Raw genomic sequence first — 70,753 nt, 5'->3', positions numbered from 1 at the left:
GCCAGGATGGGCAGGGGTGGTGTCCCTAGCTTCTCTTTGCCAGAAGCTGGGAATGGGCGACAGGGGATGGATCACTTGATGATTCCCTGTTCTGTTCATTCCCTCTGGGGCACCTGGCATTGGCCTCTGTTGGAAGACAGGATTCTGGGCTAGTTGGACCTTTGGTCTGACCCAGTATGGCTGTTCTTATCTTCTTATGTCCTTACTCACTCCTGAACCACAGCTCAATGCTATCCCAGTGCTAAGATCCCCCCACTCCCCACAGCTCTATTAATGCTGTTTTATCCCTATCGACAGCCCACTGCTTTCCCTGCCCTGGGCTCCCCACACAACTCTTCTGGTGCCCCATAATGTTGACCAACAGAAGCCTGCTAGAGCAGTCCTGGGATCCCCCCAACACATCTCCAAGTCCCATCCATCCCAATCCTTCCCTATCCCAGCCATGGGAGGTGCCCCGGCTCTGACAGTGCCTCTCAATCCCAACACGCTGCGCCCTGCTAACCCATCTCTGGGCTCCCTCCACAGCTCTGACGGTTTCCCTCAGTCCCACCCAGCAGAAATTCCCCTCCCCTGTTGCTACCCCCAGATATCTGTGTAAATTTCTTGCAGTGATATTAGCCTTGGAAGGATTAAAATACATCAGTGATTGTCGCTAAACACCGATTTCACCGCACACGCAGAGCCTGACAAAAATATTTCCATCCATAATAATTGAAATTTACAGATGGGCAAAGTACGCAAAACATTATCTTTTTCAGTCTAAACTGTCCTTAAATAATTGTCTGACCCTGCCCCCACAATTTCCTGAAAGTTGAAATTAATAAAAATTGGAAAAAGGCTTCAAACTAAACATCGATATTACCCTGTAGTGAGACGGTCTGTCTCCCCCTGCCCCGGAGGGGGACGAGCCTCTCTGGTCACCAAAGTGGGCACAGCCAGCAAACCCTGCGCCCACCCCTCAGAGGTCAGGGCGCAGGACAGGAAGTATAAAAGCCAGACCCCAGAGCTCACTTGAAACTCAGCCACCAGAGAGACCAGACGCCTGTGGCGTAGCTCCCAGTGGGGAGACCACGGTAATCGGCGGCCGACCTAAGGACTGGCCAGACCAGCCAACGCCTGATGCTAGCCCGAGCCCAGAGACGCTGCCAAGCCTACCGCTCGCCCATTACCCTGAGGAACTGCCAGGCCTGCCGTTTGCAAGTTACCCCGAGGAGCTGCCAAACCAACCGCTCGCCAGCTACCCCGAGGAGCCCATGGTGTGTGATCCCGTGGAGGACACCGTCTGGATCCAGGTACCTCTAGAGGGGGAGGTAGGAAGTAGCCCGGGGGCAGCCGACCCTTGTGTGGCTGCAGCACTGCCAGAGCCAATGTCCGTGTGTTGCGGCCAGGATCCCCACTGACACAGCAGCGGGTCTTCTGCTGCTGCTAGGGCCCGTGGCTGGGATGCAGTGGAGTGGGTGGACCTGCGTCCCCCCTGCCACCCACCTCGCGGTTGGCCGTCTCCCCCTCTCCTCGGCTGCTCAGAGCCAGGAGCCTGCGGTTTGCTGTTCAACCGTTTGCTCAGCTCCTGCCTGAGGGCCTGAGCTACTGACTGTTTGTTGACCTGCCCTGACCCAGGGCCTGGGCCTGCTAATACTGAACCTGTTTGCTCAGCCCACACCAGAGTGCTGGAGCTGCTGACTGTTTGCCGCACAGCCAAGCTAGTTCCCCGACACACCTGACCAAAGTAGTATAACCCTTCTGCCCATCTGAGTTGGCAGCAACAAGGGCCGGGTTCAGTATCTAGGGGTTCCATTTCAATAACACAAGGCAAAACCGGATCCGCTCGAGCCCCCACCCAGTGACCTGAGACAATTATATACCACCCCCCGGGTGCCTCTAAGAGTCAATACTTTCCCCTCTCGCAAGCACGGAGTCGGAGTGTAGCAAAATCCTTTTAATAAAGGAGGGAAACAATGCGGCATTATGTCGGAAACACCAGATACAGGATTCCTAACAAAAACCATGAGCAAAAGACCCACCACCAAGTAGTTTGGCAGTGTCCTTTTCCCCTCAGGGTCTTAAGTCCAGCAACCCAAAAATCACCCAAAAGTCCAACAACCCAAAAGTCTCTGTCCCTGGTCAGTGCAGCCCCAGAGTTCAAAAGTTTATCTGCAGAGTTTTACCTCACAGCCAGGGAGGGGGGGGCCACAGCGGTGTTAAGGGGCACCTTACGTGGTCCGAGGCCAACTGCCCCATCTCTCCATGGGGTTCTGCTGCAGCCTTCACCACAAGCCACTCCATCAGCCGCTCCAGCCATTCCACAACATGAATTCAGCTCAGCAGCCTGTAACTAGACTCCTAGTGGCAGTCCACAGTAGAGAGAGGAGAAGGTGCACTTGGTATTTTGGGCCCTCAAAAGGGGGCCCATACCATCACATACAAATACCTGTCCCCAGACTCTCTCAATTCACTAGGTTTTGGAACCCATGTCCCTTGTCTAGCGAGTGCTACTTAGTTGATGGCGAGTCCCTCTGTCATAAAACAGTTTCATTGTCCTTGATTCACATAATCAGGGTAACAACACTTTATTTTTCCTGCCCCAATAACAGAGAAACTGGGGATCCCACAGCAGCCAAAGTGACCATTTGGGCTGCTGTGGGTTCATGCTAGGCGGGGTGGGTGTGCCCATGCAAACAAGATCAGCCCTGAAGTTCTTTTCCACAACTCGCCACAATTCACCACCAGATGTCAGGGTAGAGCTCATCCTGACTCTGCTTATAGTAGCGAGGTGGTCTGGCTCCCCACCGCCCCGGAGGGGGACGAGCCCTGGCCGAACCTCCCTACACGTGGTGGAGAATGTGGGCAGCAATCCCCCAATTCTTGTGAGAAGGGATCTGTGGTGGAACGTGTCTGAGCAACCATGGATATGGACAAGCTTATTAAGATCTTAGCCGAAAGCCAACAACAGCAGCAGGCCGCCCAGCTCCAGCAGCAGCAGCAGCTGGTCCAGCAGCTCAGGACCCAACAGCAACAGCTGATTTTGGAGCAATGCCTGCAGCAGTTGGTGACCTTGCTACCCCGTTCTGTGGAGCCCCAGCCTGTGGGTGGCACTGGACCCCCCAGCCTGGCCCCTCCCATCCGGTTTTTCATAGATTCATAGATTCTAGGACTGGAAGGGACCTCGAGAGGTCGTTGAGTCCAGTCCCCTGCCCTCATGGCAGGAGCCAATACTGTCTAGACCATCCCTGATAGACATTTATCTAACCTACTCTTAAATATCTCCAGAGATGGAGATTCCACAACCTCCCTAGGCAATTTATTCCAGTGTTTAACCACCCTGACAGTTAGGAACATTTTCCTAATGTCCAACCTAAACCTCCCTGTCAAGGCTGTATCCCTACTTTGAACTTTAGGGTACAAATGTAGGGGCCTGCATGAAGACTTCTAAGCTTAACTACCAGCTTAGTTCTGGTCCGCTGCCACCATCCCAAAGCTAATTCCCTTTCCTGGGTAGCCTTGAGAGACCTTCACCAATTCCCTGGTGAATACAGATCCAAACTCCTTGGATCTTAAATAAGGAGAAATTGACCCTTCCCCCCTCCTTCCTTTCACCAACTCCTGGTGAATACAGATCCAAACCCCTTTTGGATCTTAAAACAAGGAGAGATCAATCAGGTTCTTAAAAAGAAGGCTTTTAATTAAAGAAAAAGGTAAAAATCATCTTTGTAAAATCAGTATGGAAAATAACTTTACAGGGTAATCAAACTTAAAGAGCTTAGAGGACTCCCCTCTGTCTTAGGTTCAGAGTGTAGCAAACAAAGATAAGCACTCTAGTAAAAGGTACATTTACAAGTTGAGAAAACAAAGTAAATCTAAGACGCCTTGCCTGGCTTTTACTTACAATTTTGAAATAAGAGAGACTTGTTTAGAAAGATGGGGAGAACCTGGATTGATGTCTGGTCCCTCTCAGTCCCAAGAGCGAACAACCCCTTAAACAAAGGACACACACAAAAACCTTTCCCCCCCCAAGATTTGAAAGTATCTTGTCCCCTTATTGGTCCTTGGGGTCAGGTGTCAGCCAGGTTACCCGAGCTTCTTAACCCTTTACAGGTAAAAGGATTTGGAGTCTCTGGCTAGGAGGGATTCCATAGCACTGTACACAGGAGAGCTGTCACCCTTCCCTTTATAGTTATGACAGGTTATCTGCTGCTTCCGCCAGTTTAGGCTCGCTGGTGCCCTCTGGCATTGGAGTTGTAGACGGGGTTGCCAGCGCTGGACTCAGTGCTGGCAATGGTTCTGGTGCTGGTTGCGTTGCCAGTTCCGGTTCTGGGACTGGCTTTGGCTGGGTCTCTGGGATTGGATCCACTACGGCTGTTGCAGTCGTTGGCAGGGGATCCGGTTCCACCACCTGTGTTTGGGTCTCCGGTAACACAGACGGGGCCCTGGTGGACGGCTCAGGAACAGGGATGGGGGTGAAAGCTTGCTTAGCCTGGCTGCGGGTGACTATTCCCACCCTCTTGGCTAGCTTCACATGGTTGGCCAAGTCTTCCCCCAGCAGCATGGGAATGGGATAATTGTCATAGACTGCAAAAGTCCACATTCCTGACCAGCCCTTGTACTGGACATGCAACTGGGCTGTAGGCAAGGTTACAGACTGTGACACGAAGGGTTGAATTGTCACTGTAGCCTCAGGGTTGATGAGTTTGGGGTCCACTAGGGATTGGTGGATAGTTGACACTTGTGCCCCAGTGTCCCTCCAAGCGATAACCTTCTTTCCGCCCACTCTCAAGGTTTCCCTTCGCTCCGAGGGTATGAGAGAGGCATCTGGGTCTGGGGTTCTTTGGTGTGATTGGGGTGTAATGAACTGTAATCGGTTGGGGTTCTTGGGGCAGTGAGCCTTTATATGCCCCAGTTCATTACATTTAAAACATCGCCCTGCTAAGGTATCACCGGGGCGATGTTGGTTGATGGAGACTGGTGTGGTGGGGTGAGAAGGCGTCTGGGGTTTCCCTTGGGATGTGGGTGGGGCCTTGGGTTGTCCCCGGTGATAAGGTTTTGTTTCGGCTTGCCCCTTCTGATATTCGCTCCAACTGCTACTAGCTTTTTTCTTTTCTGTCACCTCCACCCATTTGGCTCCAATCTCCCCCGCCTCGGTTACAGTTTTGGGCTTCCCATCTAGGATGTACCTTTCTATTTCCTCAGGAACACCCTCTAAAAACGGCTCCATTTTTACTAGGGAAAGCAGATCTTCCAGAGATTTAACATTTGCTCCTGATACCCAGGCATCACAATTTTTGTCAATGTGGTAGGCATGCCGGGTAAATGACACATCTGGTTTCCACCTTAGGGCTCTGAACCGCCGACGGGCATGCTCGGGTGTTAGCCCCATTCTGAGTCTGGCCTTGTTTTTAAAAAGTTCATAACTGTTCATGTGTTCCTTAGGCATTTCAGCCGCCACTTCTGCTAAGGGTCCACTGAGCTGCGGCCTCAGCTCTACCATGTACTGGGTTGGAGGGATGTCGTATCCAAGGCAGGCCCTTTCAAAATTTTCTAAGAAGGCCTCAGTATCATCGCCTGCCTTGTAGGTGGGGAATTTCCTGGGATGGGAAGTGGTACCTGGAGAGGAGTTGTTGGGATGGTCTGATGCACCCTGCCTAGTCCTTGCTGCTTCCAGTTCCATCTCTTTTTCTTTCAGCTCCATCTCTCTTTTATGGGCCTCCTGTTTGGCTTTTTCTTCTCTTTCATGGGCCTCCTGTTTGGCTTTTTCTTCTCTTTCATGGGCCTCCTGTTTGGCTTTCTCTTCTCTTTCATGGGCCTCCTCTTCAAGTTTTTTAATTTGAAGCAGTCTTTGATGTTTTCTTTCATTTTCTTCTGCTTCTAGTTTGGCCAGTTCTATTTTGTTAGCTGCTTCTTTGGTAGTCATTTTCCTGTTTTCTTGTGCTGGGTCACACCCTCTGCAGTTGACTGAAACTGGGATGTATTTAGCTCAGGCTCCTGCTGAGTGCTGCTGAGTTAACAGAGACTTTCTAACTAGCTACTTCCGAGGATGTAAAAAGAAAAAAAAACAATTCAGATTGTAAATTACCTTTACCAGATCAAAGTTTGCTCACTTATTGAACCGTTCTCTTAACAAAGGACCTTGTTAAAAAAACTTAACACCTCTGCCTTCAGGCAAGGAGAGATAAGATATGCATCTACCTTCAGCTCTGCTCTCCAAGCAGCTAGAAGGGAAAAAAAATCTCTTACTGGCTTTTGGGTTTAAAACGATCCCACCGCTGTGCCACCATGTCAAGGCTGTATCCCTACTTTGAACTTTAGGGTACAAATGTAGGGGCCTGCATGAAGACTTCTAAGCTTAACTACCAGCTTAGTTCTGGTCCGCTGCCACCATCCCAAAGCTAATTCCCTTTCCTGGGTAGCCTTGAGAGACCTTCACCAATTCCCTGGTGAATACAGATCCAAACTCCTTGGATCTTAAATAAGGAGAAATTGACCCTTCCCCCCTCCTTCCTTTCACCAACTCCTGGTGAATACAGATCCAAACCCCTTTTGGATCTTAAAACAAGGAGAAATCAATCAGGTTCTTAAAAAGAAGGCTTTTAATTAAAGAAAAAGGTAAAAATCATCTTTGTAAAATCAGTATGGAAAATAACTTTACAGGGTAATCAAACTTAAAGAGCTTAGAGGACTCCCCTCTGTCTTAGGTTCAGAGTGTAGCAAACAAAGATAAGCACTCTAGTAAAAGGTACATTTACAAGTTGAGAAAAAAAAGTAAATCTAAGACGCCTTGCCTGGCTTTTACTTACAATTTTGAAATAAGAGAGACTTGTTTAGAAAGATGGGGAGAACCTGGATTGATGTCTGGTCCCTCTCAGTCCCAAGAGCGAACAACCCCTTAAACAAAGGACACACACAAAAACCTTTCCCCCCCCCAAGATTTGAAAGTATCTTGTCCCCTTATTGGTCCTTGGGGTCAGGTGTCAGCCAGGTTACCCGAGCTTCTTAACCCTTTACAGGTAAAAGGATTTGGAGTCTCTGGCTAGTAGGGATTCCATAGCACTGTACACAGGAGAGCTGTCACCCTTCCCTTTATAGTTATGACATAACCCTACCCAAGAGGCTCAGCCAGAGCCTGAAATACCACATAGTGCACCAGCGGACAGCGGTTCACAGTCAATGGAAAAAGCCCCAGCACCTGCATCGCTTCCAGAGGGACCAAGCCCCAGTCCACAGTCCAAGGAGGAACTGATGTCTCCAGCATCAAGGAAACAGTTCCAGGCCGAGCAGGAAGCAGATGACAGCCTTCAAAAAGCTTGGGCGGCGGCACGGAGCACCCCACCGCCTCTCAGCTCTTCTAACCGATCCCGGTTTGTTGTAGAAAAAGGACTTTTATACAAGGAGACTCTTTCTGGTGGGCACCAGGAAGACTGGCATCCTCAAAGACAGCTGGTAGTCCCCACTAAGTATCGGGTAAAACTCTTGAGCTTAGCCCATGATCATCCCAGTGGCCATTCTGGGGTGAACAGAACCAAAGACTGGTTGGGGAAGTCCTTTCACTGGGAGGGAATGGGCAAGGACGTTGCTAATTATGTCCGGTCTTGTGAGGTGTGCCAACGAGTGGGAAAGCCCCAAGACCAGGTTAAAGCCCCTCTCCAGCCACTACCCATAATTGAGGTCCCATTTCAGCGAGTAGCTGTGGATATTCTGGGTCCTTTCCCAAAGAAGACACCCAGAGGAAAGCAGTACGTACTGACTTTCATGGATTTTGCTACCCGATGGCCGGAAGCTGTACCCTTAAGCAACACCAAGGCTAAAAGTGTGTGCCAGGCATTAGCAGACATTTTTGCCAGGGTAGGTTGGCCCTCCGACATCCTTACAGATTCGGGAACTAATTTCCTGGCAGGGAACATGAAAAACCTGTGGGAAGCTCATGGGGTGAATCACTTGGTTGCCACCCCTCATCACCATCAAACCAATGGTCTGGTGGAGAGGTTTAATGGAACTTTGGGGGCCATAATACGTAAATTCGTAAATGAACACTCCAATGATTGGGACCTAGTGTTGCAGCAGTTGCTTTTTGCCTACAGGGCTGTACCACATCCCAGTTTAGGGTTTTCACCATTTGAACTTGTGTATGGCCGCGAGGTTAAGGGGCCATTACAGTTGGTGAAGCAGCAATGGGAGGGGTTTACGCCTTCTCCAGGAACTAACATTCTAGACTTTGTAAGCAACCTACAAAACACCCTCCGACACTCTTTAGCCCTTGCTAAAGAAAACCTAAAGAATGCTCAGAAAGAGCAAAAGGCCTGGTATGATAAACATTCCAGAAAACGGTCCTTCAAAGTAGGAGACCAAGTCATGGTCTTAAAGGCGCTCCAGGCCCATAAAATGGAAGCGTCGTGGGAAGGACCATTCACGGTCCAGGAGCGCTTAGGAGCTGTTAACTATCTCATAGCCTCCCCCACCTCCAACATAAAGCCTAAGGTATACCATGTTAATTCTCTTAAACCCTTTTATTCTAGAGAATTAAACGTTTGCCAGTTTACAGCCCAGGAAACTGATGACGCGGAGTGGCCTGCAGGTGTCTACTATGAAGGAAAAAGGAATGGTGGCGTGGAAGAGGTGAACCTCTCCACGACCCTGGGACGTCTGCAGCGACAGCAGATAAAGGAGCTGTGCACAAGCTTTGCACCAATTTTCTCAGCCACTCCAGGACGGACCGAACGGGCATACCACTCCATTAACACAGGTAATGCTCACCCAATTAGAACCCCACCCTACCGGGAGTCACCTCATGCCCAAGCGGCTATACAAAGGGAGATCCAGGACATGCTACAGATGGGTATAATCCGCCCCTCTACCAGTGCATGGGCATCTCCAATGGTTCTAGTTCCCAAACCAGATGGGGAAATACGCTTTTGCGTGGACTACCGTAAGCTAAATGCTGTAACTCGTCCTGACAACTATCCAATGCCACGCACAGATGAGCTATTGGAAAAATTGGGACATGCCCAATTCATCTCTACTTTAAACTTAACCAAAGGGTACTGGCAAGTACCACTAGATGAACCCGCTAAGGAAAGGTCAGCCTTCGTCACCCAGGCAGGGGTGTATGAATTCAGTGTACTCCCTTTCGGGTTGCGAAATGCACCCGCCACCTTCCAAAGACTTGTAGATGGTCTCTTGGCGGGATTGGGAGAATCTGCCGTTGCCTATCTCAATGATGTGGCCATTTTTTCTGATTCATGGACAAAACACCTGGAGCACCTAAAAAAAGTCTTCGAGCGCATCCGGCAGGCAGGACTAACTGTTAAGGCTAAAAAGTGTCAAATAGGCCAAAACAGAGTGACATACCTGGGGCACCAGGTGGGTCAAGGAACTATAAATCCCCTACAGGCCAAAGTGGATGCTATCCAAAAGTGGCCGGTTCCAAAGTCAAAGAAACAGGTCCAATCCTTCTTAGGCTTGGCCGGATATTATAGGCGATTTGTACCACACTACAGCCAAATCGCCGCCCCGCTGACAGACCTAACCAGAAAGAAACAGCCAAATGCAGTTCAGTGGACTAATAAGTGTCAAAAGGCCTTTAACCAGCTTAAGGCAACACTCATGTCTGACCCTGTGCTAAGGGCCCCAGACTTTGACAAACCGTTCCTAGTAACCACAGATGCTTCCGAGCGAGGCGTGGAAGCAGTTTTAATGCAGGAAGGACCGGATCAAGAATTCCATCCTGTCGTGTTTCTCAGCAAGAAACTGTCTGAGAGGGAAAGCCACTGGTCAATCAGCGAAAAGGAATGCTACGCCATTGTGTACGCGCTGGAAAAGCTACGCCCATATGTTTGGGGACGGCGCTTCCAACTACAAACAGACCATGCTGCGCTACAGTGGCTTCATACCGCCAAGGGAAATAACAAAAAACTTCTTCGGTGGAGTTTAGCTCTCCAAGATTTTGATTTTGAAATACAACACATTTCGGGAGCTTCTAACAAAGTGGCTGATGCACTCTCCCGGGAAAGTTTCCCAGAGTTAACTGGTTAACAATTGTTCTTAAAATAAAACATATTGTTAGTTTTTATATAATCAGTAGTATGTCTAAAGGTACATGTGTTTTATTAACTCTGTTTTCTCCTAGAGCTCCAGGAAGAAATCACAGCCAGTGTGGAACCGGACGTCCAACACTATCTGTGATTTGGGGGGCGTGTCATAACTATAAAGGGAAGGGTGACAGCTCTCCTGTGTACAGTGCTATGGAATCCCTCCTAGCCAGAGACTCCAAATCCTTTTACCTGTAAAGGGTTAAGAAGCTCGGGTAACCTGGCTGACACCTGACCCCAAGGACCAATAAGGGGACAAGATACTTTCAAATCTTGGGGGGGGAAAGGTTTTTGTGTGTGTCCTTTGTTTAAGGGGTTGTTCGCTCTTGGGACTGAGAGGGACCAGACATCAATCCAGGTTCTCCCCATCTTTCTAAACAAGTCTCTCTTATTTCAAAATTGTAAGTAAAAGCCAGGCAAGGCGTCTTAGATTTACTTTGTTTTCTCAACTTGTAAATGTACCTTTTACTAGAGTGCTTATCTTTGTTTGCTACACTCTGAACCTAAGACAGAGGGGAGTCCTCTAAGCTCTTTAAGTTTGATTACCCTGTAAAGTTATTTTCCATACTGATTTTACAAAGATGATTTTTACCTTTTTCTTTAATTAAAAGCCTTCTTTTTAAGAACCTGATTGATCTCTCCTTGTTTTAAGATCCAAAAGGGGTTTGGATCTGTATTCACCAGGAGTTGGTGAAAGGAAGGAGGGGGGAAGGGTCAATTTCTCCTTATTTAAGATCCAAGGAGTTTGGATCTGTATTCACCAGGGAATTGGTGAAGGTCTCTCAAGGCTACCCAGGAAAGGGAATTAGCTTTGGGATGGTGGCAGCGGACCAGAACTAAGCTGGTAGTTAAGCTTAGAAGTCTTCATGCAGGCCCCTACATTTGTACCCTAAAGTTCAAAGTAGGGATACAGCCTTGACACTCCCTTGCTGCAGTTTAAGCCCATTACTTCTTGTTCTATCCTTAGAGGCTAAGGTGAACAAGTTTTCTCCCTCCTCCTTATCACACCCTTTTAGATACCTGAAAACTGCTATCATGTCCCCTCTCAGTCTTCTCTTTTCCAAACTAAACAAACCCAATTCTTTCAGCCTTCCTTCATAGGTCATGTTCTCAAGACCTTTAATTATTCTTGTTGCTCTTCTCTGGACCCTCTCCAATTTCTCCACATCTTTCTTGAAATGCGGTGTCCAGAACTGGACACAATACTCCAGTTGAGGCCTAACCAGCGCAGAGTAGAGCGGAAGAATGACTTCTCGTGTCTTGCTCACAACACACCTGTTAATACATCCCAGAATCATGTTTACTTTTTTTGCAACAGCATCACACTGTTGACTCCTATTTAGCTTGTGGTCCACTATAACCCCTAGATCCCTTTCTGCCGTACTCCTTCCTAGACAGTCTCTTCCCATTCTGTATGTGTGAAACTGATTTTTTCTTCCTAAGTGGAGCACTTTGCATTTGTCTTTGTTAAACTTCATCCTCTTTACCTCAGACCATTTCTCCAATTTGTCCAGATCATTTTGAATTATGACCCTGTCCTCCAAAGCAGTTGCAATCCCTCCCAGTTTGGTATCATCTGCAAACTTAATAAGTGTACTTTCTATGCCAATATCTAAGTCGTTAATGAAGATATTGAACAGAGCCAGTCCCAAAACAGACCCCTGAGGAACCCCACTTGTTATGCCTTTCCAGCAGGATTGGGAACCATTAATAACAACTCTCTGAATACGTTAGGGTGACCAGACATCCCGATTTTATCGGGACTGTCCTGATATTTGCGTGTTTGTCCCGCGTCCCGACCAATGTTAGGTCGGGACACTGGACAAACAAGCAAAGGCTCTGGAGCCCGGAAGGGCTTGCGCCCCCCCGCCCCGACTCTGCCCCCTCCTTCCCCCATTGGCTTCCTCCCCAAATCCCCGCCTCTTCCCCAAGTACGCCATTCCTCCTCTCTCCACAAGTGCTGGAGGGAGGCCCCGGAGACGCAGGGGGAGCGTGGGGCCAGGGTGACTGAGAGTCCGGCCTGGCCCCAAGTGCAGGCAGAACTCAGTCGGGCGGTACCTGGAGGGAGAATAGGGGGGTGGCCCGTGGGGCCAGGGGGCGGCTGTTCTCCCCACCTGGGCAGCGGGACTCGGGAGCAGCCGCTGCTGCAGCTCCTACTGCCGTGTCCGGAGGAAGTGGCCATGGTGCTCGGTGGCTGCGGCTCTGGCGCCTGGGCCCGAACCCGGGCCTGTTGCGGGGACCCAGCAGTGCGCACGCTGCACCCAGCCCCTGGCCAGTCACGTCTGGGCTGCTGCCCAGCTGGTGTAGTCCCGTGGCGGCCCTGGGGCGGAGCCATCGGCAGCCCAGCCCCATTCGTTCCCCTGCGGGACCTGAGCGGGACAGGGGGGCTCGGGCCTGCTGCCCTCACTCCGGGGCTGTCGCAGGATTGCACCACCTGGGCAGCCAGCCCAGATGCAACTGGCCAGGGACTGGGTGCGTACAGTGTGCGCGCTGCTGGGTCCCTGCAACATGCCCGGGCTCGGGGGGTTGGCGGGCGCCAGAGCCGCAGCCACCAAGCTTGGCCAGCGGCCGCTTCCTCCCGCCACGGCAGTGGGAGCTGCAGCAGCGGCTGCTCCCGAGTCCCGCTGCCCAGGTGGGGAGAACAGCCACCGCCTGGCCCCGTGGGCTGCCCCCCTACTCTCCCTCTAGGTACTGCCTGACTGAGTCCTGCCTGCGCTCGGGGCCAGGCCGGACTCTCACTCACCCCGGCCCCGCGCTCCCCCTGCATCTCCGGGGCCTCCCTCCAGCGCTTGCGGAGGGAGGAAGAGGGGGGGTTTGTTTTTTTCTCTGCCGCCGTTTTTTTTTTTTGCTCCGCCCCTCCTCTCCCGTCCCCCCCGCATCCTGATATTTGACCTGGTTGATCTGGTCACCCTAGAGTACGGTTATCCAGCCAGTTATGCACCCACCTTACAGTAGCCCCATCTAAATTGTATTTGCCTAGTTTATCAATAAGAATATCATGCGAAACAGTATCAAATGCCTTACTAAAGTCTAGGTATACCACATCCATAGCTTCTCCCTTAGCCACAAGACTCATTATCCTATCAAAGAAAGCTATCAGATTGGTTTGACATGATTTGTTCTTTACAAATCCATGCTGGCTATTCCCTATCACCTTACCACCTTCCAAGTGTTTGCAGATGATTTCCTTAATTACTTGCTCCGTTATCTTCCTTGGCACAGAAGTTAAACTAACTGGTCTGTAGTTTCCTGGGTTGTTTTTATTTCCCTTTTTATAGATGGGCACTGTATTTGCCCTTTTCCAGGAAAACACTGTCCCGGCCTGGGTGCTCGGATATCGGACCCTGTTTTTCCTATGGGAAATATGGCCATTTGCAGGGAGACTGCACTGGGATGGATAGCAGCTTCGGCCAGTTCTGCACAGGAGAAGCTTGCGCCCGACGCTCACAAGCTGCCAAGTTTACGGTGCCAGTGGTTGTCGAGGATTGCTCAACCTTGGTCCTATTCAACTCAGGCTGCGGCCAGACGCTGGTTCGACAAAGCCAAGGCCTCCAGGTTGACCCAAGCCTTGGGGCAATCTGTCTACAATGCATTCACAGCGACGTACAACCCTACCCCAGTGCCCAAGCCCGACTGACCGTGGATGGGGTCACACTATCAATGGTGGTCGGCCTGGCTCCTCGGCTCGCCTACCCGGTGATCCTGGGGCGGGACTGGCCAGATTTCCCAGAAGTCCTCCATTCCAATGCTGACGAGAGGCCTGCAACTACCCCAGTACTGGAAGGGAGCCTCCCTGAGACCCAGTCAGAGGGGGAGGAGGCACCAGACCCCAACGGACCGGAAGAAGAGCCATAGAACTCCCCTCCAGAAGCTGCTGCTGAACCCCTGCTTCACATTGACTTTTGTCATGGCTAAAGGGCCGATCGCACCCTCAGTCATGCTTACGAGCGACTAGCCACGGTGGATGGGGCCGTCATTGACCCGCACTGGGCGAAGCAGTGGCCACACTTCGAACTGCGACAGGATCGGCTCTATCGGGGAGAACGGGACCCGCGCACTGGAGAACCCCAGAGCCAACTACTCGTGCCTCGATGTCACCAGCGGGCAGTAATGAAACTCGCCCACGACATCCCTGCTGCCGGGCACTTGGGCCACGAGAAGACTCTAGCCCGGATACTGACACGCTTCTTCTGGCCCGGCGTGCATCAGGAAGTAAGGAACTATTGTAACTCCTGCCCAGAGTGCCAGCTAGCCGCACCCCCGCGGACACCCAAAGCACCGTTGGTCCCCATGCCCATCGTTGAAATGCCCTTCGAACGTGTGGCCATGAACCTTGTGGGGCCCCTCCCAAAAAGCACCACAGGATTTCAGTATGTGTTGGTCCTAGTAGATTATGCTACCCGTTTCCCGGAGGTGGTACCGCTGCAGAGCATCACCGCCCGAACCATTGCGGGGGAGCTCGTGAAGGTTTTTGCTCAGGTAGGCCTGCCCTGGGAGATCCTCACGGACCAGGGCACCAACTTTACCTCCCAACTGCTGCAGCAGGTGTGTAGGTTCCTGGGGATCAAGCAGTTGCGCATCTCTATCTACCATCCACAAACCGACGGTTTGGTTGAACGGTTCAACCACACTCTAAAAGACATGTTGCCAAATTCCCCACAGAAGAACTACGCTGATGGACCAGCTACTCCCGCCTTTGCTTCTGGCGATCTGGGAGGTGCCCCAGGCCTCTACGAAGTTTTCCCCTTTTGAGTTGTTGTATGGCCGCCGCCCATGGTGGTTGCTTGATCTGATGCGTGAGAACTGGGAACACCACCAACCCAGGGCCTCTTGAAGTACGTCCTCCAGCTCCAGGAACACCTCACTCAGGCCGGGGCGCTCGCTCGGGAAAACTTAAGGGTTGTGCAGGAGGCTCAAGCACGAACTTATAACCAAGACACGCACAGCCGCGACTTTATACCCAGGGACCGGGTACTGCTTCTCCTGCCCTCGAGGGAGTCCAAGCTACTGGCCCACTGGCAGGGCCCCTACGAGGTGGTCCTGAGTCCGTCACCTATGAGGTCAACCAACCGGACCAATGTAAGAAAACCCAGCGGTACCATGTCAACCTCCTGAAGCCCTGGCGGGAGCGCGAGGGCTTATTAATTAACCCCTACCCACCGGAGCCAGAACTGGGCCCCCATGCCACCCTAACCCAAGACACCGAGGGGCCCGAGCTCGCGGAGACCCTCACGGATGAACAACGCAAGCAAGCCCGGTGCCTCCTGCAGGCATTCCCGCGAAGCTTCACCGGCCAGCCGGGTTACACAACACTCGTCTATCATACCCTGGGGTAGTGATCCCAGAAACGACCAGACCCATGCCGCACCGCATGCAGCAGGTGGTCGAGGAAGAGGTAGAAGCCATGCTACAGCTGGGCGTAATTGAACCCTCACAGAGTGAATGGCGTAGTCCGGTAGTGCTAGTACCCAAGCCCGACAGGATGCGGGGCTTCTGCATCAACTTCCGACGCATCAACGCCATTTCCAAATTTGACACATATCCTATGCCGCGCGTAGATGAGCTGCTTGGCCGACTAGGGGAAGCTCGCTTCCTCACCACACTTGACCTCAGCAAGGGCTACTGGCAGATCCCCCTTGACCCCGCTTCGAGGGAGAAGACCGCGTTTGCCACCCCAACAGGTCTGTACCAATTCACCCAGAGGCCCTTCGACCTCCCTGGGGCCCCAGCCACGTTTCAGCGCCTGAGGGAGCATGTCCTCCAACCCCATCGAGACTATGCGGCCGCCTACTTGGACAATGTGGTCGTCTACAGCTGCCACTGGGAGGATCATTTGGTACGGGTAGCTGCAGTCCTGAGATCCCTGTGGGCGGCCGGGTTAACAGCCCACCCCAAAAAAATGCCGCATTGGATGGCAAGAGACTACTTATCTGGGCTACACTATAGGGAACGGACAAGTGAAGCCCCTCGTGGGAAAGGTCCAGGCCCTGGCGGCCTGCGTGCCTCCCACCACAAAGCATCAGGTGAGACAATTCTTGGGGCTTGCCAGCTATTATCGGCCTTTCATTCCCCATTTTGCATCTGTCACCCCCCATTGACCGGCCTTTTAACCAAGGACAGCCCTCAATGTGTGGTTTGGACCCAGGAATGCGAAGACGCCTTTCAGGAACTCAAAACAAGTCTCTGCCGTGAACCTGTCCTATACAGCCCAAATTTCAACTGGGACTTTGTTCCTCCAAACGGTCGCCTCAGAGGTAGGACTGGGCACCATCCTGTCCCAAGAGATAGATGGGGAAGACCATCCGGTCTTATATATCAGCCGGAAATTGTTTCTGCGGGAGAAGAACTATGCGGTGGTGGAGAAGGAGGCCCTGGCAGTGAAATGGGCTTGTGATGCCCTACATTACTACCTTCTTGGAGCCCCGTTCACCCTAGTCACCGACCACGCCCCGCTTCAGTGGATGAATAAAATGAAAGACAATAATATGAGAAGACAGCGGTGGTGGGGAGACCACGGCGATCGGCGGACGACCCGAGGACTGGCCAGACCAGCCAACGCCTGATGCTAGCCCGAGCCCAGAGACGCGACCAAGCCTACCGCTCGCCCATTACCCTGAGGAACTGCCAGGCCTGCCGTTTTCCAATTACCCCAAGGAGCTGCCAAACCAACCGCTCGCCAGCTACCCCGAGGAGCCCATGGTGTGTGACCCCGTGGAGGACGCCGTCCGGATCCAGGTACCTCTAGAGGGGGAGGTAGGAAGTAGCCCGGGGGCAGCCGACCCTAGGCTGGCTGCAACACTGCCAGAGCCAATGTCAGTGTGTTGCGGTCAGGATCCCCACTGACACAGCAGCGGGTCTTCTGCCGCTGCTAGGGCCCCAGGCTGGGACGCAGTGGAGTGGGTTGGCCTGCGTCCCCCCTGCCACCCACCTCGCGGGTGGCAGTCTCCCCCTTTCCCCCGCTGCTCAGAGTCAGGAGACTCGGGTTTGCTGTTCAACCATTTGCTCAGCCCCTGCCTAAGGGCCTGAGGTACTGACTGTTGCCATGCCCTGACCCAGGGCCTGGGCCTGCTAATACTGAACCTATTTGCTCAGCTCCTGCCTGAGGGCCTGAGCCACGGACCGTTGCCATGCCCTGACCCAGGGCCTGGGCCTGCTAATACTGAACCTATTTGCTCAGCCCCTGCCTGAGGGCCTGAGCCACTGACTGTTTGTTAACCCACCCTGATCCAGGGCCTGGGCTCGCTAATATTGAACCTGTTTGCTCAGCCCCTGCCTGAGGGCCTGAGCTGCTCTCTGTTCGCCACACAGCCAGGCTAATTCCCCGACACCCCTGACCAAAGTAGCGAGGCAGTCTGACTCCCCGCCGCCCCAGAGGGGACGAGCCCCGGCCGAACCGCCCTACATATCCATCAAAATTATAAAGCATAAACATTGAGTTCTGACACGCCTAAGTAATATGCGCTCAGTGTTCTGCAGTCACTCACCCAACTTAGGTCAACAGTGACCAACCTGTGACCAATGCTGGCAACTAGAAACAACAAAACACCCGTTGGTAAGTGACTGTGAGAAGCAACCCAGGGACCATAGGCAATTTCAGGAGGAACAAACATGCCCAGAGTGTCAATAATGTTCATGACACAACCATATGTTGTCAGATCCAGGATCTCACCTGGAGTGGCTCTCACAAGCTAAGAGGGCTGCAGCATGGGCAGGATTTCAAAAGGCAACTACCAAAATTCTGCATATGCTACAGGGGTTAAGGAGGGATGCTTTTCCCATACAGTCAGTGCTGTCCCCAATGTCCCAGTGTGGCACTAAGGGGCGCTGTGCAGAAGGGATGGGGCTGCCCTAGCATGGTGTAGGGGAGCGCTATGCTGCAGGGAGCAAGGTGGGAGTTTACTAGAGGGCACAGTCCCCTTGCAGTCAATGCTGACCCAAATGCCCCAGCAGAATGTATTTTCTGTGGGGGGAAAAATTCTGCATGGCACATGAATTCTGTGCGTTACAGTGGCGCAGAATTCCCCAGGAGTACCCCTTGGAGTCGGGGCTGACCCAAATGCCCCAGCACGGTGCTGTGCTGCAGTGAACGCTGGATTTCACATTAGAAACAACCAACTCATTGGCCCTGCTTCTCACTGAACATCCCCAAGCACTTACTCTCATCAGTGGGGTATGTTCCCCAGTCACCTGGCCAAACACTCTCTTCAGTTATTCCATTCTGCCCCATCATCTAAAATCCACTTATATTTTCTTTGGACACAGGATTCCTGAATCACTTCCTGGTATCTAGCTGCCCCACCCCAGAGGTGGCTGCAGTTCAGCAATCACGGCTGTTCTGTCCCTAAAGCTCTTATGCTGTTTACCCAACTGGGTGTCTGTTTCCAAACACCTTGGCTCCTCCCCAGCAGACCCACCCGGACGGCCCAGATCCCTCTCCCCCTCTGTGTGCACAGCCTAATAAGGACACAGATTTGAGGATAAATAAGCCCCAGTGGCTGCTCCCTGGCTGTTATTCTCAGCATTGGAGGCTTCCCGTTTGCTCCAGCATCCCCCGTTCACCTTCGTGCTGAACCGTGAGACACGACTGTGAGTGTGCCCAGGAGAAGGGCAGGTGAGTCTGTGCTACCCGGGGCCCCACTGCTTCAGAGCTAGGGACAGAGGAGTCCAGGGAGTGAATGAAGTGGAAGAACAGCGGGAATTGGGATCACTCTAAATAACTACCCATCTACTACCATTTCCACAGACCCCACTCTTAGAACTGGGGAGGCAAACCAGGAATACAGACTCCCAGCCCCCCTCTCCTCCCCCGCTCTAGTCCACTAGACCCCACTGCCCTCTTAGAGATAGGGTCAGCTGGTGGAACTCTTTGCCAGAGGACGTTGTGAAGGCCAAGACTATAACAGGGTTCAAAAAAGAACTAGATAAGTTCATGGAAGACAGGTCCACCAATGACTATTAACCAGGATGGGCAGGGACGGTGTCCCTAGCCTCTGTTTGCCAGAAGCTGGAAATGGGCGACAGGGGATGGATCACTTGATAATCACCTGTTCTATTCATTCCCTCTGGGGCACCCGGCATTGGCCACTGTGGGAAGACAGGACACTGGGCTAGATAGACCTTTGATCTGACCTAGTATGGCCGTTCTTATGTTCTTATGGTTGATGCTGATCAGGGAGCTCAGCAGGGAGCTGGAGCATGAACAGAAAAGACCAGGGGGCTGTATTTGTTAATGGGGATCTAGGCTGATGTAGGGAGCTACCTTCTGCTGCCTGGATTTAGGTGGCTGGGACTGGATGGGAGCCAGTGCCCTCTAGAAGGGAAAGACCCCAGATCCCGTTCCCTATAACTCCCTCTGGGGGGGGTTCCCTTCCAGCTGCCGTGATGCTGGGACTCCTCCCTGCGCTCCCCTGCCTGCTCCTCCTCTCCCTGCCGGGCTTCAGCTCTGGCTCCGATGACGACGGCACCGTGGTGCTCACCACCAGTGGCCCCATCCGGGGCAAGCGCCTCCCGGCCGGCTCCAGCACAGTGACGGCCTTCCTGGGCATCCCCTATGCCGAGCCCCCCGTGGGGACCTTGCGCTTCCAGAAACCGCTTCCCCACCAGGCCTGGAGCCATGTCCTGGAGACCACCGGCTTCGGCAATGTCTGCCTGCAGTCTCCGTTTACTGGTCACCCTGAGGCCAAATTATTCACACCCACAACGCTGCAGTCTGAGGACTGCCTCTTCCTCAATGTCTGGGTGCCCCATCCCCGGCCCCCTGCACCAGCCCCCATCCTCATCTGGATCCATGGCGGTGGGTTCTTCACAGGGGCAGCCTCCCTCGAGATCTATGATGGGCGCTTTTTAGCTGCAACCGGGAAAATGATCGTGGCCTCCATGAACTACCGCCTGGGGCCACTGGGCTTCCTGTCTCTGCCCCCGGCCGCCCCAGGGAATGCTGGCCTGTGGGACCAGCGCCTGGCATTGCGCTGGCTGCGGGACAATGCAGCTGCCTTTGGAGGGGATCCAGCCCATATGATGCTTTCTGGGGCTGCGTCAGTTGGCTTCCACCTCCTCTCCCCGGGGAGCCGGCCCCTCTTCACCCGCGCCGTGCTGCAGAGTGGATCCCCGACAGCACCCTGGGCTTGGATTTCACTTGAGCAGGCCAAGGAGAGAGGCCAGAGGCTGGGCCAGCTGCTGGGCTGCACCGATAGCGATGACACCGCCCTGGTGGGCTGCCTGCAGCGGAAGAAACCTGGGGAGTTCCCCAAACACGAGTTCTCCGTCTTGCACCAAAGGGAGCTGCTGGGGTTTCCCTTTGTGCCAACAACAGATGGGGATTTTCTCCCTGATTCACCATCAAGACTCCTGCAGGCTAAGCAGAGCCAGCCTATACCCATCGCAGCTGGTTTCACTGCCAACGAAGGCTCCTACATACTACTCATTCGTGCCCCCACCTTATACCTGGAGAACGCCAGCAACGTCGGTATGGAGGAGCTGCTGCAGGTGTTGAAGCTGATGGTGCCAGGGGCACCAGAAGAGGCCGTCCAGGCTGTGGCTCAGTGGTACAGCCAGGAGGGGGAGAAGCAGGGCGAGGCACAGTATCGATGGGCCATGGAACAAATCGTTGGTGACTATGCCGTTGTGTGCCCAGTAGCCGAAGTGGCTAGGCAAGAAGCAGAGGCCGGCAATCCCGTGTTTACCTACAGATTCGACCAGCGCCCCAGTGGATTGTCTACAGCAGAATGGGCAGGGGTGCCACATGGCTCTGAGCTCCCCTATCAGTTCGGAACTCTGTGGTCCCTGGCAGGAGCCAACTCTACGCACACAGAGGCTGAGGAAGTGCTGAGCCGCACGGTGATGAAGTGGAATGGGGAGTTTGCCAGGACCGGGTAAGGCAATCCCCCACAATCCTCTGATCCCCTGAGCCAGACCATGAGAGCAGCTGTCACTCTTTGGCCAGGGGAACACAACATCCAGGAAGACCCGGCTCATTGCCATGGCAAAGAACAGGTCCCTTTGGAAAATAGTTAATCTAACTGGTTGAAGCCCATGACCTAGAGCTGATCTTACTTCAGGGAGGTTATATCTGAGCCCCCTGAGTCCAAGTTAGCGATAATTCCCTTCTTCCCTCACAAAGATGTCGGTGATCCCACAAATACACACATCCTCATTCAAGGAAACATGGCTTTTAGCTAGTAGCCAATGATCTCAAAGCTCTGCCTGCCCTTTCCCAGCCCGGCCACACAAGCTCAGGGGATGTCCATACTACAAACACCATACAGGCAGGGGTGAAAGTAACTTACAGGACTTACCGGTACTGCCGGAGTCCTGAGGGGGGCGTGACCTCAACCGGAAGAGGCATGGCCTCTCGAGATTTAAAGGCCCTGGGGCACCGGCTGTGGCTGGGAGCCCCAGGGCCTTTAAATCAACCCCAGGGCTCTCAGCTGCAGAGGTGGCTGGGAGCCCCCGGGGCCCAGGGGCAAATTAAAGGGCCCGGGGCTCCGGCCACCACAGAGCCCCGAGCCCTTTAAATCCCGGCCCCAGCCCAGCCGCCGGAGCTGCGGGTGGGATTTAAAGGGCTCTGGGCTCCCCTTTAAATCTCCGCCTCGGAAGCCGGTGCGGGCCAGCACTGCATACTGACTCTTGCCGGTATGCCGGACCGGACCGGACTGGCTTACTTTCACGTCTGTATACAGGCCTGGCTACGTCAGCTCATCATGTCAGTACAGCCTGCAGCTGCAAATGGTGTTGCTCCAGCAACATCACCTGCCCAAAAATCAGAAGCGAAATTAACAATAGCATCTTTCCATTGACATAACTACAGCTACCCTAGGGGCTAGATCAGCACGGCTGTGGCAGTCAGGTGTGTGGCTTTTTTCACATCTCTAACTGAGTTAACTGTGGCAATTTAACATTTAAGCCTACACCTGGCCTTAGCTACCAATAGATACTCCCTTCCACCCAAAACAAGCAAGCAAGACTCCAAAAGAAATCTTTAAAATCTTTAAAACATTCCCCGTTTTCATCTTAACCACCCAGTTTGGATCAGTTCACTCCCAAATTAGGGAAGTGAAGAAGACAGCTGTGAAAATTAAAAAGATAATATCCAACACACAGACGGAAGCAGACATCTTAACTTAGGGCAGCCTGTGTCTTCATGCTTTTTGGAAACAATCGAGGATGGCAGCCATTTTGGAAAGGAGCCAAATTTTGCAAATTGGCTCCTAATGACCCCTGCCTCCAGGATGTCACTCTTTGGCAGGAGCAAGTTCTCAGCCTTTCCAAGCCCAGGTACTAACCTCTATGTGGTGTGTTTAATTTCTCCCCAGGATCCTCACAGGGGATGAGGGCAGCGGAAGGAAGTGGACACAGTATGACCCCACAAAGCAAAACTTCTTCCACATCAAAATAAAGTCGGCCCAGATTGAGGATACACCCCTCACGCAACGCTGCAGCCTCCTAGCATCACTGCTTGCAATGAAGCCGAGCACCACAGGTGAACATCAGCAGGGTGAGCGGACAGCATCCCTAGAGAGGAACGGTCTGGTGTTCCCCCTCCCTCTGAGCCAGCCACTCCCCCCCACTCCTGGGGTTGGATTGGAGCTGGCGCCCCATAGAGGGGAAGGACCCCAGATCACATTCCCATTTCCATGGGATCTCCTGGCCTCCTAGCGGTTCCCCATTCTCCTACCTGGGGGAGATCTCACATCCCCTGAGGACTCCACAACCAGGGCCGGCTCTAGGCACCAGCGCTCCAAGCATGTGCTTGGGGCAGCACTTTCCAAGGGGCAGCACTCCAGCCCCCCCCTTTTTTTTTCTTGGGGCACAAAAAGCCGGGAGCCGGCCCTGTCAGCTGAGGCTTTCAGGCTGCGCTGGAACTGACGCTGCAGTTCTGGCTGCAGACGCTAGATGGCGCTCATGGCAGCCTGAGTGCACAGGCTGGACGGCAGTTCAGGCTGCCCGGCCGCTGGAGAGCCGGAGCGTCATCCCCGGAGCTGAGCCCGGCTGCGGCGGCGAGAGGGGCTCAGCTCCGGGGGATGATGCTCCGGCTCTCCAGCGGCCGGGCACCCTGAGCTGCAGCCCAGCCTGGGTGTGAGGAGCCGGGGAGGGAGGGAGGGAAGTGGGGCCCGGGATGCAGGGAGGGGGGAGGGGTCCTGCTGCTGCTCTGAGTCTCCCCAGGGCGGCGTGGCGTTTCCCCGCCCGAGGGGGCTGTGCAGGCGCCGCCGGGCTGGGCAGGGGGCGCAGATCCCAGCTCGCGCGCTGACAGGGCGAGTGGCTGGGCAGCCCGAGCTGCCAGGGAACTGCCGCCGCCCCCTCCTGCCCCCGGCCCAGCCCACCGCGCACCTCCCCCGCCTCAGCCCCGCGCTGCCTGCCCTGGGCGGGGAGAGGCAGAGCCTGGCTCTGAGCGGGGCAGCGGGGGATACTGCCCTGCCAGGGGACCCCCGCAGCTCAGGCACCTGGGGGTTAGTGTCCGTCCTCTCAGCTCTGCCTGCACGGGGCTGGGGAAGCAGCTGTCAGCACCTGCCCCTCTCAGCCCTTGTACCCCCCCCATCCCGCTCGCAGCCCCTCCACTTGTACCTCGCCCATCGCTCCTTCACCGCACCCCTTCCCCTTGTCCTCTCCCTTCACCCGCACCTCTCCCCTTGTACCCTCCCCCAGCCCGCTCCTCCCACACCTCCCCCCTTCCCCTGCACCTCTTCTCCCGCAACCCTCCTGATACCCCCTCTCCTCCTCCACCCTCCTCCGCGAGTACATCACACTCCGCCTCTCTGCCAGTGTAGAGCCCCCAAGCACCCCCACACCCCTCCTCTGCCTGAACCCTCTTTACTAGCTCCCCATCCCTTTCTGGGTACAAGGTTTGAGGGTTAGTCCCTATGCCTTCCATGTGCATTTGGAGCACTAAAGATGGGGTTGCGGGGGCGAGATTTATACTAAAGTGAAATAAAAATAGGAGAAACGGTTTGATCCCCACTGCAAGTGTAAATGGGGATTGCTGTGGTGAACAAGGTGGTCATGTTTGAGGGGGGGAGCTCAGGGCTGGGGCAGCAGGGGGTGCGGGTGAGGGGGGAAGAGAGAGCCCAGGGCTGGGGCGGTCAGGGGGTGCGGGTGGCGGAGGGCACTGGTGGGGGGGGGGAAAGAGCCCAGGGCTGGGGTGGGGGGCAGCCAATTTTTTTTTTTGCTTGGGGCGGCAAAAACCTAGAGCCGGCCCTGTCCACAACCCATCTGCTGCGGGGAGCCACAGGTTCTGACCCATCTTCACTGGGTAGGATGATGACGCCCGTGTTTCCTGTACCCGCCCAACCCCAAGTGCACCCATTCCAGCTGAGGGGGCTTGAGCTCAGATAGGGATTCCCAGCAGGGTGAGTGGGGGTGGAGGGATGGATCCAACGACAGAGGGGGCTGGGGGCAGTTGGCCTGTAATGTTACTGAAGAGAAAAGAGGCAATGAAAGAAAGAAACACAACTGGCTCTGGGGAGGGGCGCAGCCTGTGTTTAACTGTGTAGCACAGGGAGCGAAGGAGAATCCAGTAGTCACTGGGAATCCTGTGTGCCAGGGCACCTCTTATGGGAGGCAGAACAGAGCCTTGCACATTGGACATTGGGGGTCACAGATGCTACGAAACACGGGACCTCCACCAGCACAGCATCCCCTACTGCTAGAATACAGCACTGTGGGGGGAGGGGGGAAAGCACTGACTGCTGAGATAGTCCTCTGCTGAGCCCCCCACGCCGCTCTCTGCAGCAAAGCGCCCCCTGGTGCACAGGGATTAGCACTGACCATAAGGGGAGAGCACCCCATACTGAACCTGTGCCGCGCCTGGTTTCCCCTGCAAGTCTCCCTTCCCATTTGCAACTAGACCAGACGCTGCATAGTCTGAGCTCATCCCCACTGCTCTTAACCTCACTTGCTGTGTGTCCCGTAGAAGCAGAGTCCGGACCTGCCCAGCGCAGGGGACTGTGAATGAAGAGCTGAGCAATTACAATCCCCTGAAGAAACCCTCCCTGCAGCCAAGAGCATCCAGTGCCTGATAGCGCCTGCTGATTCAGTAACAAGGATCCTGCTAATAAACCTCCTGGGAACCCACGGATTGACCCTCCCTCTGCAACTCCTCCACCTCCAGTGCATTAAAGCATATTTAGTGTGTAGACAGTATCCTGGTGTGTGAGGTTGATTCGCTGCTCCTGAGTAGGGGGGACAGAGAGAGTGTGTGTGAGTGTATTGGGGGTGTGTGGAAGTTAAATGATGAGATAATGGGGAACAAAGATTACACGGGGAGGTAAATGATGCTCTGGGGTTTGAAGAGGCAGATGACAAAGCCTAGAGATCACACAGTGTATCCAGAGCCCAAATGAGAACCGAGGAGTCCAGACTGCACGACCGCCTCCCTCTAACGCACTAGACCCCACTCCCCTCTCCGAGCTGGGCTAAAACCCAGGAGTCCTGGCTCCAAGCCCCCTGCTCTAACCCATTGGACCCCCTATCCCCGGTAGAAAGTGCTCAGTGACGAAGAGCCATACGTACCAGGGAGTGTCGGGAAATTGGCAATTATAGGATACAGGCAACAGAGACAGGTTTTTAACCAGCTAGCTGGCAGTGCAGACGACAATTGCCCCCCCCCAATTCCTGGGAAGGAGATGAGGCACAGGGAGAGCTCCCCACACTCACACAGCGCCCCGTCCCCACAACCCACATCCCTGCACAGATCCCCTCTGTGGAGCCGGGAATATGTGGTCCAATCAGCTCTCAGCCTACCTGCTCCACGACTGGTGGAGATTGGGATAGGGGCACCTGCCCATCTGGGGGGCTGGGCTTGTTACGCTGGGTTTCTCAGAACCCAAAGCCGTGGTAACTTACCTGTTTCTTTCCAGGTGGTTTCAGGAATAAATCAATGGGAGCACAGCTCATCTGTCTGATAGGTAATTGGCACAAGTAGGAGTGTGCGCGCACACACACACACACACACACACACACACACACTGTCACAATAGGTTTAGAGCATTTCAAAACATTTATATTTACCGAGCGTGATGAAATGGTTTGGCGGAATCAGCAGCCAGGCTTCCGGCAGGCGTTCTCTTCCTTCTTACTGCTGGAGAGCTTAGATGTCAGGTCCTTGCACAGAGAAAACGTCCTCGGACTGCTCCAATGCAAATTCTTTTGTCTAATCTTTTATAGCTAACTTTAAACAAAGCACGGAGCCAGTGACCCCTAGAGGGTCAGCATAGTAACCTCTACTACATCACCAATTCTCATTTCAACAAACTACTCGTTATCTCAAAACATTTCTAATATTTCTAGTCATAACAACCATATGCCAGGGGCACTTACAACCAAGGAACTAGTCACTCACTCTCTTCCATACTTATAATCCATTAAATTACTGTCCCATTCTCCCATTCGGATTAGCAAACTGCAAGCATGCAGTTCTTTAGCCTTGCCTCGCAAAGGCCTAAGATTTTCCTAGCTATGGGATGTTTCATTTTCAGCTGGCAGTGGTTGAACAGACAAGAGGGGCTGACTGCAGTACTATAAAATTCTGGGGTACACGCAGGAATATCAAAGTCTGGGGCAACAGGCTGAGCCTCCACAACTCACTGCGCACTGATGGGAATGACAAAATCTGGAACCAGAGCCCCCAACAGGATAAAGGTCCCATATCTCTTTCCCCATCCCCTGAGTCAGCCAGTCCCCGACTCACTCTGGGGCTGGGTCAGGACCAGCCGCCCCTAGGGGGAAAGGGCCATATCCCACCACCTAATCATTGTCCTGGTGTTACCCGGGGTTCTTTCAACCCAAAGCTCTTGGTAACTTTACTCTGTGCGAGGAGCTGTCAGGGGAGACACGGCCGTCCGACCGATAGATGGCTGGCCCAAACAGGACAACACAAGAGTGCTTTCACTAAAAGCTAAACTTTACTAGTCTCAAGCACTTACACACGTCCGCAACAAGATTAGTAAAACACACCCAACCCTCGATAATTACCAAAGCTGACTGTGCCACTCGAAAGCCACACTGGCAGCCTGTCTGCCGCTGGGGAACACAAGATGCATCCAGAGGGAGAGACTAGTCCCGAAGAGTCCCGCCTATCTCAAGCTTTTCCCCCTTATTTATACATTAGTAATACAATGACATGTCCCTTAAAGAAAACTTGTTAAGTAAGCAAGCAAGAGGTTCCTTCTGATTATTGATTAACCAGGTGTGGGTTTTTCCAGAGTCTGCAGCTCTGAGACCCCAATAGACATTCCTGCTCTTTTAAAATGCATGTATCAGCAACTTCAACACAATTCTTATCAGGAAGGACGTCAAGCGGGGTCAAGCTGCCCCTTCCGTGGCACCCCAAAACCCCCTCCCCCTCCTGCCTTGGTCAAGCTGAGTTTGCTGACTGGCCAATTTACAGCTTGCTGACTAAGTTGCTTTTTAACAATAAGCCATAGTGGTTTTAGGCACTTTACCAGTTTGCCAAAGTCTCCCCGTACAGTTTCCCCTCATTAAAGGCCACCTCTCACACAAGGGGGCCTTTACACAATCCCTGTCACACCTTTTCTGGATGCACCTGAGTTGAGATCCAATGAAAGCTCAAGGCTCTCAGCCGAGACTGAGCAAATTATCTTCTTGTTGGCATCCCATACTGAGCACTCCAGCACAGCAATTAACAAGTGATCGCCTTAGCCTCCTTTCCCATTTAAGGGAGGGGCGACAAGTTCGATATCTTCCTTTCCCGGGGGTACGAGTGCCGGTGGCACTAGCCACTGACTCATCTGTCGGGGGACTTGCAATTGCCGGATTTTGCGCTAGGTCCAGCATGTAATTAGGCTGGTAACAAAACCCACTACTATTTGGCACCCCAAGATTACTATGATGGGGTGTAGGCAGGGCCGACTCAAGGCACCAGCAAAGCAAGCAGTTGCTTGGGGCGGCACATTTGCAGGGACGCAAGAATCCAGCATGGGAGCTGAGAACGAACAGGGGGCCCTGGGAGCTGTAGTTCCTTGGTTAGCTCTCTGCCTATAGAGCCAGCCCTGGAGCAGGGAAAGAACTACATTTCCCAGCATTCCCTCGGCCGCTAGTAACAGAAAAGGGAGGGGGAAGGAGTATGGAACTGAAACCTGCAGCTTGCTGTGAATGGTAGGGACAGAGCCAGCTCTAGGTTTTTTGCCGCCCCCCACCCCAGCCCTGGGCTCCCCCCTCACCCCTATGTTGCCCCAGCCCTGGACTCTCCCCCACCCATGCCCCCTGCCTTCCCAGCTCTGGCCCCCACCTGCACTCCCCTGCTGCCCCAGCCCTGGGCTCTCCCCCCACCCGCAACTCCTGCCGCCCCAGCCCTGGGCTCTCCCCCAAAGAAAGAATTGGGTGGACTAAATGGACAGTGCCCCTCTCTATCTGAAGCCTAGCAAGGGAGGTATGTGGATCCCACTAGAATTTAAAATGAAAAGTAAGGGAGGGGAGGCTCTACTAGACTGGGCAGCTTTAGATACAGTACCAGGCACGTAGGAGGATTTCCACTTCTGAGCCATGGAAGCAGATATTGACTTTTCTTTTCCAGATTTAGCTAATATTCAAAAAGGAAATCTAGCACCTGCCTTCCAGATTTGAACACCTCAAAATTCAGGAGAGCTCAAGCTCAGTTTGGGCGGCTGTTACTTCATTTCTCCCAAATCAAATATACTGAGCCACTGTAACTTGCTGTAGAAAAAGTAGGATAAAATTGAGCAAGAAATGCTTCCCAGTGGTTATTAGGACTGGAATTGCTATTTTCAACAGCCATTGCCTTTTTTTTTTTAGTTTTAGTTTTATTTGTTTAAAAGGAAGACAGTGATAGTGCATTCCCCATAGAAACAAAGAATGAAACAAAAGAATAATAAAGGCACCTCAACTTTTCCTCATTTATGTAGGACAGTCTTATAATATGCATCCAGATATCCTCCAATCACACAAGCTGAAAATTGTTCCACTTTACTGCAGTTCTGTAACCATATGGGAACCAATCCTGTCTGTGTTCTGTGCACATCTAAAATTCCTGCTGAATGACCCGCCCTGGGAGCGAGTTACCAGTGACCCAGGGCTGGGGCGGCAGGAGGGTGCAGTTGGGGGGAGAGCCCAGGGCTGGGGTGGGGGGCAGCCAAAATTTTTTTGCTTGGGGCAGCAAAAAACCTTGAGCCGGCGCTGGGTGTAGGGCCAAATTCAGGATGCCTGTGCCAGTGGGGGACCATCCCAATAACACTTCCCACCAGTGGTGCGACAGGTCCTGGCCAATTCTTGCAAATACCCATTTAATTTCATTCGCATTATGATGCACTGTAACCATGACTCTGCGCCCGTCCGGTTTTGCAGCATGTAACTGGTTCTGTAAATCAGGGTGTACAAGCAATGTTTGACAAGCAGTTAGATCCATTCCAATGGAACAGGTGTTACAATAGAATACAAAGTATAAGACACTTTTAACTGACTATATTTAAATTCGGGCACATGAAATTCAAAGTCACATACCCTAATTGCTATAATATGACAGAAACATTTATAACATAACTTCATTTGTTTGCCAATACCTCAATGTTAGTAGCATCCAGCACTCCAACTTCTAATCCAGTTCCACCCAAAGCAGTTCAATACATTTATTGGGAGCCTTTTCTTTAGGCTACCCACCCCTCCTGGCTACCAGGGAAAATCCAATAATCTTCAGCAGTTCACACTGAGATAGTATTAGGGCAGCTCTACCTTCACTGGGCCTTTCTTTCCTTACCTCCAATGTCATACAACACCCAGGTGCATTCAACTGGGCTGGCATGCTGGAAGTTGACTAAGAAGTAATAACTGGCAAGTCTTATTCTTTCAGTAACCAATATTTTTACATACCCTTTTTTCCCTTGGTAATTTCACTTTGTACTGTAAAACTTTTTATGTCCATCCTTTTATTCCCACCAACAGAAACATCTTGTGTCTCATGCATATTTTGCTTTTAAATGTGCCTTTACCACCTAAGGATGTTTCCCTGTTGACAGACTAGCGTTTCTGTAAATACAGTTCAAATGCTTGCTCATCCTTTTCTGCCTAATGCAGTATTTTCTTGTTTTGTAACACAATACACAACAATGCTAGCAACGAGACAAACAACACAAGACAAAATGCAAAACATAAAACACAAAACACAAGCTTCGTCATGACAGTAGAGCTATGGTATTCTGGGTGGCTCTTCAGCTGGTACCAGCTTTTCCTGATTTTCTGAAAGACAAAAGAACATGTTTCTACCCCTTTTGGGGTGGCAGATTATTGCTTAAAATATCCCTTCCTTTTACAAATATCCCTGCTGATTACAGGCAAAACAGAGGAATTACCCTCATACTTCCCTGTGTTTTTGTTCTATAGGCCGGCCAGGTTTCAATAGCTCCTACCTTTTAAGGGTTATGGGGAAATTATCCCACTGTTTAGTTATGAAACTTATGAGGTGGTGGACCTCAGTTTTCCTTCTTATAGAGCAGACCAAGTTTGTAATGTTTTTCCTGCTGTGCTAAGCTTTAAGTTTATTCACAGGTAATAGCTGAGAAGCATCATTACCATATGACCTTAAAGGTTTTTCCAAAAATCATACACACTATACATTGTTACAGGGGTACTTATTAACATTCAATTTATCCCAATGTTTAATATTAACATCAAATCTATTAAAAGCTTCAGATTTTAGCACTGCATACACACACAAAAAGACTATTTTTCCTACTTAGGGTTAACCTGTCCCTCTCTTATTTTTAGGTTTGACTTCTTTTTCCACCTTCCTCTATGAGTAAGGTAACTGGCATTTTCACAGCGGCTTTCTGGCTTGCTTTTGGATCCAAAGCCATCAGCAGTTCAGAGACCCTGTCTTAAAAAGGACACAATCAACTTCCACCCGAGTTTTGCTTTCTCCTGCTTCCAAAACATACAGAAATCTGAAAAAGAAAACACAACCTATTGTGGCTCCCTTTAGAGCCCTAACAGGATTTTAGATAAGTAGCATGCTTTGTTGGCATTTCTTTTACCCCTTCTACAATATACACTGCACATGTCCTGGGAAACATGCACATTCCTTTCATAGTTTAACTTCTATAACACTAGATTAGCCATATCAATTTGTACATAAGGTGTAACTGTTAACTCTGTGTGAGCACAAAAGTTTCATCAAAGTGACCCAGAGGGTCAGCATAGTAACCTCTACTACATCACCAATTCTCATTTCAACAAACTACTCGTTATCTCAAAACATTTCTAGTATTTCTAGTCATAACAAACATATGCCAGGGGCACTTACAACCAAGGAACTAGTCACTCACTCTCTTCCATACTTATAATCCATTAAATTTCTGTCCCATCCTCCCATTCGGATTAGCAAACTGCAAGCATGCAGTTCTTTAGCCTTGCCTTGCAAAGGCCTAAGATTTTCCTAGCTATGGGATGTTTCATTTTCAGCTGGCAGTGGTTGAATGCACAAGAGGGGCAGACTACAGTACTATAAAATTCTGGGGTACACGCAGGAATATCAAAGTCTGGGGCAACAGGCTGAGCCTCCACAACTCACTGTGCACTGATGGGAATGACAAAATCTGGAACCAGAGCCCCCCACAGGGTAAAGGTCCCATATCTCTTTCCCCATCTCCTGAGCCAGCCAGTCCCCGACTCACTCCTCAGCACGGGAGCATGTGGAAAGTGTAGCAGGCTCAGACAGGTGTGCGCTGGCATTAGCATCTCAGTGAGATGTTCTAACCCCGGGGAGATGAACAAAAACACCGACAAAATATGTGACCTGCTCCCTCCCTCCATGCCACAGGGCGTTTCTGTCCCTCTTCCCAGCGCTGGAGAGGCTGGGCTATGGGGGTGGTTAAGGCTAGGTTGGACAAACCCTTAGCTGGGAAGGTCTAGGTTTACTAGGCCCTGCCTCAGTGCAGGGAGATGCTGGACTGGATGACTTTTGGGGGTTCCTTCCAGCCCCACATTTCTATAAGTCTATGATTAACCCATTCTGGACTAGAACCATTATTAACACCAATAAGGACCAAGAAAAATTGGTTCCAAAGACGTACTGGGGACCAAAAGGATCCACATAAGACAACCAACATAGAATAACACTATGCCACGGAAAATCGCTTCCAAACCCAACTTCAAGTTCCCGTTCTGGGCAATAAGCACCTTTCTTGATAGAATGGCACAGAACGCTCGGTTCCAAACAGGCACATAATACAACAAACTAAGAATAACGCTATGCCATAGAAAACTGCTTTGAAACATACCATGATTTGCCTGCCCCTGTCAATAAACAGCTTTATTGATAAAATGGCCAAGGGCACTCTGTTCTGAAGTGGTACAGAGGGCAAAAATGATACACATAACACATTAAGAATGACACTATCCTACAGAAAATCACTTCCAAATCCACCTACAAGTGCCCATATTGGACCCTAAACAGCTTTCTAAATAAAGCTTCAGAACCAAGCATTGAGGTGCTTTTATTAATAAGGCTATTTACTGACTGGAGCAGGCACCTGAAGGTGGATTCTGCAGAGTTTTTTGTAGTATACAGTTCTTCTCAGATAGTTGTATCATGCCGATCATTTTAGTCACTGGAGCCTTTTTGGAACCTAGTATCCATGTCAGTATTATCCGTAAAGCTATTTCTTGCCTAGCGCCAGCAAGTGAAGGTGTTTAGAAGAGGTTTTCTGTAGCGTAGCGTTGTTCTCAGTTAGTTGTGCTGTGTGTGTCATTTTGATCTCCTGAGCGGTTTCAGAACCAAGTGCTCTGGGTCTTTTTGGTGTTAAAATGGTTCTGGCCCAGAACGGGTCATGGACAGCATGTTATACCTCTGTTCTCATTAGTAAACTATTCTTCTTGAGTGTCTCTATCAGTAGCTGCTGGGTTTTGCACCAATTTTATTGGTTAAAATGCCACTCTGGCTCATTCCAACTTTTCCACGGTCAATAAGGAAAGCGCCAGCAGCTTGTTTGGATCAACAGGTAGGGTGACCAGATGTCCCGATAAAATCGGGACTGTCACGATATTTAGGCGTTTCTCCTGCATCCTGACTGGGACTCCGCTTTTTTCTTTTTTTGCTCTGCCGGCGGAACTCCTCGCCCCATGTGTCCCAATATTTTCTTCATCCCATCTGGTCACCCTATCAACAGGAGAACAAAGAGGATGGGGATAAATGAAATTAGCAAAAGGGAAAACCTCAGCTGACATCTACTTATCTTGGGTCACCCAATGAAATTAATAGGCAGCAGGTTTAAAACAAACAAAAGGATGTATTGCTTCACACAACGCACAGTCAACCTGTGGAACTCTTTTCCAGAGGATGTTGTGAAGGCCAAGACCATAACAGGGTTCAAAAAAGCACTAGATAAATTCATGGAGGGTAGGTCTTTCAATGGCTATTAGCCAGGATGGGCAGGGATGGAGTCCCTAGCTTCTCTTTGCCAGAAGCTGGGAACCGGCGACAGGGGATGGATCACTTGATGATTCCCTGTTCTGTTCATTCCCTCTGGGGCACCTGGCATTGGCCTCTGTTGGAAGACAGGATTCTGGGCTAGTTGGACCTTTGGTCTGACCCAGTATGGCTGTTCTTATCTTCTTATGTCCTTACTCACTCCTGAACCACAGGTCAATGCTATCCCAGTACTAAGATCCCCCCCACTCCCCACTGCTCTATTAATGATGTTCTATCCCGATCTACAGCCCACTGCTATCCCTGCCCTGGGTTCCCCACACAGCTCTTCTGGTGCCCCATAATGTTGACCAACAGAAGCCTGCTAGAGCAGTCCTGGGATCCCCCCAACACATCTCCAAGTCCCATCCACCCCAATCCTTCCCTATCCCAGCCATGGGAGGTGCCCCGGCTCTGACGGTGCCTCTCAATCCCAACACGCTGCGCCCTGCTATCCCATCTCTGGGCTCCCTCCACAGCTCTGACGGTTCCCCTCAGTCCCACCCAGCAGAAATTCCCCTCCCCTGTTGCTACCCCCAGATATCTGTGTAAATCTCTTACAGTGATATTAGCCTTGGAAGGATTAAAATACATCAGTGATTGTCGCTAAACACCGATTTCACCGCACACGCAGAGCCTGACAAAAATATTTCCATCCATAATAATTGAAATTTACAGATGGGCAAAGTGCGCAAAACATTATCTTTTTCAGTCTAAACTGTCCTTAAATAATTGTTTGACCCTGCCCCCACAATTTCCTGAAACTTGAAATTAATAAAAATTGGAAAAAGGCTTCAAACTAAACATCGATATTACCCTGTAGTGAGGCGGTCTGTCTCCCCCTGCCCCGGAGGGGGACGAGCCTCTCTGGACACCAAAGTGGGCAGAGCCAGCAAACCCTCCGCCCGCCCCTCAGAGGTCAGGGTGCAGGACAGGAAGTATAAAAGCCCGACCCCAGAGCTCACTTGAAACTCAGCCACCGGAAAGACCAGACGCCTGTGGCGTAGCTCTCAGTGGGGAGACCACGGCGATCGGTGACCGATCCAAGGACTGGCCAGACCAGCCAACGCCTGATGCTAGCCCAAGCCCAGAGACACGACCAAGCCTACCGCTCGCCCATTACCCTGAGGAACTGCCAGGCCTACCGTTTGCAAATTACCCCCAGGAGCTGCCAAACCAACCGCTCCCAGCTACCGCCCTTGGTGTGTGACCCCATGGAGGACACCGTCCAGACCCAGATACCTCTAGAGCGGGAGGAAAGAAGTAGCCCAGGGGGCAGCCGACCCTAGTCTGGCTGCAACACTGCCAGAGCCAATGTCAGTGTGTTGCGGTCAGGATCCCCACTGACACAGCAGCGGGGCCCCAAGCTGGGACGCAGTGGAGTGGGTGGGCCTGCATCCCCCATGCCACCCACCTGGCAGGTGGCAGTCTCCCCCTCTCCCCGGCTGCTCAGAGCCAGGAGCCTGGGGTTTGCTGTTCAATCGTTTGCTCAGCTCCTGCCTGAGGGCCTGAGCTACTGACTGTTTGTTGACCTGCCCTGACCCAGGGCCTGGGCCTGCTAATATTGAACCTGTTTGCTCAGCCCCCGCCAGAGGGCCAGAGCTGCTGACTGTTTGCCGCCCAGCCAAGCTAGTTCCCTGACACACCTGACCAAAGTAGTGTAACCCTTCTGCCCATCTGAGTTGGCAGCAACAAGGGCCGAGTTCAGTAACTAGGGGTTCCATTTCAATAACACAATGCAACAGCGGTTCGAGCCCCCACCCAGTGGGACAATTACATACCACCCCCCGGGCGCGTCTAAGAGGCAATACTTCCCCTCTCGCAAGCACGGAGTCTGAGTGTAGCAAAATCCTTTTAATGAAGGAGGGAAACAATGCGGCATTATGTTTGGGAAACACCACAAACAGGATTCCTAACACAAACCATGAGCAAAAGACTCACCCCCAAGTAAGTTTGGCAGTGTCCTTTTCCCCTCAGGGTCTTAAGTCCAGCAACCCAAAAGATCACCCAAAAGTCCAACAACCCAAAAATCTCTGTCCCTGGTCAGTGCAGCCCCAGATTTCAAAAGTTTATCTGCAGAGTTTTACCTCCCAGCCCGGGGGACAGGGTACAGCGGTGTTAAGGGGCACCTTACGTCATCCGAGGCCGACTGCCTCGTCTCTCCATGGGCTTCTGCTGCAGCCTTCACCACAAGCCACTCCACCAGCCGCTCCGCTCCACCAGCCATCCCGCGAGCCGCTCCAGCCGTTCCATGAACTGATCCGCTCCACCACCTGTCCCTTGAGCCGCTCCAGTCATCCCACAAACTGCTCCACTCCTCCAACCGCTCAGCAATATAGCTTCAGGACCCCCCACAGCACTCAGTGATTTCTGCTCTTAGTGAATTTAACTTATAGTAGGGGAGCCTCAGTGTTAGTGCATCATTGGCCCAACATGAATTCAACTCAGCAGCCTGTAACTAGACTTTTAGTGATATTCCACAGTAGAGAAAGAAGGTGCACTAGGTATTTCAGGTCCTCAAAAGGGGGCCCATACCATCACATACAAATACCTGTCCCCAGACTCTCTCAATTCACTAGGTTTTGGAACCCATGTCCCTTGTCTAGGGAGTGCTACTTAGTTGATGGCGAGTCCCTCTGTCATAAAACAGTTTCATTGTCCATGATTCACATAATCAGGGTAACAACACTTTATTCTTCCTGCCCCAATAACAGAGAAACTGGGGATCCCACAGCAGCCAAAGTGACCATTTGGGCTGCTGTGGGTTCATGCTAGGAGGGGTGGGTGTGCCCATGCAAACAAGATCAGCCCCTGAAGTTCTTTTCCACAACTCGCCACAATTCACCACCAGATTTCAGGGTAGAGCTCATCCTGACTCTGCTTACAGTAGCGAGGCGGTCTAGCTCCCCACCGCCCCGGAGAGGGACAAGCCCCGGCCGAACCACCCTACACGTGGTGGAGAATGTGGGCAGCAATCCCCCGATCCTTGTGAGAAGGGATCTGCGGTGGAGCGTACCCGAGCAACCATGGATATGAACAAGCTTATTAAGTTTTTAGCGGAAAGCCAACAACAGCAGCAGGCCGCCGAGCTACAGCAGCAGCAGCAGCTGGTCCAGCAGTTTGGGACCCAACAGCAACAGCTGATTTTGGAGCTGGGATGCCAGAACCGAGACCACCAGCAGCAATCCCTGCAGCAGTTGGTGACCTTGCTGCCCCGTCCTGCGGAGCCCCAGCCTGCGGGTGCCACTGGACCCCCCAGCCTGGCCTCTCCCATCCGGTTGACAAAGATGGGCCCCAACGACGACCCACAAGCTTTTCTGGTAACTTTTGAAAGGGTGGCGTTAGTCGCAGGCTGGGCCCAAGACCAATGGGCTACATTTTGGCCCCATATCTAACCGGAACTGCCCAAACCATATATCGGGGCCTGTCTACGGACGTGGCACGGGATTATACCCGGGTAAAGGCGGCTATCTTAGATGCCCTGGACATTAACCCGGAGACCTTCCAACAGTGGTTCCGGAGCTTGGTCTACCCTACAGGGCCTGACCCTGGATGGCAGCCCAAGAGTTGAGGGAAGCCTGCAAGCGGTGGCTACAACCTGAAGGGCGAACCCTGGATGAGCTCATTGAACAAACTGCTCCACTCCTCCACCCACCTTGCAGCTGGCAGTCTCCCCCTGTCCCAGGCTGAACCTGTTTGACCCGCCCTGACCCAAGGCCTGGGTCTGCTAATATTGAACCTGTTTGCTCAGCCCCTGCCTGAGGGCCTGAGCTACTGACTGTTCACCACAAGCCAGGCTAATTCCCCGACACCCCTGACCAAAGTAGCAAGGCGGTCTGACTTCCCGCCGCCCCGGAGGGGACGAGCCCCGGCCGAACCGCCCTACATGTCCATCAAAATTATAAAGCATAAACATTGAGTTCTGACACGCCTAAGTAATATGCGCTCAGTGTTCTGGAGTCACTCACCCAACTTAGGTCAACAGTGACCAACCTGTGACCAATGCTGGCAACTAGAAACAACAAAACGCCCGTTGGTAAGTGACTGTGAGAAGCAACCCAGGGACCATAGGCAATTTCAGGAGGAACAAACATGCCCAGAGTGTCAATAATGTTCATGACCCAACCATATGTCGTCAGAACCAGGATCTCACCTGGAGTGGCACTCATAAGCTAAGAGGGCTGCAGCATGGGCAGGATTTCAGAAAGCAACTACCAAAATTCTGCATATGCTACAGGGGTTAAGGAGGGATGCTTTTCCCATACAGTCAGTGCTGTCCCCAATGTCCCAGTGTGGCACTAAGGGGTGCTGTGCAGAAGGGATGGGGCTGCCCTAGCATGGTGTAGGGGAGCGCTATGCTGCAGGGAGCAAGGTGGGAGCTTATTAGAGGGCACAGTCCCCTTGCAGTCAATGCTGACCCAAATGCCCCAGCAGAATGTATTTTCTGTGGGGGGAAAAATTCTGCGTGGCACATGAATTCTGTGCGTTACAGTGGCGCAGAATTCCCCAGGAGTACCCCTTGGAGTCGGGGCTGACCCAAATGCCCCAGCACGGTGCTGTGCTGCAGTGAATGCTGGATTTCACATTAGAAACAACTAACTCATTGGCCTTGCTTCTCACTGAACATCCCCAGCACTTTCTCTCATCACTGGGGTATGTTTCCCCACTCACCTGGCCAAACACTCCCTTCAGTTATTCCATTCTGCCCCATCATCTAAAATCCACTTATATTTTCTTTGGACACAGGATTCCTGAATCACTTCCTGGTACCCACCTGCCCCACCCCAGAGGTGGCTGCAGTTGAGCAATCACGGCCGTTCTGTCCCTAAAGTTCTTATGCTGTTTACCCAACTGGGTGTCTGTTTCCAAACACCTTGGCTCCTCCCCAACAGTCCCACCCGGCCGGCCCAGATCCCCCTCCCCCTGTGTGTGCACAGCCTCATGAGGACACAGATTTGAGGATAAATAAGCCCCAGTGGTTGCTCCCTGGCTGTTATTCTCAGCATTGGAGGCTTCCCGTTTGCTCCAGCATCCCCCGTTCACCTTCGTGCTGAACCGTGAGACACGACTGTGAGTGTGCCCAGGAGAAGGGCAGGTGAGTCTGTGCTACCCGGGGCCCCAGTGCCTCAGAGCTAGGGACAGAGGGGTCCAGGGAGTGAATGAAGTGGAAGAACATCAGGAATTGGGATCACTCTAAATAATTACCCATCTACTACCATTTCCACAGACCCCACTCTTAGAGCTGGGGAGGGAAACCAGGAGTACAGACTCCCAGCCCCCCTCTCCTCCCCCGCTCTAGTCCACTAGACCTCACTGCCCTCTTAGAGATAGGGTCAGCTGGTGGAACTCTTTGCCAGAGGACGTTGTGAAAGATCCACTATGGCCGTTCTTATGTTCTTATGAGGTGTCATTTCAAAACTCATAATTTCCTTATCATTGTTGTCCTGGTAAAATATGTGGCAACACTGTATGTAATGTTATAAGATTCTACCGTATGATGTTACTAAAACATATTCCAAATCTAGAGCGCAGTCATAAACCAGCTCTCCAGAGACAAAGCGCTAACCAATGCCTCAGCTAAGTTCAAATGGGCCATCACTTGGGTAAATTGCCATTCTTTGGCTGGAAAGAGGGTGTTGGCGAAAAATCTACATCTTGAGAAAGAAACAGGTTGGGGGTTCCCATCCACACAGACTTCCTGCTTCCTGACCCTTAGCTGGAGTTGACTCACAAAGAAGAGAAGGAACTATAAGAAAGGAGAGGAACTGTTCAAAGTCATCACTCCCTTTCTCTCTATCCATGGCATCAACACCTGGAGAACAAAGGAAGCAGCACTAGATGGGGGAGAGATCCTGACTGAAAGAGATTCAGCCAGGAAGACTGCTGAGCGAGCTTTGAGCTTTGAATTCACTTAGCTTGTTAAGTTGGGCATTAGTTGTGTTTTGCTTTTATTTTCTTATTTTCTTGGGTCACTGAAAATCGATCTTTCTGCAGTTAATAAACTTATTTTGCTGTTTTATCGAAAGCAGAGTGTTTGGATTGAAGAGTTTGGGAAATTCCATTTGAGATAACAGGATTTGTGCACATCATCCTCTATTCATAAAATGACAGATTTTATAGGAGCTTGTATTTTCCAGGAGAGGACAGGACCGTACAAGATGTACATTCCTGGGAGAAAGTCTAGGACAGGGAATTTGCAGGTGTTGTTCTGCAGTGTAGTTCATGAGTGGCTGGCCATACCACTCACATGCTAAAACTAGGTTTAATTTACATGCTGGAGGCTGTGTGAGAGCAGACCAGGATTGGAAGCTTACACAGCAAAGCAGTGCAAAAAGTACCTCAGGTCAGAGAATTGAGGGGACACAGCTATTCACCAGTCCAGATTATATCCTGGCTAATGTCACATCGGGGCAGAGGCATCCTCCTACCATCCAACCGAAACACTGTGTGATAGTGCAGGGCTGGAATGGGGACTGATGCATGAGTTCAGTGTAATTCCCCTGCTAGCGACTGGAATGGGCATTGCGCGCACGCACGCGCGCACACACACACACACACACACGTCCTCTAGCAGTGGTCCCCTATCAGATAACAGGCCTACCACGGCTGCCAGCTAACAGAGCTATCTCTTCAGTCCAAGTGACAGCTCTCTGCTGTGGTGCCAAAGGTCCTGGGTTCTCTCCCTGCTGATGTGATGACCATGGGAGTTTGTGTGTAAATGAAGGCCCATAGGGTGGAAGGATGGGGGCGTCTCAGACTCACACTGGATGACTGTGATGATGGTGCAGATCTGGCCCTCCTTGGCTGTGCAGGTTTCCCCCTTCGGCACAGAGCCAACCTGGGGGATTGTGATGGTGCATTCCCTGCACTGCCAGCCCTCTGCCGTAGGGTCCAAATGCACATGAAGGGGGAATCAGAGAGATGGACGAGATGGGGGGAGATAGAGATATGCAGGGAGAGAGGTGGTGCCCATCTGCGCACAGCCCCCTCCTTTGTGCCTCCTGCAGCCAGCTCAGCCCTGTGTGGTACTTGCTGCAGCAGAATCCCCCTAGGGGCCGAGCCAGCCAAAGCTGTCCCTGAATCTCTGTATGGGCTGAGTGGTGCCACCCCTCCCCAAGCCTTTCCCCCCAGTACGAGGCACAGCAGGCCAGTGGCTGTGAGAAGCAGAGCCCGGGCCATGCTGGGCTTCTCCAGGTCACTAGCAGACGCTGAGCTAGGGAGACACAATTCCCCAGCGCAAAGAGACAACAGCTTCCCGGTGTAAATAGCACCCGGAAGTGTCAGATCCAGTTCTGAGGCCTGGGAACCCACTAGGCAGGAATTTCCCAGAGGGTGATCATACAGGGAAAGAGCCAGTAGCTTATTTGGACCAACAGGAAAACAAACAGGATGGGAATAAATAAAATTCGCCTCAGAAAAAACTCACCTGACACCTACTCACTCCTGAGCCACAGCTCCCGGCTATCCCCTGACAGCCCTGGGCTGCCCACAGCAGCCCTCAATCCTTACTCACACATCCTGCAATCCCAGCTCTGGGCTCTAAGGAAAAGAACTCCCCCGCACTTCGATCTTGACTGGAACTGATCCAGAGCCCCACTCGAGAGATCCCCACTTGCAGGTGAACATCCAGTTTCACATAGCCGGGGTGTCCCTGCAAAATCCCACCTTATCAGCCCTCATTGTCTCGAGGACAGCGAACAGCTTCATCAATGCAGAGGCAGCCCAGATTCTGCAGATTCCCCTGCAACCCAAGGCCACTCCTGACCATATAGAGACTATTGAATGTTCCCCCTTGTCTTCTGGTCCAGGAATGGAGGAAACAGCTCCCCTGGAGGCCATGATTCAGGGGCACACAGAAACGTTACAATTAGGTGTGATCCATTCACCACACTTTCCCCTCATCCTCGGCATCTCATAGCTGGCCCTCCACAATCTGTTCATTTGGTGGCAAGCACAGGAAGCCTGTTTCTCATCAGAATTTTGGAGACAGTACAGTTGGCAACCCAGGGCTAGTGTGCCAGCATCTGGACGTAAAAAACATCAGATGGGAGCAGCTATCCAGGTAAAACCTTCTGATGAAACTAAATCTGAACTTGGGGGGAGGGATAGCTCAGTGGCTTGAGCATTGGCCTACTAAACCCAGGGTTGTGAGTTCAATCCTTGAAGGGGCCATTTAGGGATCTGGGGCAAAAATCTGTCTGGGGATTGGTCCTGCTTTGAGCAGGGGGTTGGACTAGATGACCTCCTGAGATCCCTTCCAACCCTGATATTCTATGATTCCCCTACAAATGCCAAGACTACACTGGTCTTTTTGAAAAAAAGAATGTGGAAACTCCATCTCCACACCAGGACTATGAGTGCCCAAAAGAACTGCATCTGGGAGGAAAAATATACTTTAGAAGAACATATGCCATGTCAGAATCCGAGCTCACAGCACTCCAGAAGTACCTGCAGTAGAACGTGGCCCAAAGGTTCATCCACAAGTCAATCTCACCAACTGGCACAACAGTACTTTTTGGCAAGAAAAAAGAAGGCAGTCCCAAACTCAGCATTGATTACCATGCATTGAATCAGAGAACTATCAAGAATTGTTACCCACTACCCCAATTCCTGAGTTGCTGGATCACATGGGGGATGTCTGTATTTTCAATTAGTTGGCCCTCTGGCGGGCATAAAACCTTGTGCAAATCAGGGAAGGGTACAAGTGGGAAGATTGCCTTCCAAATACTCTATGGACACTATGAATATCTCATAATGCCTTTCGGGTTGACCAATGTCCCGGCCACTTTCCAACACTTCATAAACAATATGTCCTGAGAGATATTGGACCAGTATGTAGTAGTCTACCTAGGCAACATATTGATTTTCTCTGACTACCCTGCTCATGTCCGAATGGTCCTGGAATACTTATGGCCGCGGTCCCCAACCTTTCAGTGTGGCGGGCGCCAGACGACTAGCCGCCAAAATGCCGCTGAGGAGCGCGGCCACTGGACAAGCAGCCGTTGAAATGCCACCGAGAAGCGGCAACGCCAAGAAGCGTCGCCGCCGAAATGCCGCCGAGAAGCAGCGGCATTTCGGTGGCAACGCTTCTTGGCATTGCCGCTTCTCAGCGGCATTTCGGCGGCTGCTTGTCCGGTGGCTGTGCTCCTCGGCGGCGGGGTGCTCCCTTGTCAGTAGGGGGGTGCACATAGATGCCCCAGCGGGTGCCATGGTGCCCACAGGCACCGCATTGGGTACCAATGACTTATGGTAACATGGCCTTTACACCAAGCTAGCAAGTGTGCCTTTAATCAGGCCTCCCCAGCGTTCTTGAGCTTCATCTTATCTGCAGAAAGGATCCAGATGGACCCAAGCTTTCCAAAATTGGCTGACCCCCCACAGCCCCTCCACCCTTCCCCCCCCCCCCCCACAGAGAGTACGCGACCTGCAACACTTCCTGGTGTTTGCCAACTTTTATCAATGATTTATCCTGAACTTTTCAAAACAAATTGAGCCCCTGACCACTCTCCTCCAGAAAAATGCCCAGTTCCATTGGTCTCCTGAGGCCCAGCATGCATTCAATCAGCTGAAACTTACCCTTCCTACGGCACCCATACTGGTTCATCCCAATGTCTCAAAAGCTTTCATTGCAGAAGGATCCTGTGTCCAAACAAAGCACCAGTGGATTTTAGAGGAGGGGGAAGAATAGACTTGCTGAAGGTGATATTTTGCCAGGAAAACAGGGTTCATACCTCACTGAGGAGAGAAAGTGCCAGGGGATGTACAATGACAGAGTGGGGCATTCGGGTCTGCAATGACTGCAAGGGGAGCACCCCCTAGTGAGCTCCCACCCCACTCCCTGCAGCACAACAATCCCTAGCACCACACTAGGGCTTTCGAACCAAGACTCACTGCCAGGGAAGACTGCCCCCTACTGAGATTCCCACCCTGCTGCCTGTATCACAGAGCCCCTTTATTCATCATTGGGGTATCAGAATAAGCACTGACTGTCAGGTGAGACTTCCCCTACCCTGCCCCCGGTAGCACCTGCTGACCTTCTGAGGTCTCGTTTAGACATCCTGCCCTTGCCAGAACCAGCTGTGCTTGTGAGAGATCCCGGCTCTGAGAACATGTGGTTGGGTCAAGATCATTATTGACAGCTTGGGTAATGTTCATTCCTCTCGGGGGATGGATTTGAAATTGCCCTAAGGGCCCTGGGTTCCTTCTCATACTCACTTGCCAAGAGAGGTTTTGTTATTTCTAGTTGCCAACATTGGTCACAATTGACCTAAGTTGGGAGAGTTACATCAGAACACTGAGTAAATATTACTTAGGCTTGGCAGAACTCAATGTTTGTTGCTCTATAATTTCAGGTGGGTAATATCAATGTTCATTTTTAAGACTGTTTTTCAATTTTTATAAATTTAAATTTTCACAGTTCTGTGAAATTATGGGGCTTGGGGGGCAGACAGTTATTTAATGACAGGTGAGATACAAAAATGTAACATTTCAGAATCTAATAAAACTCAAAAGATACAAAGTAAACAGCATATTCCTTACTTCACCTATCTGTAAATCTCAATTATTATTGATGGAAATATTTTTTCGTCCAGTTGTGCATGCACAGTGAAACCAATGTTTAGCAATATTTGCCAATATATTCTAATCCTTGAAAGCCTAATAACACTGCAAGAGATTTAGCATAGATATCTGGGGTAGCAGCAGGGAGGGGCGTGATGCAGGGTGGGATTTAGGGGCACCAGCAGAGTTGCTAAAGTGGGGAGCACAGGGCTAGTATAGCAGAGGGGTGGAGGTCATGATTGAGGGGCACTAGCAGAGCTGTGGGAGAAGAGCCCAGGGCAGGGATAGCAGGGGGCTGTGGGTGGGGATTGAACATCATCAATAGAGCTGTGGGCAGTCGGGGTATCTTAGCATTGGGATAGCAGTGGGCTCCAGTTCAGGAATGAGTAGATGTCTGCTGGCATTTTCCCTGTGGCTAATTTCATTTATCCCCATCCTGTTTGTTCTCCTGTTGATCCAAACAAGCTGCTGGTGCTTTCCTTGTTGACCGTGGAAAAGTCGGAATGTGCCGGAGTGGCATTTTAACCAGTACAATTGGTGCAAAACCCAGCACCTACTGATAGGGACACTCAAGAGCAATAGTTTACTAATGAGAACAGACGTATAACATGCTGTCCTTGACCCGTTCTGGGCCAGAACCATTTTAACACCAAAAAGACCCAGAGCACTTGGTTCTGAAGCCACTCAGGAGACCAGAATGACACACACAGCACAACTAACTGAGAACAATGCTACGCTACAGAAAACCTCTCCTAAACACCTTCAGTTGCTGGTGCCAGGCAATAAATAGCTTTACTGATAATACCGACATGGATACTCGGTTCCAAAGAGCCTCTAGTGACTAAAATGATAGACGTAATACACCTTTCTGAGAACAATTCCGTACTACAAAAAACCTCTGCAGAACCCACCTTCAATAAAAAGAACAGGAGTACTTGTGGCTAACAAATTTATTAGAGCATAAGCTTTCGTGGGCTACAACCCACTTCTTCGGATGCATATAGAGTGAAACATATATTGAGGAGATCCGTAAATAGCCTTATTAATAAAACCACCCAGAATGCTCGGTTCTGAAGGTTCATTCACAAAGCGGTTTAGAGCTGGAAATGGGCACTTCCAGGTGGGATTGGAAGTGATTTTCTGTAGGGTAGTGTCATTCTTAGTGTGGTATGTGTATCATTTTTGCCCTCTGTACTGGGCTAGATGGACCCTTGGTCTGACCCAATTATGACTGTTCTTTTGTTCTTATTGAGTGTGGGTGTGGGGTTGTGCTGTGTGGAATGAGTGGGTGTGTGGGGAGATTGGGGTGCATGAGCTGCATGGGGTGGTCCTGGGGGAATTCTGCTGTTCAGAAGGAATGGGGACACTCAGTAGGAGGTCCTCTGCCTTTGCAGTCAATGCTGAACCAAATGTCCCAGCCTGGTGCTAGGAGGCACTAGGTGGTAGGGAGCAGGGCTCGGTAGGAGGTGCTCTCCCCTCGAAGTCAGTGCTAACCCCAATACCCTAGCATGGTTTTGGGGGGCGCTGTGCTGCAGTGAGTGGGGGAGGCTCACTAGGGGGTGCTCTCCCCTTTACTCCTGGGGAATTCTGCACCAAAAATTAAAAATTCTGCACCAAAAAACTAATAATTCAGTGCAAAATATTTTAAAATTCTGCAAAATTCTGCATATTTTATTTGGCAAAATAACACAATATAATCACACCTGTTTCAACTATTTTGGTAATTTCTTTCAAAATACCTGATGGCAAGTATGTCTGTAGCAATACAGACAACAAAAAAGATTCAGGAAATGTTTTTTGACAAATCTATTCCTTACTAGGCATATTAATACACAACTCTGAGTAATAATTTATTTACACTACAATACAGAGATGTATTTCTCAGCCCCCTCAGAAGCAGTGCAAAGGCTTGGGGGAGTCAGGGGTCACGGAGGTCAGAGGGAGAGGGAAGTAATTGCTGGGAAGGAGACTGGGTGTGAACTTGGAGGGTTGTTTGGTGTGGGTGGGAGAAGTATAGAACAGGTTTTTGGGGGGGCGGGGAGGAATTCTGCCCAGAATTCATGTGCCATGCAAAAAAAATTACTGCAGAAAATACATTCTGCTGCAGTTATGCCTTTCACCCACCAGTGGCCACTGTGCCGCCAGAACAGAGAGCAGCCAGTCCCAGGCCAGCCCGAGCTGTGGATAGGGAAGAGAAGAGGTTGCCTTCCACACAGTACCATGCTGGTGGGGCCAGGTCGGAAGGCACGGGATATGGGGAGGAGGGGTGGACAGTGAGGGGCACATGAGGCTGCTGGGGAGGGGTCACAGAGTGGGGTTCATAAGGGCTAGTGGGGGACAGATTGGGGGTCTGAATTGGAGTGGGGGTGTAGGGACACATGGGGACAGGGGCAGAGAGGGGCTGGGGGGAGTGCAGGGCAACCTGGGGACAGGGGCAGGAGGGTGCAGGGACACATGGAGGAAGGGGGTGGCTGAGTGGAAGCACAGGGCCACATGTGGAAGGGGTGGCTGAGTGGAGGTAGAAGAACACACGGGGGTGTGTGTGTGTAGGTCCACATGGGGACAGTGGCAGATGTGCCTGACTGAATGAGAGAGGCTACGGGTCAGCCAGGGTCTGCCTGGGGGAGGCTCCCTAACAACTGCAGAAGAATGTATTTTCTGCAGAAATTTTTTTGCATGGCACATGAATTCTGGGCAGAATTCCCCCAGGACCACCCCTTGCAACTGGGGCTGACTGAAATACCTCACTGGGGTGCTGAGCTGCAGGGTATGCTGGTTTTCACATTTGAAATAACCAACTCTCACTTCTCACTGAATATCCCCTAGCCTCATTGGAGGGGTATAAACCCAGTCAAGTGTCCAATCACCCCCTAGAGTTATTCCATTCTGCCCCCTCCTCTAAAATCCACTTCTCTTTTCTTTGGACATGAATTCCCCATTCACTTCCAAGTACCCAGATGATCTTCCCCAGAGGTGGCTGCAATTCAGGGATCACAGCCCTTGCATCCCTAGAACTCTCACACTGCTTACCCAACTGAGTCTCTGTTTCCAAACCTCTTGGCTCCAGACCCATCTGGCTGGCACAGATCCCACCCCCCTCTGTGTTTGCAGAGTCCAATGAGGACACAGATTTGAGGATAAATAAGCCCCAGTGGCTGCTCCTTGGCTGTTATTCTCAGCATTGGAGGCTTCCCGTTTCCCCCGCATCCCCCATTCACCTTCATGCTGAGCTGTGAGACACAGAGAAAGCCACAAAGCCACAATTGAACCAAGAAGAAGGGCAGGTGAGTCTGTGCCACTGGCGAGATAGGGACAGAGGGGTAAAGGGAGGGAATGGGGTAGAAGAGCAGCTGGAATTGGGATCACTCTAGGTAATTAATTTCCACAGACCCCATTCTCAGACCTGAGAATAGAACCCAGGAGTCCAGACTCCCAGCCCCCCCTGCTCTAACCCAGTAGACCCCAGTGCCCTCCCCGAGCTAGCGTCATGGTTGATGCCAATTTGGAAGTTGAGCAGGGAGCCAGAGAATGAGTGGTACACACCAAGAGGCTCTATTTGCTAACTGGGATTTAGTCTGAAGTACGGAGCTCCCTTCTGCTGTCTGTAATTAGGTGGATGGGACTGGATGGGACCCAGAGCCCCCTACAGGGGAAAGGACCCTGATCCAAGAATGATTAAAAGAGCAACAAGAATGATGAAAGGTCTAGAGTACATGACCTATGAAGGAAGGCTGAAAGAATTGGGTTTGTTTAGGCTATGTCTACACTACAAAATTAGGTCGAATTTATAGAAGCCGGTTTTATAGAAACCGGTTGTATGCAGCCGATTGTGTGTGTCCCCACATAAAATGCTCTAAGTGCATGAAGTCGGCGGACCGCGTCCACAGTACCGAGGCTAGCGTCGACTTCCGGCGCATTGCACTATGGGTACCTATCGCACAGTTCCCGCAGTCTCCGGCGCCCATTGGAATTATGGGTTGAGATCGCAATGCCCGAATGATGCAAAACAGTGCCGCGGGGGGTTCTGGGTATAAATGTCTATCCGGGATGGTCTAGACAGTATTTGGTCCTGCCATGAGGGCAGGGGACTGGACTCGATGACCTCTCAAGGTCCCTTCCAGTCCTAGAATCTATGAATCTATGAATCCCGTTCCCTGTAACTCCCTCTGGGGGGGTTTCCCTTACAGCTGCTGCGATGCTGGGACTCCTCCCCACGTTCCCCTGCCTGCTCCTCCTTTCCCTGCCGGGCCCCAGCTCTGGCTCCGATGACGACGGCACCGTGGTGCTCACCACCAGTGGCCCCATCCAGGGCAAGCGCCTCCAGGCCGGCTCCAGCACAGTGACGGCCTTCCTGGGCATCCCCTATGCCGAGCCCCCCGTGGGGGCCTTGCGCTTCCACAAGAAGGAACTGAAGCTGCCCTTTGTGCCTACACCAGACGGGGATTTCCTCCTTGATACACCACCAAGACTCCTGCAGGCCAGGCATGGCCAGCCAATACCCATTGCAGCTGGTTTCACCACCAACGAAGGCTCCTACATATTATACTTTGCTGCCTCTAGCCTCAACCTGGACAACGCCAGCTCCATCGGCTGGGAGGAGCTGCTGCAGGTGGTGAGGCTGATAGTGCCAGGGGTGCCAGACGAGGCCATCCAAGCCATGGCACGGTGGTACATCCAGGAGGGGGAGGAGCAGGGAGAGGCACGGTACCGATGGGCCATGGAACAAATCGCTGGCGATTATGTCGTTGTGTGCCCGATACTGGAGATGGCAAGGCAAGAGACAGAGGCTGGAAATCCCGTGTACACCTACCACTTCGCCCACCGTAGCAGCGGCGTGTCTGCACCTGAATGGATGGGGGTGCCACAGGGCTCTGAGATGCCCTATGAGTTCGGGACCCTGGCATCCATGGTAGGATCCAACCACACAGAGGCTGAGGTAGCGCTGAGCCGCAGGGCGATGCATTACCTTGCAGTGTACACCTGGAGCGGGTAAGGAAATCCCCCACAATCCTCTTGTCTCCCCGATCCAGACCATGGGAGCAACTGTAACTCTTTGGCCAGGTGTCCGCAACATCCAGGAACACCCGGCTCAATGCCATGGCAAAGAAGGGGTCTCTTTGAAAAACAGCTAATCTATTTGGGTGAAGCCCCTGACCTAGAGCTGAACTTATTTCAGGGACGTATAATCTGAGCCCCCTGGTTACAGGTTAGGGATAATTCCCTTCTTCCCACATCAGGATGTCACTGGTCCTACGAACACACCCACTCTCATTCAAGGAAACAAGGTTTTCAGCTAGTAGTGAATGATCTCAAAGCTCTGCCTGCCCTTTCCCAGCTCTGCCACACAAACTCAGGGGATGTTTATGCTACAAACACTATACAGGCCTGGCTACGTCAGCTCATCATGTCAGTACAGCCTGCAGCAGCAAACGGGGTTGCTCCAGTAGTTGGGAAGAATCACCTTCCCAAAAAACGGGACCTACATTGACAAAAGCATCTTTCCATCAACACAAATACAGCTATCCTATGGGCTAGGTCAGCATAGCTGTGGCAGTCTCTGCTTAAGAAAACGGTGGCAATGTAACTGTTAAGCATACAGTAGAGCATAGATAAATGAATTTCCCAAAACTTGAAATTAATAAAAATTGAAAAATCCTTTAAAATGAACTTCGATATTATCCATCAAAATTATAAAGAAATAAACATTGACTTCTGTCAAGCCAAAGTAGTATGAAGTCAGCGTTCTGCAATGACTCACCCAACTTGGGTCAACAGTGACTAACTTGTGACTAGTGGTAGCAACTAGAAAAAACAAAACCCCAATTGCCAAATGAGGATAAGAAGCAGCCCAGGACCTTAGGGCAATTTCCACTCCCAGGAGGAACAAAGATGCCCAGAGCTATCATTAATGTTCATGACTCAACCACATGCCGTCAGAACCAGGATCTCACCTGAAGTGGCTCTCACAAGCTAAGATGGCTGCAGCATGGGCAGGATTTGAAAAGGAGACCTCCAGAAGTCTGCAGATGCTACAGGGAGCTGGGCAGCGGCAGCGTCCCCAGACAGGTTTCAAAGTGGTAGCCGTGTTAGTCTGTACAGGGCCGGCTCTAGGTTTTTTGCCGCCCCAAGCAAAAAAAAAATTTGGCTGCCCCCCACCCCAGCCCTGGGCTCTTCCCCCGCCCCCCAGTGCCCTCCCCCACCCGCACCCCCTGACACCCCAGCCCCGGGCTCTCTCTTCCCCACCCACCCGCACCCCTGCTGCTCCAGCCCTGAGCTCCCCCCCCAAACATGACCTCCTTGTTCACTACAGCAATCCCCATTTACACTTGCAGTGGGGATCAAACCGTTTCTCCTATTTTTATTTCACTTTAGTATAAATCTCGCCCCCGCAACCCCATCTTTAGTGCTCCAAATGCACATGGAAGGCATAGGGACTAACCCTCAAACCTTGTACCCAGAAAGGGATGGGAAGCTAGTAAAGTGGGTTCAGGCAGAGGAGCGGGTGTGGGGGTGCTTGGGGGCTCTACACTGGCAGAGAGGCAGGGTGTGATGTACTTGCGGAGGAGGGTGGAGGAGAGGGGGTATCAGGAGGGTTGCGGGAGAAGAGGTGCAAGGGAAGGGGGGAGGTGCGGGAGGAGAGGGCTGGGGGAGGGTACAAGGGGAGAGGTGCGGCAAAGGAGCGATGGGCGAGGTACAAGTGGAGGGGCTGCGAGCGGGATGGGGGGTGCAAGGGCTGAGAGGGGCAGGTGCTGACAGCTGCTTCCCCAACCCCGTGCAGGCAGAGCTGATAGGACGGACACTGACCCCCAGGTGCCCAAGCCGCGGGGGTCCCCCGGCAGGGCAGTATCCCCCGCTGCCCCGCTCGGAGCCGGGCTCTGCCTCTCCCTGCCCAGGGCAGGCAGCGCGGGGCTGAGGCGGGGGAGGTGGCAGCGGGCTGGGTCCGGGGGTAGGAGGGGGCGGCGGCAGTTCCCTGGCAGCTCGGGCTGCCCAGCCACTCGCCCTGTCAGTGCGCGAGCCGGGATCTGCGCCCCCTGCCCAGCCCGGCGGCGCCTGCACAGCCCCCTCGGGCGGGGAAACGCCGCGCCGCCCTGGGGAGACTCAGAGCAGCAGTGGCAGCAGGACCCCTCCCCCCTCCCTGCATCTCGGACCCACTTCCCTCCCTCCCTCCCCGGCTCCTCACACCCAGGCTGGGCTGCAGTTCAGGCTGCCCGGCCGCTGGAGAGCCGGAGCATCATCCCCCGGAGCTGAGCCCCTCTCGCCGCCGCAGTCCGGGCTCAGCCCACTTCGTCGGATACATGGAGTGAAAATACAGTAGCAGGTATAAATATACAGCACATGGAAAGATGGGAGTTGCCTTACCAAGTAGGGGGTCAGTGTTAACGAGGCCAATTCAATCAAGGTGGATGTGGCCTAGTCCCAACAGTTGACAAGAAAGGGTGAATATCAACAGAGGGAAAATTAATTTTTGTAGTGCTAATGAGGCCAATTATATATTGTGACAAAGTTCCTCCTCTATCTTGGTGGGTCCTGCGCTTATTAGCGGATTTTCTTGCCTCAGAGATTCACCATGTGGGTTGGGGGAACAGCCCAGAGACCTTCCCCTCTGGAAGAACCCAGAGTCCAGATCAATTAGGAGGTTTGGGGGGAACCCAGGCCCACCCTCTACTCCGGGTTCCAGCCCAGGGCCCTGTGGACTGCAGCTGTCTATAGTGCCTCCTGTAACAGCTGCATGACAGCTACAACTCCCTGGGCTACTTCCCCATGGCCTCCTCCAAACACCTTCCTTATTCTCACCACAGGACCTTCCTCCTGGTGTCTGATAACGCTTGTGCTCCTCGGTCCTCCAGCAGCGCACCCTCTCACTCTCAGCTCCTTGCGCCTCTTGCTCCCAGCTCCTCACACTCACACCACAAACTGAAGTGAGCTCCTTTTAAAACCCAGGTGCCCTGATTAGCCTGCCTTAATTGATTCTAGCAGCTTCTTCTTAATTGGCCCCAGGTGTCCTAATTAGCCTGCCTGCCTTAACTGGTTCTAGCAGGTTCCTGATTACTCTAGTGCAGCCCCTGCTCTGGTCACTCAGGGAACAGAAAACTACTCATCCAGTGACCAGTATATTTGCCCTCTACTAGACTCCTGTACCCCACTGGTCTGGGTCTGTCACAATATATATATGCCATCATGTACCAGCAATGCTCCTCTGCCATGTACATTGGCCAAACCAGACAGTCTCTATGCAAAAGAATAAATGGACACAAATCAGACATCAAGAATTGTAACATTCAAAAACCAGTAGGAGAGCACTTCAGTCTCCTTGGACACTCAATAACAGACTTAAAAGTGGCCATTCTTCAACAAAAAAAACTTCAAAAACAGACTCCAACGAGAAACTGCAGAACTGGAATTAATTTGAACACTTGACACCATCAAATTAGGCCTGAATTAAGACTGGGAGTGGCTGGGTCACTACAGAAATTAATTTTCCCTCTGTTGATACTCACCCATTCTTGTCAACTGTTGGGAATAGGCCACATCCACCTTGATTGAATTGGCCTCGTTAGCACTGACCCCCTACTTGGTAAGGCAACTCCCATCTTTTCATGTGCTGTGTATTTATACCTGCCTACTATTTTCACTCCATGCATCTGATGAAGTGGGTTTAGCCCACGAAAGCTTATGCCCAAATAAATTTGTTAGTCTCTAAGGTGCCACAAGGACTCCTCGTTGTTTTTGTCCGCAGACAGTTAGTGCTGATCCGAATACCCCAGGGTGGCATTAGGGTGGGCTGTACCGAAGGGACATATGCGCTCAGGAGGGGGTGCTCTCCTCTCACAGTGCGTGCTGACCTCAATACCCCAGCGTGGCAGTAGGGGGATCAATGCAGCAGGGAGGAGTGTGGGGACTCACTAGGGGGCACTCTCCCCTTGGAGTCGGTGCAGTCCCAAATGCCCCAGGATGGTGCTGTGGTGCAGCAAGTGCTCACCTGCACATTAGCCATAAGCCCTGTTTGTCACTGAACCTCCCCACGCACTTTCCTTCCATGGTGGGGAATGCGCCTGGGGCCCCTGGCTAAACACCCCCTTTCGTTTTTCTAGTTTGCCCCCTACCCAAAAATCAACAGTGGACACTGAATCCCCCATTCATTTCCTGTTACCCAGCTGCCCCTCCCCAGAGGTGGCTGCAATTCAGGGATCACGGCCCTTCAGTCCCTAGAGATCTCACCCTGTGAACCCAACTGGATCTCTGTTCCCAAAGCCCTTGGCTCCTCCCCAACAGTCCCACCCAGTCAGCCCAAATCCTCCTTCCCCGTGTGTGCACAGCCCAATGAGGAAACGGATTAGAGGATAAATAAGTCCCCGTCGCTGCTCCCTGACTGTTAATTTTGGCATCTGAGGCATCCACCCAGCTCCCATTCGTGCTGAGACGTAAGACACGACTGTGAGTGTGCCCAGGAGAAGGGCAGGTGAGTCTGTGCTACCCGGGGCCCCACTGCCTCACAGATAGGGACAGAGGGGCCCAGGAAGTGAATGAAGTGGAAGAACAGCGGGAATTGGGATCACTCTAGGCAGTTACCCACCTAATATCCTTCCTACAGACCCCATTCTCAGAGCTGGGGATAGAACCCAAGGAGTCCTGCCTCCCAGCACCCCCTGCTCTCACGCACTGGTCCCCACTGCCTTTCCAGAGCCAGGGACAGCACCCAGGACTCAGGGCCGGCTCTAGGTTTTTTGCCGCCCCAAGCAAAAAAAAAATTTAGCTGCCCCCCACCCCAGCCCTGGGCTCTTTCCCCCACACCACCAGTGCCCTCCCCCACCCGCACCCCCCGACGCCCCAGCCCTAGGCTCTCTCTTCCCCTCCACCCACACCCCCTGCTGCCCCAGCCCTGAGCTCCCCCCCCCAAAACATGACGACCTTGTTCACCACAGCAATCCCCATTTACACTTGCAGTGGGGATCAAACCGTTTCTCCTATTTTTATTTCACTTTAGTATAAATCTCGCCCCCGCAACCCCATCTTTAGTGCTCCAAATGCACATGGAAGGCATAGGGACTAACCCTCAAACCTTGTACCCAGAAAGGGATGGGGAGCTAGTAAAGAGGGTTCAGGGAGAGGAGCGGGTGTGGGGGTGCTTGGGGGCTCTACACTGGCAGAGAGGCGGGATGTGATGTACTCGCGGAGGAGGGTGGAGGAGGAGAGGGGGTATCAGGAGGGTTGCGGGAGAAGAGGTGCAGGGGAGGGGGGAGGTGCGGGAGGAGAGGGCTGGGGGAGGGTACAAGGGGAGAGGTGCGGGTGAAGGGAGAGGACAAGGGGAAGGGGTGCGGTGAAGGAGCGATGGGCGAGGTACAAGTGGAGGGGCTGCGAGTGGGATGGGGGGTGCAAGGGCTGAGAGGGGCAGGCGCTGACAGCTGCTTCCCCAGCCCCGTGCAGGCAGAGCCGAGAGGACAGACACTGACCCCCAGGTGCGCGAGCCGTGGGGGTCCCCTGGCAGGGCAGTATCCCCCGCTGCCACGCTCGGAGCCGGGCTCTGCCTCTCCCCGCCCAGGGCAGGCAGCGCGGGGCTGAGGCTGGGGAGGTGCGCGGCGGGCTGGGTCCGGGGCAGCAGGGGGCGGCGGCAGCTCCTTGGCTGCTCGGGCTGCCCAGCCACTCGCCCTGTCAGTGCGCGAGCCGGGATCCGCGCCCCCTGCCCAGCCCGGCGGTGCCTGCACAGCCCCCTCGGGCGGGGAAACGCCGCGCCGCCCTGGGGAGACTCAGAGCAGCAGCGGCAGCAGGACCCCTCCCCCCTCCCTCCATCCCGGGCCCCACTTCCCTCCCTCCCTCCCCGGCTCCTCACACCCAGGTTGGGCTGCAGCTCAGGCTGCCCGGCCGCTGGAGAGCCGGAGCATCATCCCCCGGAGCTGAGCCCCTCTCGCCACCGCAGCCGGGCTCAGCTCCGGGGATGACGCTCCGGCTCTCCAGCGGCCGGGCAGCCTGAACTGCCGTCCAGCCTGTGCGACTCCGGCTGCCATGAGCGCCATCTAGCGACTGCAGCCAGAACTGCAGCGTCAATTCCAGCGCAGCCTGAAAGCCTCAGCTGACAGGGAACAGCTTGGTTCAGGGCCGGCTCCCGGCTCTTTGCGCCCCAAGAAAAAAAAAGGGGGGGGCTGGAGTGCTGCCCCTTGGAAAGTGCTGCCCCAAGCACATGCTTGGAGCGCTGGTGCCTAGAGCCGGCCCTGCCAGGACTCTTGACTCCCGGCCCACAGTGGTATAATCCACCATACCCCACTCCCTTCCCAGACCTGGGGATAGAACCCAGAAGCCCTGGCTCCCAGAGCCCAACACTCTAACCCATTAGACCCCACTCCCCTCCCCTCCCAGAGTAAAACCCAGGCGTCCTCAATCCCAGCCTCCCTCCCAACTCTAACCACTAGACCCCACTCCCCGCCCAGAACAAGACTCAGGATTGATGCAGAGCAGGGAACACAGCAGCGAGCTAGAGCATGCGTGGTACACACCAAGGGGCTCTATTTGCTAACTGGGATCTAGTCTGAAGTACGGAGCTCCCTTCTGCTGTCTGTAATTAGGTAGGCTGGGACTGGATGGGAGCCAGCACCCCCTAGAGGGGAAAGACCCCAGATCCCGTTCCCTATAACTCCCTCTGGGGGGGTTTCCCTTACAGCTGCTGCGATGCTGGGACTCCTCTCCGCGCTCCCCTGCCTGCTTCTCCTCTCCCTGCCGGGCATCAGCTCTGGCTCCGATGACGACGGCACCGTGGTGCTCACCACCAGTGGCCCCATCCGGGGCAAGCGCCTCCAGGCCGGCTCCGGCACAGTGACGGCCTTCCTGGGCATCCCCTACGCCGAGCCCCCCGTGGGGGCCTTGCGCTTCCAGAAACCGCTTCCCCACCAGCCCTGGAGCCACGTCCTGGAGACCACCGGCTTCGGCAATGTCTGCCACCAGCCTCCGCTTACTGGTTACCCTGAGGCCGAAACATGGACACCCAAAAGGCCACAGTCTGAGGACTGCCTCTTCCTCAACATCTGGGTGCCCCATCCCCGGCCCCCCGCACCGGCCCCCATAATCGTCTGGATCCACGGCGGGGGGTTCTACTCAGGTGCAGCCTCCGTCGATGTCTACGACGGGCGCTTCCTAGCCACCACCGGGAACGTGATAGTGGCCTCCATGAACTACCGGCTGGGGGCGCTGGGCTTCCTGTCCCTACCTCCAGCCACCATGGGGAACGCCGGCCTGTGGGACCAGCGCCTGGCGCTGCACTGGCTGCGGGACAACGCAGCCACCTTCGGAGGGGATCCGGCCCGTTTCCTCCTTTTCGGCCAGGACGCTGGGGCTGCGTCAGTCGGCTTCCACCTCCTCTCCCCAGGGAGCCGGCCCCTCTTCACTCGCGCCGCGATGCAGAGCGGAGCCCCGAACGCACCATGGGCCTGGATTTCACTCAGAGAGGCCCAGGAGAGAGGCCGGAGGCTGGGCCAGCTGCTGGGCTGCACCGATAGCGATGACACCGCCCTGGTGGGCTGCCTGCAGGGGAAGGAAGCAGGGGAGTTCCCCAAACATGAGTTCTCCGTCTTGCACCACAGGGAACTGCTGGGGCTGCCCTTTGTGCCGACACCAGATGGGGATTTCCTCCCTGATACACCACCAAGACTCTTGCAGGCTGAGCACGGACAGCCTATGCCTATCGTGGCTGGTTTCACCGCCAATGAAGGCTCCCACATGCTAATCTTTGGTGCCCCCAGCCTCAACCTGAAGAATGCCAGCAATGTCGGCTGGGAGGAGCTGCTGCAGGTGGTGAGGCTCACAGTGCCAGGAGCCCCAGAAGAGGCCGTCCGGGCCGTGGCACAGCGGTACAGCAAGGAAGGGGAGGGGCAGGGCGAGGCACGATACCAATGGGCCATGGATCAAATCGCTGGTGACTACCTCTTTGTGTGCCCGGTAGCTGAGGTGGCTGGGCGGGAGGCGGAGGCCAATAGTTCCGTGTACGCCTACTACTTCACCCACCGCAGGAGCAGCTTGTCTACAACTGAATGGACGGGGGTGCCGCACGGCTCTGAGCTGCGCTACCTGTTCGGGACCCTGGCGTCCGTGGGAAAAGCCAACCACACGCACACGGAGGCCGAGGCAGCGATGAGCCAAAGGATGATGCAGTCCTGCGGCAAGTTCGTCAGCAGCGGGTAAGGGAATCTTCCTGTGCCCCTGAGGCCACCCGGGAAAACAACTAGCCTGTAGCTCTTTGGCCCGGTGTCCGCAACATCCAGGAAGACCCGGCTCAATGCCATGGCAAAGAAGGAGTCCCTTTAAAATGTAGATAACCTGTTTGGTTGAAGCCCCTGACCTAGAGCTGAACTTACTTCCAGGTTAGGGCTAATTCCCTTCTTCCCTCATCAGGATGTCAGTGATCCCATGAACACAACCATCCTCATTCAAGGAAACAAGGTTTTTAGCTAGGAGCTAGTACTCTCAAAGCTCTGCCTGCTCTTTCCCAGCCCTGCCACACAAACGCAGGGGATGTCTCTGCTACAGAGACTATACGGGCATGGCTACACCAATTATCGTGTAGATGCAGCCTGCACCAGCCAAAGGGGTTGCTCCAGCAGTGGAGCAGCAGTCAGGTGTGTGGTTTTCTCACATCTCTGATTGCGTTAAGTGTGGCAACTTAACTTTTAAGCATAGACCAGGGCATAGATACAAAGGCACGCTCCCTTACATCAAAAATAAGCAAGCAAAACTCCCCAAAAAATCTCTTCAACATTCCCCATTCTAGTTCTATCCACCCACCTTGGGCCCATTGATTCTCAGATTAGAGAAGGGAAGGCAGCCATAAAAAAGTAATAATAATAATAATAATATACCACACATGGAAGAAATGAGAAGATGATAGTAATGAATATAAATCAGACATTAGCAATTGTAGAAAATTGAGGAGGGAAGCAAAGAGTCACAAGAAGAAATCTATGACCAGTGGAGTTAAGGACAATAAGGAGTTTTTTAACAATAGTAGGAACAAAAAGAATCCTGACCATGCGATTGGTCCATTACTAGGTGGAAATGGCAGAATTATCAATAGTAATGCAAGTCTACAATAAATCATTCTGTTCTGTATTTGGGGAAAAACAGGTGATATAGTCTCATCGTATGGGGATGACAACACTCTTTCCATTACGCTAGTATCTCTGGAGGATGTTAAACAGAAGCTACCAAAATTAGACATTTTTAAATCAGCAGGTCCAGATAATTTGGATCCAAGAGTTTTAAAAGAGCTGACTAAGGAGCTCTCTGGCCCATTAATGTTGAATTTCAATACATTTTGGAGCACAGGGGAAGTTCCAGAAGATTGGAAGAAAGCTAATGTCATGCCAGTTTATAAAAAAAGGGTAAATGGGATCCCCTGGGTAATTAGAGGGTTTTGATAAATTGGAGAGGATCCAGAGAAGAGCCACAAGAATGACAAAAGGATTAGAAAACCTGTTTTATAGTGATCGAATCAAGGATCTCAATCGATGTAGTTTCCTAAGAGAAGGTGGAGGGGTCTATAAATACCTGCCTGGGTACCAAATATTTAATAATGGGCTTTTCAGTCTAGCCAAGAAAAGTCTGACATGATCTAAAGGTGTGACGTCAAAGCTAGATAAATTCAGACTTCAAATAAGGTATACATTGTTAACAGTCAGAGGAATTAACGATTGGAACAATTTTCTAAGGGTCGTGGTTGATTCTCCATCACTGATGATTAAGATTGCATCTTTTTCTTAAAGATCTGCTTTAGGAATTGTTTGGGGGAACTCCTGTGGCTTGTGTTACAGAGGAGATCAGATGAGATGATCACTTTGGTCCCTTCTGGCCTTGGAATCTATGAATCTAGGAAGGGCCATTGTCTACCCTTTACCCGTGTGTTCTCATACATGCCACCCTGTTCCCATCCCTGCAGTAACACAGCCAATGTGACACATATTGTGAGCTCTACACATGGGAAAATCCCCGATTGTGCAGCATTGGTCACTGCATGGAGCATGTGGGACGTCTGCAGATTACACCTATTAGCAGGCTGGTGCCCCTTCTACTTTCCCATGTACCCACAGGGTGAGCCGGGGAGCTGCATATGCAGATTAGCCCAGTGTCAGGCAGGAAGCTGGCCTCTGTTCCTCTACTTTGCCTACAGAGGGAGCCATAGAGTTGCTGTTCCCCCAGGCCCCCATCTTTCCTCCAGGCAACGTCCCTGCTACTTGCAGGGCTTCAAGCAGAGGGAAACCTTCTAAACTTAGGGCAGCCTGTGGCTTCTGGCTCCTTAAGAACAATGGCAGGTGGTGGCCATCTTTCCTAGGGACAGCCTGGCTGACACGTGAAAGGGCTGTAGGCAAACGACAGCTGACTCAGGGCAGCTTGTGGCTTCAATCTCATTGAGCACAGTGGGAGATGGTGGCCATTTTGGGTTAGGGCAGCATGTGACCTCATCCTACTTGGAAGGACAACTGAGAGGGGCCATCTTAAGTGAGGAAAAATGGTGGCTTCAGACTTCCTTCCAGTTCAGATCCTCCTATCTATGCCCCTATGTTCCCTGACATCCCAGTGTCACTCCTTGTCTCCCCCACCTCCATCCGCGCATGTTGCTCTGCTCCCCGAATTGCCCTTTCCTATGTCTATGAGCACAAAGGATGTCCATCTTCCCTGAGGGAAGCCTGGCTTCAGTCCCATTAGAAACAATGGGGAACAGTGGCCATCTTTCCTAGGGGCAGTCTCACTTTACAAGTGCTGTAGCCCAATGGCAGCCATCATAATTCAGGGCAGCCTGTGACTTCCATGTCATCAAGATCAACGAGGACATTGCTCAACTTTATAAATTTGAGCAATGTCCTCATATGTAGAGAACAAGAGGCAGCCGCCATCTTAACTGAGGGCAGCCTCTGGCTTCAATCTCATTGGGAACAAGGGATAGCAGCCATTTTGGAAAGTGGCCAAGTTTTTCAAGTTGTCTCCTAATGACCCCTGCAACCAGGATGTCAGACTCAAGCCAAAGCATGTTCCCATCCCTGCCCAGGCCTGGTACTAACCTCTGCAGAGTGTGTTGAATTTCCCCACAGGAACCTCACGGGGATAGGGGGCAGCGGGAAGCAGTGGCACCCCTACGACTCCACAAAGCAGAACTTCTTCCGCATCGGACTGGAGCCGCCCCAAGTCAAGGAGACGTCCCCTGCCCACCGCTGCAGCTTCTTGGCATCACTGCTCACAAGGAAGCCGAGCCCTACTGGTGAGCATCAGAGGGCTGAAAGGACAGCAGCCCTAGAGGGGAAAGGCCTCGTGTCTCCCCACCCCTCTGAGCCAGCCAATCCCCACTATCGCTGGGGCTGGATTGGAGCTGGTGCCCCGTAGAGGGGAAATACCCTGGATCACATTCACAAATCCATGGGATCTTCTGGCCTCCTAGAGATGCCCCATTTTCCTGCCTGGGGTAGATCTCACATCCCCTGGGAACTCCAGAACCCATCTCCTGTGGGGCAGCCCCAGGTCAGCCCCATCTTTACTTGCTCAGCCCCTCTGGGTAGGACAATAACACCCGTGTTTCCTGTACCAGCCAAACGCCATATAGACCCCTTTCCAGTGGAGGAGGCATGAGCTAAGACAGGGTGATGCCTAACAGGGTGGGTGGGGACAGAGGGATGGATCCGAGGACAGAGGGGCCTGGGGGCAGGTGGCCCATAATGGCACTGAAGAGAAAAGAGGCAGTGAAAAAATAACACACAGCTGGCTCTGGGGAGGGGCATGGCCACTGTGTAACTGTGCAGCACAGGGAGTGAAGGAGAATCCAGCAGCCGCTAGGAAACCTTTGTGCTGGAGGTGGTGGGACTCTTATGGGAGGCAGAGCAGAATGTTGCACATTGGACACCGGGGTTCACAGATGCTGGGAAACACAGGACCTCCACCAGCACAGCATCCCCTCCTGCTAGAACATAGCAGTGGGAGGAGCACTGACTGTGTGGAGACAGCTCCCTGCTGAGCCCCCATGCGGCTCTGTGCAGCAAAGCGCCCCCTACTGCACAGGGATTAGCACTGACTGTAAGGGGTGAGCACCCCATACTGAGCCCGTGTTGCACCTGGTTTCCCCGCAGGTCTCCCCTCCCATTTGCAAGTAGACCAAACCCTGCATAGTCTGAGCTCATCCCCACTGCTGTTAACCCCACTCACTGTGTGTCCTGCAGGAGCAGACCCAGGACGTGCCCAGCCCGGGGGGCAGTGAATGAAGAGCTGAGCAATTATAATCCCCTGACGGGGGGAACCCTCCATGCAGACAAGAACATCCAGTTCCTGCTAGCGCCTGTCGATTCATTAATGAGGCTCCTGCTAATAAACCCGCTGGGCATACACGGACGGACCCTCCTGCTGCAATTTCTCCACACCCAGTGCATTAAAGCATATTCAGTCTAGAGACAAAACCCTGGCGTGTGATGTTGATTAGCTGCTCCTGAGCAGGGGAGAGTGTGTGTGTTGGGGTTAAGTGTTGAAATAAGAAACTACACAGATTACATGTGGGGGGGGGGAGGTAGGTAAATGATGCTCTGGGTTTTCACGAGGCAAATGACAAAGGCCAGAGATCACACTGTGCACCCAGAGCTAGAAACGGAACCCAGGATTCCTGACTCCCAGCCTCCCCTGGTCTAACCAACTAGATCCCAATCCCCTCCCAGAGCTGGGATAGAACCCAGGCATCTTGGCTTCCATATCACACTTGTCTAATCCATCAAACCCCACTCTCATCCCCAATATGGGGATAATTACTCTTGGGGAATTCTCCACCACAAAATTAAAACTTCTGCGCACAATATTTAAAAATTCTGCATATTTTAATTGTCAACATAACATAATATAATCGGACCCGTTTCAATTATTTTGGTAATTTCTTTCAAAATACCTGTCAGCAAATATGTCTGTAACAATACAGACAACAAAAAAGATTCAGGAAATGTTTTTGACAAGTTGATTCCTTACTAGGCATATTAATACAGTACAGAACTTTGAGTATTAATTCATTTAAACTACAATACAGAAATGTTTTTCCGGCCCCCCTCAGAAGCAGTGCAAAGGCTTGTGGGGGTCGGGGTAATGGAGGTGCTGCGGGAGAGTGAAGTATTTGCTGAGAAGGAGACTGGGTGTGAACTTGGAGGGTGTGGTTGGAAGAAGTATAGAACAGGTTTTTTGGGGGGGGGAGGAGGGATTGTTTGGAAGCCCCAGCCAGGCAGATCTTGTCTGACCCATAGCCTCTCTCATTCAGTCATGCACATCTACCCCTGTTCCCATGTGTCCCCGCACCTCCCGTCCCCATGTGTACTTGCACCCCCACACAACTATCTCCTTCTCCTGTCCCCATGAAGCCCTGCACTCCCATCCCCATGTGGCCCTGCACCCCCACTCAGCCACCCACTCCCCCATGTATCCCTGCATCCCCTTCCCCCATCCCCAGGTGGTCCTGCAACCCCTACCCCCATCCTCATGTGGCTCTGCACCCCCACTCCAATTCAGCCCCCACTCCAGTCTGTCCCTCGCCCATCAGCCCTTATGAACCCCAGTCTGTGACACACACCCCCAGCAGCCCCATGTGCCCCACTCTGTCCGTCCCCCCATATCCCTTGAGTCCTCACCTGGCCCAACCAGCGGGGCGCTGTGAGGAAGGCAGCCTCATCTCTTTTCTCTCCACAGCTGGAGCTGGACCGGGACTGGCTGCTCTCTGTTCTGGTGCCACAGCGGCCCCTAGAGGGCAAAAGGCATAACTGCAACAGAATAGATTTTCTGCTGGGAAAAAAATTCTCCACAGCACATGAATTCACATACTCAGTGGCGTAGAATTCCCCCAGAAGTTGATAATACCCAGGAGTCCTAACTCCCTGACCCACTCTGTTCTAACCACTCCCCTCCCACTTCTTGGTTAGGCAAGGAAGGAAGCGGTGTTGGGATTGGGGCTGGTTCAGTTCTGGGAGTCTGAAGCTGGCTAAAGCTGGGAGGAGCTGGAGGTGAGCTGAGGGGTGGGGTGGCTAAGGTTAGTCTTAATGTTAAAGGTTGAAGAGTTAGGGTCAGATTTGGGGAGCAGAGTTATAATTAGGGTGTTAGGGTTGGGAATTGGGATTTATGGGTTCCAGATCCAGCTGAGGGTTAGGGTTAAGTGGCAGGATGATGGGGGATGGGTGGAACTGTTCAGTTCAGAGTTAGGGGTGACTGTTAGGATTGTAGAAGAGGCAACAGGCTGATAGGGTAGGACTGGCTGTGGAGTTAAATGGTGGGGTTCTCGGTTAGCATTAGTGGGGATGTGGTAGAGTGTAAAGGGGAGAGAGTGAGAGGGCTGGGAGGCTGGGCGAGATGGTGGGTTATAGGATACACGGAGCATAATAGGGTTTGAATTAGGGGGTAGAATAAGGGTTGGGAGACAGGATTAAGGGATAGTATTTGGGCACTAGCAATTGGGCGGGTTAGGTTTGGGGTGTCAGTGGTAGGGTTAGGGCTATGGGCATAGGGTTAAGGCAACAGTGTTAGGGATAGGGCTATGGGAATGGGGTTAAGAAATAAGTGTTAGGGTTGGAGTGTTAGGGTTAGGGCTATGGACATAGGGTTAAGGTGCTAGGGTCAGGGCTAGGGCTATGGGTATAGGGCAATGGTTCTCAAACTTTTGTACTGGTGACCCCTTTCACATAGCAAGCCTTTGAGTGCAACTCCCCCTTATAAATTAAAAACACTTTTTATATATTTAACACCATTCCAAATGCTGGCGGTGAAGCGGGGTTTGCGGTGGAGGCTGACAGCTCGTGACCACTATGTAAGAACCTTGCAAGTGACTGTCCCCATCAGATAATAGCCCTACCACTGCTGCCAGCTAACAGAGCGCTCTTTTCAGTCCAAGGGACAGCTCTCTTTTGCGGTGCTGAAAGGCCTGGGAGATCTCCCTGCTGATGACCATGGGGGGGTTCTGTGTAAATGAAGGTCCATAGGGGTGGGGCGATGAGGGTGTCTCGGACTCACACCGGATGACTGTGATGATGCTGCAGAACTGGCCCAGCCTGGCAGTGCAGGCGTCCCCCTTTCGCATGCAGCCAACCGGACGGGTCGTGATGGTGCACTCCCGGCACTGCTGGCCCCCCGCTGCAGGGTGCAAACAGACATAGAGAGGGAGTCAGAGAGATGGACAGGGTGAGGTGGGAGATAGAGAGATTCGGAGAGGGAGAGGGGTGGGTGTCCATCTGCGCACAGCCCCTGCCCCTGTGCCCCCTGCTGCCAGCTCACCTGTGGGGTACTTGCTGCAGCAGGATCCCTACTGCTGTCCATAGTGGCCAAGCCAGCCAAAGCTGTCCCTGAGTCTCTGCACCAAATGAGCTGTGCCATCCCTCCCGCAGACCTACCCCCAGCATGAGGCACAGCAGGGCAGCGGCTGTGAGGAGCAGAGCCCGGGCCATGCTGGGCTTCTCCAGGTCACTGGCAGATGCTGGGCCAGGGAAAGGCGATTCCCCAGCACAGAGAGATGACAGTTTCCCTGCTGCCCCGGAGGCAGCAGATCTTTCTGAGGCTTGGGAACCATCCGGGCAGGAATTTCCCAGTGGGGGATCATGCAGGGAAAGGGACAGTGCCTTTTTGGATCAACAGGAGAGCAAACAGGATGGGGAATACATTAAATTAGCCCCAGGAAAAAACTTTGCTGACACAAACTCACTCCTAACCCACAGCCCACAGCTATCCCCTCACAGCCCTGGGCTCCCCCCACTCCCCACAGCTCCGCTACTGCTCCTCAATCCCGACCCCCAGCCCTCTGCTATCCCACCCCTAGGCATCCCCCCACAGCTCTGCTGATACCCCTCAATGCTGATCCATTGCCCCCTGGTATCCCAGCTCTGGGATCCTGCACCCCACAGAGCTCTGCCGATGGCCCTCGGTCCCAACGCACTGCCTCCTGCTAACCTTTCCCTGAGCTCCCCCCACACCCTGCAGCTCAGCCGATGCAGGTCAGTCCTGACCCCCAGCCCTCTGATATCCCAGCCCTGGGCTCCCCCCTCCTGCAGCACTGTCAATGCCCCTCAATCCCATCTGTCAGCAATTCTCCTCCCCTGCTGCCACAACAGATTATCTAGGCTAAATTTTTTGGCATAATATGCACTCAGGGTCCCACTGTGACTCACCCAACTTGTGACAAATGGTGACAACTAGAAATAACAAAACCCTATTGCCGAGCGACTATGAGAAGCAACGCAGGGACCTCAGGGCAATTTCAGACCCACCCCACAGGAGGAACAAACATGCCCAAAGCTGTCAATAATGTTCATGACCCAACCACATGTTGTCAGAACCAGGATCTCCCCTGGAGCGGCTCTCACAAGCTAAGAGGGCGGCAGCATGGACAGAATTTCAAAAGGAGATTTCCAAAAGTCAGCAGATACTACAGGGAGTGGGGTAGGGACACCATCCCCTGACAGTCAGTGCTGTCCCCAGTGCTCCAGTGTGGCATTAAGGGGCGCTGTGCTGCACAGATGGGGGCGCTCAGTAAGGGATGCTCTTCCCTTGCTTGCAGTCACTGCTCTGTTGTTTTTTCCCATTAGAAATAACCAACTCATTGACCCTGCTTCTCACTGAACATCCAGTGAATGCCAGTGAAAATGAGGTAGGATCAGAGGCTAAAATAGGGAAAGAACCAGTTAAACATTACTTAGACAAGTTAGATGTCTTCAAGTCACCAGGGCCTGATGAAATACATCCTAGAATTCTCAAGGATCTAACTGGGGAGGTATCTGAGCCATTTGCAATTATCTTTGAAAAGTCATGGAGGATGGGAGACATTCCAGGGGACTGGAAAAGGGCAAATATAGTGCCCATTTATAAAAAGGGAAATAAGAACAACCTGGGGAATTAACTTCAGTACCCAGAAAAATAATGGAGCAAACAATTAATCAATTTTCAAGCACCTAGAAGATAATAAAGAGAAAGGTAACAGTCAGCATAGATTTGTCAAGAACAAATCATGTCAAACCAACCTGATAGCTTTCTTGGACAGAGTAACAAGCCTTGTGAATAGGGGTAAAGTGGTAGATGTGGTATATCTTGATTTAATAAGGCTTTTGATACTGTCTCGCATGACCTTCTCATAAGCAAACTAGGGAAATACAACCTAGATGTAACCACTATAAGATGGAGCTACTACATAACTGCTTGGAAAACCATTCCCAGAGAGTAGTTATCAGTGGTTCACAGTCAAGCTGGATGAGCATATTGAGTGGGGTCCCGCAGGGATCAGTTCTGGGTCCGGTTCTGTTCAATATCTTCATCAATGATTTAGATAATGGCATAGAGAGCACACTTATAAAGTTTGCGGACGATACCAAGCTGGGAGGGGTTGCAAGTACTTTGGAGGATAGGGTTAAAATTCAAAATGATCTGGACACACGGGAGAAATGGTCTGAGGTCAATAGGATGAAATTCAATAAGGACAAATGAAAAGTCCTCCACTTAGGAAGGAACAATCAGTTGTACACATACAAACTGGGAAATGACGGCCTAGATAGAAGTACTGCAGAAAGAGATCTGGGGGTCAGAGTTAAGGCTACGTATTAGTCATAGGTATTTTTAGTAAAAGTCATGGACAGGTCACAGGCAGTAAACAAAAATTCACGGCCTGTGACCTGTTCATGACTTTTACTATATACTGCTAAGTAAAGCTTGGGCCAGGGGGCCGCAGGTGCTCTAGGGGGTGGACCAGGGGCACCGCGGGTGCTGGGGGGATGGCCCGGGACCTCTACTGGTGCTGGGTGTGAGGCAGGCGGCAGCGCACAGAACGGGACCCCCACTGGTCCTGGGTGGGGAGGGTTGGTGGGGCTTGCAGGCTCTATCCCCAGCTTTGCGTGTCCCTGCAGCTCCTAGGCAGAGGAGCAGCCAGGGGGGCTCTGTGTGCTGTTCCTATCACAAGCGCCAGCTCCGCAACTCCCATTGGCCAGGACCTGCAGCCAATAGAAGCTTTGTGGCAGCACCTGCGGGCACGGGCAGTGCACGGAACCTCCTCGCCCCTCTGCCTAGGAGCTGCAGGGACATTCCGGTGGGAGCTGGGGGCCCCCCCAGCTAAGCACTGCCCTGCATCCCAACCTCCTGCCCCAGCCCTGAGCCCCCTTCCACACATCCAAACTGCTGCTGCTGGCCCAGGGGCTGCTGCAGAAGTCACAGAGGTCATGGAAAGTCACAAAATCTGTGACTTCCGTGACCTCCATGACAGATACGCAGCCTTAGTCATAGTGGATCAAAATGTAAATATGAGTCAACAGTGTAACACTGTTGCAAAAAATAAAAAGCAAACATCATTCTGGGATGTATTAGCGGTAGTGTTGTAAGCAAGCACGAGAAGTAATTCTTCCGCTCTACTCCACGCTGATTAGGCCTCAGCTGGAGTATTGTGTCCAGTTCTGGGCACCACATTTCAGGAAAGATGTGGACAAATTGGAGAAAGTCCAGAGGAGAGCAACATCAATGATGAAAGGTCTAGGAAACATGACCTATGAGGCAAGATTGAAAAACCTGGGTTTGTTTAGTCTGGAGAAGAGAAGACTGAGAGGGGACATGATAACAGTTTTCAAGTACATAAGTGGTTGTTACAAGGAGGAGGGAGAAAAATAATTCTCCTTAACCTCTGAGGATAGGACAAGGAGCAATGGACTTAAATTGCAGCAAGGGAGGTTTAGGTTGGACATTAGGAAAAACTTTGTAACTGCCAGGGTGGTTAAGAACTGGAATAAATTGACTAGGGAGGTTGTGGAATCTCCAGCATTGGAGATTTTTAAGAGCAGGTTAGACAAACACCTGTCAGGGATGGTCTAGATTATACTTAGTCTTGCCATGAGTGCCGGGGACTGGACTAAATGACCTCTCGAGGTCCCTTCCAGTCCTACAATTCTATGATCTCCTAGCAATTTCCCTCAGCGGTGGGGTATGAACCCTAGTCTCCTGTCTATATACCCCCTTCAGTTATTCCATTCTGCCCCCTCCCCTAAAATCTACATGTGCTTTATTTGGACACAGGATTCCTTATGAACTTCCTAGTAACCAGCAGAACCACACACCCCTCTCCCCAGAGGTGGCCGCAATTCAGGGATCATGGCCCCGTCTATCCCTAGAACTCTCAGGCTGTTTACCCAACTGGGTCTCTGTTTGCAAAGCCCTTGGCTCTTCCCCAACAGCCCCATCCTCCGGCTCAGATCCTCCTACCCCTGAGTGTGCACAGCCCAGTGAGGACACAGATAAGCCCCAGTAGCTGCTCCCTGGCTGGTATTCTCAGCATTGGAGGCTTCCTGTTTGCTCCAGCATCCCCCGTTCACCTTCGTGCTGAGCTGTAAGACAGAGCGACAGCCACAAAGCTGTGATTGCGCCAAGGCGAAGGGCAGGTGAGTCTGTGCCACCGGCTGCGAGGTAGGGACAGAGGGGTCAAGGGAGAGAAGGAATGGAAGAAGCGGGAATTGGGATCACTCTTGGTAACTGCCCAGCTAATACCCTTTCCATGGACCCCATTCTCAGATGTGGGGATAGAACCCAGGAGTCCTGGCTCCCAGCCCCTCACTACTCTAAACCCAGTAGACCCCAATATCCACCCAGAGATAGGGATGAATCCCAGGAGTCCTGGGTCCCAGCCCACCCTCCCCCCACTATAACCCACTAGACCTCACTCCCCTTCCAGAGCTAGACTAAGGCTATGTCTACACTATAAAATTAGGTCGAATTTATAGAAGCCGGTTTTATAGAAACCGGTTGTATGCAGCCGATTGTGTGTGTCCCCACATAAAATGCTCTAAGTGCATGAAGTCGGCGGACCGCGTCCACAGTACCGAGGCTAGCGTCGACTTCCGGCGCATTGCACTATGGGTACCTATCCCACAGTTCCCGCAGTCTCCGGCGCCCATTGGAATTATGGGTTGAGATCGCAATGCCCGAATGATGCAAAACAGTGCCGCGGGGGGTTCTGGGTACATTGCGTCAGGCCCCTCCCCCTCCGTCACAGCAACGGCAGACAATAGATTCGCGCCTTTTTACCTGGGTTACCTGTGCAGACAACATACCATGCCAAGCATGGAGCCCGCTCAGCTCAGCTCACCGTCACCATATGTCTTCCGGGTGCCGGCAGACGTGGGACTGCATTGCTACACAGCAGCAGCAGCTAACTGCCTTTTGGCAGTAGACGGTGCAGCATGAGTGGTAGCCTTCATCGGCGATCGGGATGCTGGTAGCTGTGGGGCTGGCAGCCGTAGGGCTGCATTGCACCAGTCCCTTGCCTTTTGGCAGTAGATGGTTTATTACGACTGGTAACCGTCCTCGTCGGACAATCATGGATATCAGTCATAGTATATTATTTTCTGCCAAGTATTGTCTGCTGAGCACCCAGAAGAGGCCGAGGGCGATCTGGGTGCTGGCAGACATATGGCTGGCACACGTGGGGCTACATTGCTACACAGCAGCAACCCTTTGCCTTTAACCGTCCTCGTCGGACAATGATGGCTATCAGTCGTAGTATACTATTTTCTGCCAAGTATTGTCTGCTAAGCACCCAGAAAAGGCCGAGGGCGATCTGGGTGCTGGCTGACATGTGGCTGGCACACGTAGGGCTACATTGCTACACAGCAGCAACCCCTTGCCTTTTGGCAATAAATAGTATATTATGATTGGTATCCGTCATCGTCATACTGGTAAGCGCCCAGTATTTGCTGCCAAGCACCCAGAAAATGCCGAGGGCTATCAGTCATGCTGCACTGTCGTCTTAAGATGTAAAAAATAGATTTGTTCTGTATTCATTTCCTTTCCCCCTCCCTCCGTCAAATCAACGGCCCGCTAAACCCAGGCTTAGGAGTTCAATCTCTGGGGGGGTGCATTCTGTGTGACAGTTGTTTGTATTTCTCCCTGATGCACAGCCACCTTTCTTGATTTTAATTCCCTGTACCTGTACGCCATGTCGTCACTCGCCCCTCCCTCCCTCCCTCCTTCCCCTGGTCTTTAGATACTAGTTTCGCGCCTTTTTTCAGACCAGACGCCATAGCTATCACTGGGATCATGGATCCTGCTCAGATCACCGCGGCAATTATGAGCACTATGAACACCACGCGCATTGTCCTGGAGTATATGCAGAGCCTGGACATGCCAAAGCAAAACCGGGACCAGCCGAGGAGGAGGCGATTGCAGCGCGGCGACGACAGTGATGAGGAAATTGACATGGACATAGACCTCTCACAAGGCACAGGCCCCAGCAATGTGGAAATCATGGTGTTACTGGGGCAGGTTCATGCCGTGGAACGCCGATTCTGGGCCCGGGAAACAAGCACAGACTGGTGGGACCGCATCGTGTTGCAGGTCTGGGACGATGCCCAGTGGCTGCGAAACTTTCGCATGCGTAAGGGCACTTTAATGGAACTTTGTGACTTGCTTTCCCCTGCCCTGAAGCGCCAGAATACCAGGATGAGAGCAGCCCTCACAGTTGAGAAGCGAGTGGCGATAGCCCTGTGGAAGCTTGCAACGCCAGACAGCTACCGGTCAGTCGGGAATCAATTTGGAGTGGGCAAATCTACTGTGGGGGCTGCTGTGATCCAAGTTGCCAGGGCAATGAGAGACCTGGTGATATCAAGGGTAGTGACTCTGGGAAACGTGCAGGCCATAGTGGATGGCTTTGCTGCAATGGGATTCCCAAACTGTGGTGGGGCGATAGACGTAACCC

At 52.5% G+C, this 70,753-nt stretch overlaps 3 protein-coding genes across 3 annotated transcripts; all 3 read left to right on the top strand.

Annotated features, from left to right (window-relative positions):
• Nucleotides 1–19,457: 19,457 nt before the first annotated feature.
• LOC135888112 (acetylcholinesterase-like) lies at nucleotides 19,458–20,951 on the top strand. The gene has a single exon (XM_065415917.1). The coding sequence runs from the start codon at nucleotides 19,458–19,460 to the stop codon at nucleotides 20,949–20,951; it is 1,494 nt and encodes a 497-aa protein (XP_065271989.1).
• A 15,579-nt stretch (nucleotides 20,952–36,530) lies between these two features.
• LOC135888149 (cholinesterase-like) lies at nucleotides 36,531–49,057 on the top strand. The gene is made up of 4 exons (XM_065415960.1): nucleotides 36,531–36,824; nucleotides 38,534–38,574; nucleotides 42,439–42,584; nucleotides 48,252–49,057. Exons 1-4 carry the CDS (start codon nucleotides 36,531–36,533, stop codon nucleotides 49,055–49,057), a joined length of 1,287 nt encoding a protein of 428 aa, XP_065272032.1.
• A 6,635-nt stretch (nucleotides 49,058–55,692) lies between these two features.
• On the top strand, nucleotides 55,693–60,420 carry LOC135888148 (acetylcholinesterase-like). Its single transcript, XM_065415959.1, has 2 exons — nucleotides 55,693–57,227; nucleotides 60,132–60,420. Exons 1-2 carry the CDS (start codon nucleotides 55,726–55,728, stop codon nucleotides 60,418–60,420), a joined length of 1,791 nt encoding a protein of 596 aa, XP_065272031.1. The 5' UTR covers nucleotides 55,693–55,725.
• The last annotated feature ends 10,333 nt before the right edge of the window (nucleotides 60,421–70,753 follow it).

Source organism: Emys orbicularis, chromosome 13 (assembly GCF_028017835.1).
Source record: "Emys orbicularis isolate rEmyOrb1 chromosome 13, rEmyOrb1.hap1, whole genome shotgun sequence".
In the NCBI taxonomy this organism is placed as follows: Eukaryota; Metazoa; Chordata; order Testudines; family Emydidae; genus Emys; species Emys orbicularis.
This window is presented reverse-complemented; position numbering and strand designations above follow the sequence as displayed.

Coding starts and splice junctions, on each gene's coding strand:
- LOC135888112 (XM_065415917.1), top strand. CDS start 19,458: ATGCTGGGACTCCTCCCTGCGCTCCCCTGCCTGCTCCTCCTCTCCCTG.
- LOC135888149 (XM_065415960.1), top strand. CDS start 36,531: ATGGATATGAACAAGCTTATTAAGTTTTTAGCGGAAAGCCAACAACAG. Junction 36,825..38,533: donor ACGACCCACAAGCTTTTCTG/GTAACTTTTGAA, acceptor CGTTTGCTCCAG/CATCCCCCGTTCACCTTCGT. Junction 42,585..48,251: donor GAAGCAGCGGCATTTCGGTG/GCAACGCTTCTT, acceptor TTTCCCTTACAG/CTGCTGCGATGCTGGGACTC.
- LOC135888148 (XM_065415959.1), top strand. CDS start 55,726: ATGCTGGGACTCCTCTCCGCGCTCCCCTGCCTGCTTCTCCTCTCCCTG. Junction 57,228..60,131: donor GGCAAGTTCGTCAGCAGCGG/GTAAGGGAATCT, acceptor ATTTCCCCACAG/GAACCTCACGGGGATAGGGG.